Genomic DNA, 68,267 nt, shown 5'->3' with positions numbered 1-68,267 from the left:
CAGCTGACTAGGTGGTCTACAGTTACGTGCCAAAGACTGGATACTTCCCATCCGCGAGTTCCCATCAGGCCCTCACTCTGCTGGGGCTCTAAGGCCACAGACCAAGACATGAGCTGGTCGCCTCCCATATTTAGGCCTCCAGGCTAATTTTATCCGGGGGCGGCGCCACCCCCGCTGCACATGCGCGCTGACAGTACGCGGCTCCACCACGGGCTTCCGCCGCCGCCGCCGCGGTCGCCAAGGAAACCGACGTCAGCGGCTGAGCTCAGCGGTTGCTGGAGGGACCACAGGAGGGCGGGAGGGGCGACCCCTCCCCCATTTCCCGGCGGAAGCGGGGGAAAGACCCACCCCCACACTGGTTGGCAGTCGCGACCGAGGGTCGCCCACCCCTAACTTATCCCCAGTCCCTGGGCAGCCCAGCGGCGTACGGAGAGGGGCAGGCAGCCCATCAGGGTTCGGGAGCCGTCCTAGGCTCCCCAGCGCGAAAACACAGCCGCCACCGCTCTCCGCGCAAAAGCCTCCCCTGCCTGGCTCTTGCCTGGGTCTCGGTCATTCTGGCCAAGACGACACAGCCTTTTTCTCTCCGGGCCCTGCCCCCGACTCCTCGCTCCCCAGGACCGAAGCCGGCACCTGCGCCGCCGAGTACTCAGGGACCCACTTCTGAGTCCCCTAGTTTTGTGGCCACCACCTTCCCTCCGCCCTCCCCATCCAAAGCCCAGAGCAGAGGCCGCCCGGCAGCCAGTCGATCGTCCTCCCCCTGCTCGCCGTCCAACCACACCCCCTCCCCAGAGCCAGGAGAAAAGCGAAGGCTGCGGCCAACAGCAGGAACTAGCGCCGGGAACGGGATGTTCCAGCCCGAACCGGGCTGACATCACAGCCGGCGCAGGGCCAGGGACTGGAGTGGGGAGGGCCGGAGCGCCGACAGCCTGAAGGGGTCCCGGTGCGGGGGCAAAACCCGGGACCTCGAGTGATGAGGAAGGAGGTAGGGGGCATGCCCCCCGAGGGAGTGGGGCCGGGAGGGTTGGGAGCTGGGGGAGGGGGAAAGGGAGAGCAAAGCTGGAGGGAAAGTAAGCCGGTGAGGAGTGCAGACACCGGCGCAGGGTGGAGAGGAACACCTCGGCCCCCGGGGGCAGACAGGGGGTGGACAGCGGCAGGCAAGGAGGATTTACGTGCCGTGGGAGCTGGGAGGGCGACAGTGCAGCTCCGGGCCGGAGGCCGATTTCAGGGTGGGCGCAGAGTTGCCTACCTGGCCGCGCGAGAGCCCTCCGGCCGCCTGCCCGCCGCCGTTCCAGCCCGCAGCAGAGTAGAAGCTCCGTGCGGCCGGAAGGCGGGTTGCATAATGCCAGGCACTGCCCCTCATTGGCCCCCGGCCGGCGGAGCCGCAGGCCCCGCCCCCGATTGGCTGGGGATCCCGTCTCAGCGCCTGATTGGCTACTGGCCCCCACTGAGGTCAGGGCTGTGTCACACACACGGGCGCACGTGGACCTGGGTGCTGGCACTAGGCTGAAGGGCCCCAGACACCGCCCAACCAATGGGCGCAGGACGCCTTGCACAGGGAATAATGGAAGGGAAGTGAGGGCAGATAAACTGCCCCTCTCCAGGGAAAATGCCTCATCCACAGTAGGTGTTCAAGAAATGTCTACTTCCTGAACTGACCAGCCTTGCAAAGCAGGACACCTTGGTCTTGCCCGGGGTGGGGAAAGGGAATGCAGACCCTGGGAGGTGGACCATGCTGGATGAGATGCGTGGTTCCTGAGGGGAGAGGGAGAGACAGACAGAAACCTGGCTTGGCCTTTCCTGGGTTCCCCTCCTGAGCCTTGTCATCATATTGAAGACGACCTGTTACCCAATCCCTTAATGTGACACTTCAAATCCTGCCCACAGCTGGGAGAAGGGCAACTGAGGATCCACGTGTGACACATGGGGGCAAACAATGGAAGGGGCAGCCAGAGCCAATAGAGGCCATGAAGGGGAAACAAAGGCAAGAGCGCCGTGGCCAATCAGAGAAAAGGTCTCCAGGGCAGCCTACTGGTGCTTCTCTCTTGAGCTACCCACAGTTAGGGCTGCCCCAAAAGTGGGGGCCAGAAAGCCTGGGCTACCGGGGTATGGGGGTGGCTAGGAGAAGAGGTTAACTGGGTTCTGGACACGGAAAGGTGGGGTGACAAGGGATTCAGATCCCTACCGCTGAAGGAGAAAGCCAAGATCCAGAGACCACTATACCAAAGGCCTCATCTGTCTCATTCCCTGTATCCCCAGGACCCAGATCAAGACCTGGCACATAGTAAGTGATCATCCTGTTGTTAACAAGGAGAGACAGAGATGAGGGGAGAGGCTTCAGCAATGGAGAAGCGGCAGGATATGAAAATTTCTGAAAAGGTGGGGGAGCTGCACACCGAGTCCTAGAAAGCAAAGAGGGGCCTGATGTGGATGAATAAGATGCCAAGCTGGGCCCAGGAGAGCTGCATTATACAGCCCTCAGCCCCTTCCACCTGATCTGCAGGACTGTGATGAGTAGTACCTCTCAGGGTTCCCTGGATGTGGGTGGCAAGTGAAGAGGCCCCCAAGCTGCTGCTGACATAATCAGCTGTGGGTGTGCTCGCGTCACTGTCACATGGCCTAAGCTTTCCTTAACAATGGTGTTCCCCATGGGGTGGGGCTCGGAGGAGGGCTCAGTGCAAAAGCTGGGATACAGAGGTGTTATAAAACAACTCAGAAAGACCGAAGCAGAAAAACACAGAGAACAAAGGCTTCAAGAGCCTGGATGCTCAATCCCCTCTCCTTGAAAATGCTTCCCCCATTTCATATACTTACTGCTCCCCCTCGACTGTGGCTCTCTCGCTTTCAGACACCTCTTCTCTAGAAACATCCTTTTTCTTCTTCAGCTCTCCCCAAGGATTTAGGTGTGATCTTTCCCCAACCTGCCCTCAGTGCCTCCTGACCCGGGCAGGCCTTGCTCTCCTAACGCCACCTCCGTATCTATCTTCTGGAAAGGCAAGAGGGTTTAGCGCTCCAGCAGCCCCCACCTGCTCCCAAGGCCTTGGCCTTCCTGCCTCACGGTCCCCACAGTAACCAGGCCCTGCTGCCGTCAAAGGAGGCGAGGGGGCGGGAGGCAGTGGTGACGTCAAAGCGGAGGTAGGAGGCGGGGCGAGGCAGCCCGGGAATGTGGGGCAGGGAGGCTGGAGAGGCAGCGGTTTGGGAGGCGGCCAGCCCGAGGGCGGCGGCCAGCGTACTTAGGAACATCATGTTCCCTTGGCTGGTGGCCCAGGACATGTACCCAGCCTGGGCGCCTCCCCTCAGGCCAAAGACAGCCTTTCTGTCCCAAAGCCAGGGATTCCTGGAGAGACGATTAGGAGGAAAGGGGTTCCCCCCCCCATACACACACACGCTGGCTCTCTTCTCAGGACTCGCAGCCACCCTCCCTTCGGCTTGTTCCTGCAGCTTCTGGCACTGGGTTCCCCTCTCAAACTGTACACATCTGCTGGCCCAATGCCAAAGAGTCAGGGCGGGGAAACTGGAGGCCTAGGTTCTGCCAGAGAACAAGTACCTTTGCTCCCTCCCAGAGGCCCCCTTTCCGAGCCTGAATCTCATGTTACCATGGCAGCGGGGGGGGGGGGAAGGGAGGAGAGTGTGAATAGGGCGAGGAAATCGAACTGGGACAGAGCAAGTGGCCCAGCTTGGAGCCTGGATCCTGGGAGAAGAATAGAAGGAGGAATGAGGGAATTTGGGCTGCTGCCTGAGGACCAGAAGGATCAAGGAAGAGGGAGGGAGGCACCAAAAAGACTTGAGAATGTGAGAAGAGTTCCCAGCCACAACAGTCACATAAATCTCTCACCCTGTCACTGGTTTTCTTTCTTTTTTTCAGAAAGATTAGGGCTCTATAGCCATCTTTTTCAGCTACCTTTTTTTTTAAACATGGCCCAGGCATTGGGCTAAACACTTCACATATATCATTTTATTTAATTCCGTTAACAACCTCATGAGATGGGTATTATCCCCATTCCACTGCAAATGACTAAGGCTTAAAAAAAAAAAAAAGGCTTAGAAGTTACTAAATGCCTCAATTGTCTGCCTCATAAAATGTTCTCAGGCTCTTAACAAAAGGAGCTCAAGTCTGCGTTCTGATAGCGGCTTGTCGTTCTGGCTTCCAACCCTCCAGAAACCGGTGAGGTATTACCCAACCTCTAAGCTGCACGCCAGCGCTGGGAAACTTAGGTCTCTCAAATTCTAAGCCAACTCTAAGTTTTGTGTCTAGAACACAGACTCAATCCTCCTCCTTCTCCTCCTTGGGCCCCATCTACAGACATTCAGTTTGCACTGCCCACACCCTTCTAAACATCATATCCCCAGTTCTCATGTGCTCACGAAGTCCTTGAGATCATCCTAGAAGCCACCAGCCCCAATGCTTTCCTGGGATCCCACTTCCTCACTCTCCCACCTTACCCCAGGCCACTTTATCGCCACATTGCCTGGCTGTTTGCACCGACACCAGACACGCTATTGGTGCCTCCCCACATCCAAGGGATCAGGAAGACACGTGTACAGGCGATCTGCACAAACCCCAGCCCCATCCTCCACCTCCAGACCCCATAGCTGTTCTCCTGCCCCTACCCCCAAGGATGCCTCTCAGGCCCAATCTCTCCCTCTTACACATGACAAAGGGACCAGAGACGTGATATGCAGCTTCTGGCACTGGCTTCCCCCCTCTCCCAAACCGTACACATCTGCTGGCCCAGTCACAAAAACCACTACACCACTCTTTCTCTCAGGTCACCATGTCAACCCTTCGGTATCCTCCTTCCCGCCCTACTAGAACCCCCGCGTCTTTCAAGTCCGTAGGCAGCTACCCAAACAGCGGCCACGCACTGAAACATCCACCGTCAGCTCTCATGGGTCCCGCCCCCGTCCCTCCCCGGGAGCAGGGACCTTAGCTCCCTCAGAAGCGCAGAAGGCAATTAAATGTGAGAGACGCCCACCCCCCAACTCCCCTCTCCCCGTTCTTCCAGAGCTCTCTGGTTCGCGGCCCCTATTCCCCACAACCATCAGAGTTCCCACCGCGGCGTTCGCATTTGCAGATGCTCCACTCCATTAACACCCCTTGTGACAGAACACACCCTCCTGGAAAAACCGATACCAACTGCCGTCCTCATCCCCGGGACACTCACCGCTGGGCACGCACAGAGTTCAATTTCCTTCAAGTGGAACCAGCGACTAGGACTTGCTCCTCCAGCCCCGCCCACCGGCCGGATTGCCACGCCCTCTAAGCTTATTGGCCTAAGGGAGCCGACCCATGCCCCGCGCCGCGTGCAGCCGCCCGGCCTCCGCACAGCCTCCATTGGCACTGCTGGCCGCTGTCATCTTCTGATTGGTTCGCCTGCCAATAGGCAGTGACAGATCCACGTGCGAAAAGGACCGCCCCACCGCGTTAATTGGAAGCCTGACCTGAAACCACGCCCCCATTCACTTCTGACGTTCTCATTGGCTGTAGAAACATACCCCCGAGTCGCCTAGATCGGTGACGCAGACGTCGGTCTAGCTCGCCAAGCTTTCTCATAGGCTGAGAGGTCTCGGAGATGTAGGCGACACGTGCCGGCGGGCTCACGCGGCAACTTGTTTACCTAGAAGCTGGGGATTTTCCTTGACGACACTGCTAGCCTGGACCGCGAAGTCTGCGCAGGCGCAGTGAGCGTGACCTACACGCAGGCGCAGATGAGAGCGGCGTTGGCGTAGGTGAAGGCATCGGGAAAAGGGCGTTGTGCCGAGACGGGGTCGAGCCTTGCCGGGCGTGACAACACCGCCTCCTGCGCTGGGGCGCCAGCCCTAGGTCCTTGAGGGTCCGGAAGCTGGAAGATGCGAGCATTAGGGGGTGAAGCGGTCTTCAGATCTCAGCACCACATGATGAGGATGGCCATGAAGATGATAGCTGCCTATTGATTGAGCGCTTTCTGTGGGCCGCGCCAGGCGCTTCTCACAAATCCCAAAAAGGCAGGCTCACTAACTACCCACCGCCTCACAAATGAGGAGACTGAGGTCCTGAGAGGTTTCATAATCTGCCCAGAGTAACACACTAGTCAGTGGAGGGATTGAGATTTGAGCCCAGTGCCCTTATACCACAGAGAAAGCGAGTTCTAGGACCTATGGGAACCCTAAACCCAGGAGGATTCGGTAGATGGCCCTGAGAGGTCTCTGGCACACAGGAAGCTCTCAATAGATGATGGACAGTATAATGACTGTGTACCTAACTATAAAAATCACCTGGGCTGCTTTATAGAACCGCTGAATCAAAATCTCCAGGGAAGGAGCTGGCAAGTTTGGGAAACGCTATCTAGGTTTTCTGTAATGCTGGTTCCTCAGAGAAGCCCGGCCCTCCAGAGCTTACCTAGCACTTCCCACCCACTGTTGAAGTGTCTAGGGACAGGGATGATGGGGTACCACATCGGATAGGGGCGTCATGGGAGTTAGGTGTGGAGTCTGGAGTCACCAGTCAGTCGGCACAATGTGCGGGTGTGCAGGGGTAGTACGTCCTCGAAAGCCAGCTCCAGGCCACGCTCAGGTGGGTCTCCCTAAGCTAATCAGTTCAACAAGTATTTGTTAACGCCTCTGAGTGCTGACACTGTGCTAGACACAAAGGAGAAAGAGATGCTTCAGACAAGCTGGTCATATACTTGAGTGGCCACAGGAGTGCCTGCAGGGCACCTAGGAGTTAAATCTAGGGACAGAAGGGGATCCAACAGCTGAAGCATGCTCCAGGTGATAGGGAGATGGAAAGCTGGGACTCCCAGCCTGAACGGTTCACCAGGCTTAGGGACACAGCTGTCATGAACATTTTTCCCCCGTTACCAACTCCTGGTGCTCCCCCCACGTGGCCAACTTGGGAATCACACTTTGCACTGCCCAAGGTCGGGCCCTTCTGCAAAGCCCAGTCCCTTCTTTTCAATCTTCCAGGTATACCAACAGATCCAGAATCCTTCCCACTGGTTAAGAAAAGATCTTAAAACAGACACCACCTGGTTACTCATCACACATTTATTGTACATTTTCACAATCTGGATGCGCCACAGAATTGGGGGCACAGGAGAGGGGAAGAGGGGGGCAGGGGACACTGGGATAATATGGGGGGTCTAGAACACAGTGCCCCCACCCCAGCATCTCTCCCTACCCTTCACACCACAACTTAGATGTCCCTGCTCCTCCCCCCCCCCACAGAAAACCTCAAGTGTGGGGGAAGAAAAAGTTTGGGGGGCCCCCCTCCAGTGGCAGGTTAAGGGACTGAGCCCTCAGACCCCTAAAATTGTGCCATTTAAAAAGACAGTTGACCCTTCATCTACCACTTCACCTAAGGAAGGGACAGCGCTCTCTCTGGGCTCTACCACTTGGAGAGGACAGAGGATCCCCAACTTCCAGCAAGTCCCAACACGCATTGGCAGTGACTAGTACTCCCACCCTGCATCCAGCGGGGCAGTCTGAGGAGCTGGGCAGTGATGGGGGCAATACTCCCCAGAAGGAAAGGTTTTCAGTCCTACCCCCAAGCAGGGGTGGGACCAGAGGAGATTTTAGGCAGGAATTGAGGGGATTCTCTGCCCTGCCCCATGCCTCCCCAAGGCAATGATAGCCCCTCAACACTGGTAGCCACCCCTCCCAAAAGAGATCAGATGTGGCCAACCCCCAACTCTCCTGGTGGGAGGAGAAGGTGAATCAGGCAGATGGGAGGGAGGGAGACCCCATGGGAATGTCAGTTGAGCTCCCCACTCGAAAACTGGGGAGCAGGAATGTGGGTAGAGACCCCGAGTGGCAGAATTATATTGGTCCGTCATAACACACTGAACTCCAAGACACATACACCAGCCAGGGAACGGAGAAGAGGGGCCAAGAGGTTTGGAAAATGGGGGTAAGGGAGGCAAACTGGACTAGAGGGGTTAAGAGAGGGCAATTCTGGGGACCAGAACAGCCTGGTTCCCCAAAAGCTCAGGCTCCCCACCACCTGCAAGTAATGCCATGAAAATGAAAGCGTGATACGAGAACCAATGGGGACTCCTCAGTAAAAAAGAAACATGGGTGAAGAGTGATGAAACAAAAAAGAAACCAACAGAGATGTCAGTATGCAAATGATATGCTAATAAACATGCTGGAAGCTTCCCAGAAGACCTTGGGATTCTTAGAACCCTGTGGGGCCAGTCTCAGAGCCTCCCAATGGATGCAGAGGAGATGCACCTAGGGAGGTCTGGACAGTTGCACTTTGTTTTGAGGGGAGGGCTGGGTGGAGTGGGGATGAGTGGAAGGCCTGGGTAGGAAGAAGGATCAGCTAAATCCAAGGAAAGGAAAGGAAAGGAAGAGGGACTATTGCATAGCAGATGCAAATGAAGGGACTTGGGGGAAAGGAGGGGAAGGCAAGGAAAGAAAGAGAGGAGGTGATGGGAACCTCAGGAAGGAGTGTTAAGGACAACCGGAAAAATCTTCTAGTAATAAAACTACAAACAGACCAAATATATATAATATTATATATGTATAAATAACAGCTGGCTATTTACAAGGGGACACACACAGACACACACACGGATTCAGGGGAGGGGCTGGAAGATATGGCTGAGAGGTGGAGGAGCGGCTGGGGGGAGGAGGAGAGGCCCCTCTCTGGGCAGGGCAGGCTCCTCAGGGGTTTAAGTGCTGAAGTAAACTGTGGAGAGAGGGAAAGAGGAGGAAGGGGGAGCAGGGAGAGAGAGAGAAAGATAAAGAAAGCAGTGTGTCAGGCCTGGCCCTGCTCCAGTCCTCCCCACTCCCCGGCTGACTGACGTCCCTTTCCCTCTCTGGGCCTCAGGTTCTCCATCTATAAAAGCAAGGAGCTGGACAGGCAACTTCTGAGGTCCCTTTAACTCCATGGTATGGCCCTGGGACCACAGACCCCTAGTCCTCTAGGTCTCTGAGCCCACAAGCTCTCAAAGAGTGGGGTGGTTGGCTTCTAATCTTGAGCTCCTGGGCCTCTCCTGCTCTCCCACTCCCCAATTCCAGGGTACTCAGCCTGGGCTCTCAAGGCCCAAAGGGTCTTCAAGGGAGCAGTAGGGATCCACCAGCTTTCCTGTTTCCAAAATCTTAACAGAAATCGCCCAAAGCCAGGCAAAGTGCAGGCTAAACAACATCAGGTTTGGGGATCTAGATGAATCAGAACTGCCACTGGCAGCTATGTATGTTTTTTGCTGAATAGTAAAAACAATGTTAATGACCTTCAAAACCCAGGATCCACAGGGGAAACCTCTCCAGAGAAAGGGCCCTGGCCACCCACTCCCCACTCACCGATGATGATGATGAGGATGATGGCGCAAATCACTCCCAGGATGATCATCATCTGGGGGCAAGAGGGGAGTCCATGAGACAACCTATGCTACCCCCATTCGCCCAGCAGCCCTCCTACCCGCCCCCCAGCCCGCCCCCACCCTTACCTTGAGGTTTTTCCACCAGTATTTGCGTTTGAGCTTAGCTGCACTTGTTTCAAACTGGGAGGCCCCCGCCTGGAGTGCGTCCGCACGGTCGTCCAGCTCTGACAGCTTCTGGTCCCGCTCTAGGACTTTGTCCACGTTCACCCTCATGATGTCCACCACCTGAGAGGCCCATGAGGCAGGAGGTGTACCAAGGCCCGCCTCAGTGAAAGCACTGCTCGAACATGCACCCACTGTGCCATATATGGAACATGCACCCCGATGCTGCCAGGCTAACATGCCAAGGACGCATACAGAACACGCCTAGCACACCTGGGGACATGCAAGGAGCACACATCAGGAGCCTGATGGTAGCCAGACACCTCAGATATCATAGCTCTATCTATGAAGCCTCAGTAGCCAGTCCATCACCGAAGCACACCTGCTCCAGGCTCCAGGCTGGTACACCCCTGGCTGGCACAGGGTGATTAACATCCCAGAGCCCTTCCAGGTACACGCTGGCAAAGATGGGGCATGGTATGTCTTTGTCCCCAAACACATAGCCATTAATTATCCGTCATCTTTTCCAACCCAAGATGGGCCCCCACAGTTGTTTGTCAACCCCTAGGATCCTTCCACGGGCTTTGACACCGCCCCCCCCACTCACCTCGTCCACCTGGGCCTGGGTCTGCTGCAGTCTCCTGTTACTGGTCAGGTTTGGAGGGGGCGCAGGGGGGCCTCCCTCCCCAGCCGGGGCAGCAGGGGGGGCGGTGGCAGCGGTAGCAGACCTGAGGGGCAGGGACGGATTAAGACTCAGGGCCAGGGCTCCGCCCAGCCGCCTGTCCATCCATCCATTCCTCTCTTCCACCTTCCCGGGAGGGAGGCCACCCGACGAGAGCCCTGGACTCCGTCCGGCCCCGCAGCTGAAGAGCTGCGTGACCTTGAGCGAGGCCCCTCCCCCCTCCGGGCCTCAGTTTCCCCGCCTGTCATATGAAAGCGACATCACAGACGCGGTCCAGGGTCCACCTGACATGACTTGCGGCCACGGTGACAAGGCAAGGCGGGATGGGCGGACACCCGGGTCCGCTTCCACCCGCGGCCATCGTCTGCCGGCCAGCCCGGGACGCGGAGTTCCCTGGGCGCCGCGCGCAGTCACGGGCGCTGGCCTGCCTCCGGGGTGCGGGCAGCGCGGGGGGCACCGCCAAAGCCCCGGGCACTCCCAGCTGTCCGTCCCTAAGGGTTGCAGGCCTGCGCGGGGAAGCCCGGCGCGGGCGGCGGGCGGCCGACTCACATGGTGGAGGCAGCGGGCGGAGGACTTGGCAGCAGCAGGGATGGCGATAGCGGCGGCGGCGGCGGCGGCTCGAGCTGGCTCCGACTGGCGCTTGCTGCCGGGGACAGGAAGATGGCGGCCGCACGTCACCCACATCCGGGCACTGCGGGCGGGGGCGGGGCGCGGCAGGCGACTCGTCGGGAGCCGGCCGCGGGGGCGGGGCGGGGCTGGGCGCGGCGGGGCGGGGGCCGTGTCTGCCAGGTCCAGGCCCTCGTGCCCGGGGGCCCCTACACCTTCCACTGCACCTGCGAGCCCCCAGACCCACCGCCAACCCGCCCTGTCTGACCACAGCCTACCCCAAGCCCTACAGCACACCGCAGCCGGGCCCTATATCTCACCCTCAAACCACATCCTTCCTCATCTGTGAAACCTGTAAGCCAGTCCCTACCCCACATAGCCCAAGGTCTCACCCGGTGCCGCGGTCCCAAAGTCTGGAGACCCGCCTTTCTCTCCTCAGCACTACGAATGAGCTGGGAGTGGGTGGGTAGGGTGGGCGTTCAGACGAGGACGTGCAGGTCCCAGAGGCAATGCAGAGAGCCGGGAGTCTTTTGCTGAGATGGAGTGGGGTGGGGGGGGGTTCGTCGTCACCCCATCGTCCAGTAGGTAGATGTCCCAAGGGAGGTTTGGGTAGAAGGGAAATGAAGAAAAAGAGGCGGTGCAGGCTTTTTCCCCTCAGCCGAGCCCGAGGAGGGGCTGCAGGGGATGAGAGTTGTCCCACCTCACAAGTGGGAATTCAGACCGGGGTACTTGGCAGGGGAACATGAAGCAGGCCCAACTGAGGTAAAAAATGAGGTAGGGGAGCCTAAAGACCTCAGGAAGGAGGGCAGGAGACTGCCCCGTGGTGGCCGAAACCTAGCTCTGGCCCTAGTGGGGTCAGCTACCCCTGCCGTGGGGGAAGAGGACTCATCCTTTCACTCCAGGCACTGGGCCTGGGCCAAAAGGGCAGATTTTTGTTTGTTTGCTTTGTTTTTGTTTGAGGAAGGAGGACAGTGGGTACAGGACCAGCCTGAGGGAGACACCTGCAGTGCCCAGGTTACACAGTGTTACTTTCCAGGTGGATTAGCCTCATAAGGTATGACCCTGGAGAATTCTTTGGCCTTCTCTGGACCAAAAATATGTTTCATATGTAGGCACTGTATATATAGTTGTTATATGGTTTGATCTGTATAACACGGTAGTAGGAGATGATCCTTCCATCTCTGACTGGCCTCTGTTTCGGTCCTTTACACAGCCCCGGCAGGTGCACACACTCACACCCCGCCCATCATCAGCGGGCCAGGCACTGCGGGCATTGCAGGTTCTGGAGGGTGACGGAGATGAGACTGCCTGTCCTGCCCCAAGCGTGAAAGAGACATTTTAGGGAAGAAAAAAAAAAAAAATTTTTTTTTATTTAGTGACCCTGGGGTGAGGGTGTTCACTGCATCCCAGGCAGCTGGGGTGGAGGGAGGCCTGGTGGCCTGGTCTCTGAGACAAACAGGGGCCAGCTCCTTCCCTCCCCAACCGAGGCTTCCCAGGGCCTCTGGGTGTGAGAACTTTGCCCACTGCAGCACCCCCCTTCCCAGCAGAAGCCTGGGGACCTGCTCTGTCACCAGAGGTGTCATTTCACAGCTGTCTGGGGGAGGTGAGTGAGCAGGGATTATGCAGGATGTGGGGACTCAGCAGGATCTCAGATCAGATGCTCTGGCTCCCTCCCCCTCTGCAGAGCAGCCATCTCCCTGCCCTTTGTGCACTGACACAGGAGGGCTGGGGTGGCTCAGCCTATGCGGAAAAGAAAAAAGAGCAGCTTCAGTAGGGGTCTCAGATGGCATACTGGCTGCCTGCTTTTTGGCCCTGCAACCACTCTCCTTTCGGGCCAAAGAGCAAAGACGTCAAATTCCAGGCTTTAAGTTCAAAAGGCTCAGTGTCAGGGTATAAGACAGGGAAGGTTGGAAAGCAGTGCAGACAGAGCCTCCCCACCCACCAGAACCCCCTGCTCTAGCTGGGGAGACCAAGCTTACAAGCAAGCAAGATGCTAGACACTGGTTTAGGAGTGACTCCAGTTTTCCCAGGCAGAGTTCAGGGGTTGTGGGAGCCACAGAGCCCCAGATAAATTGGGGGAGCCAAGGCCATTGGGTGTGGGGTAGAAAGCTGACACCTTGCTGCTGTTCACTCCGCTCCAGGATCCTGCGACAGGGTAGAAATGGGGGCACATATGATCCACGGAGGTGGGGACCCAGGAGGATACGCCTCAGAGAGAGAACTCACAGTGTGCAGCCCCTCTTGGCACCACCCCACCTAGGGAACTCCCCAATTTTAGATCAATGGTGGAGGCAGGAGAAGGGGTGGGGTGGGATGACTGAGTTTACTTGGAAATGAATTAAGAGAATGTTTTCTGCAAGCAGATAGAATAGAGACCCAAAAAAGAAGTAGTAAGTTGAACTCCAGAAAAATGAAGTAGTATATTTGCATAACTGAGGTCCAGGCTTCTCCATTTACCAGCTTCTGGGTTAGCCCTCCATCCCCACCCCAGGGCCATTCGAAGGCTCCTTCAAAAGATGTGGGAGGGGCCCAAGGTTGCATTTCTAACAAGCACCTCCATTGATTCCGATGTAGGCCACAGGAGACCACACTCTAAAAAGGTTTTCTTTCATTATTTTTTTTCCTTCTTCTAACAAAAACTGGCTTAGAAGTTGGAATGGAAGGGGGCCTGTTCATTCCCATGCTGACTCAAGAACTTGCCCCATCCACATGAGTCAAGCCTGACCAAACTAGTAATTAATTTGAGGGACGTCGTGTGTGTCAACCAGCTTGTAAAGAAAAGGCCTTCTAATCAGGAGCAGAAGAAATCTGCCCTTGGGAATGCTGGACTAGGGGCCTAGCCCCATCACAGTCAGCTGTTCAAACCCACTGACCTGTGGCTGAGCCGTCTAGGGCAGAAGGCTCCCAGGGCTGCCTGCGAAGCCCTGGGGTCCTGGAGAGAAGAGGACCTACTGTGTGCCTGACACTTTACATGGATTGCCACATGCACTAAAGTAGTTTTTAATTATATACACAGATGGTGTGACTGCATTCTTCATGTGAAATACTAAAACATTAAACATAAAGCTAAAGTCCCCTTGGCTGCCCCTCAATTCATTTGTCCTGACTTATGGCGACCCCTTGAGTTACAAAGTAGAACTACTCCATAGGGTTTTCTTGGCTATGATCTTTATGGAAGCAGATTGTCAGGGTTTTTCTTCTGTGGAGCAACCCCTTGCATCACCTATCCATCCCGTGGCTGTCGAGTCGATTGCGACTCAGCACCCAGGCTCTTTACATTATCAAGTTGTTGTTACTTTTTGTTGAGTCAATTCTGGCTCATAACGACCCAAGGTATGCAGAGTAGAACTGTTTCATAGGGTTTTCAAGGCTGTGACCTTTCAAAAGCAAATCACCAGACCTGTCTTCTGAGGCACCTCTGAGTTTGAACCACCAACCTTTTGGCTGGTAGTAGAATGCATACCCATGTGCACCTCCCAGGGACCATATATTATTATATATATATATATATTTTTTTTTTTCCAAAATGCAATGTCTTTTCTCTCTGAGGATAATAATTATATTTTTAAAATTCAATGTTAGATTTTAAGATTGATAATACAATCGTATTGAAAAATTGAAAAAGTACACTGAATGTACCATGAACCCTCGCTTGGAGCTACCCAGAAGCCCCGCCCTGACACAGGTGCTCTCCAGTCCTGTGAGTCCCCAGGGAGAGCTGGTGCACAGACCAGCATATGCAGAGTTGGTGCTTTTTCCTTTTTTTAAAACACAAATGCTAACAGACTATACACATTGATTTGCACCTTCAATTTTTTTTTTACTTAACAGTTATGTTTTTTTTTCTTGTGCTGCATAGTATCTGTCTCTTGCAGATTCCTCTGATTTGCTTTCTATAAATATATATATATATATATATATTTTACTATATGGGTGTCTTGGTTATCTAGCGCTGCTATAAGAGAAATACTGCAAATGGATGGCTTTAACAAACAGAAATTTATTAGAAGTCCGAATTCAGAGTGCCAGCCCCAGGGGAAGCCTTTCTCTCTCCATTGGCTCTGGAGGAAAGTCTTTGTCATCAATCTTCCCCCGGTCGAGGAGCTTCTCAGTGCAGGGTCCCTGGGTTCAAAGAATGCACTCTGCTCCTGGTGCTACTTTCTTGGTGGTATGAGGCCCCCCCCCATCTTTCTGCTTGCTCTTCTGTTTTATATCTCAAAAGAGAATGATTTAAGACACAATCTAATCTTGTAGAATGAGTCCTGCCTCATTAACATACTGCTTCTAACCCTGCCTCATTAACATCATAAAGGTAGGATTTACAACACTTAGGAAAATCACATCAGATGACAAAATGGTGGACAATCACATAATACTGGAAATAATGGCTAGCCAAGTTGAAACACATATTTTTGGGGACACAGTTCAATCTACAACAATGAGAGAGATCTCTTTCTTTCATTTTCGAGACTTTCCCCAGTGTCTACTGATCCTTGTCGTGGTTAAAAGGGAGCCACCAAGAGGTCGGTTGGACATAATAAAGAGCATTTATACAAAGCCAACAGCCAACATCACCCTAAATGGAGAGAGCCTGAAAGCATTCCCACTGAGATAGGGAACCAGACAAGGATGCCCTTTATCACCACTCTTATTCAACGTTGTGCTTGAAAGTCCTAGCCAGAGCAATTAGGCTTGATAAAGAAATAAAGGGCATCCAGATTGGCAAGGAAGAAGTAAAACTATCTCTATTTGCAGATGACATGATCTTATTTACACAGAAAACCTTAAGGAATCCTTAGGAAAACTACTGAAACTAGTAGAAGAGTTCAGCAGAGTATCGGGATACAAGATAAACATACAAAAATCAGTTGGATTCCTCTACACCAACAAAAAGAACATCGAAGAGGAAATCACCAAATCAATACCATTCACAGTAGCCCCCAAGAAGATAAAATACTTAGGAATAAATCTTACCAGAGATGTAAAAGACTTATACAAAGAAAACTACAAAACTCTTCTGCAAGAAACCAAAAGAGACTTACATAAGTGGAAGAACATACCTTGCTCGTGGATAGGAAGACTTAACATTATAAAAATGTCTATTCTACCAAAAGCGATCTATACATTTAATGCAATTCCGATCCAAATCCCAAGGACATTCTTTAATGAGATGGAGAAACAAATCATCAACTTCATATGGAACGGAAAGAGGCCCCGGATAAATAAGGCATTACTGAAAAAGAAGAACAAAGTGGGAGGCCTTACTTAACCTGATTTTAGAACCTATTATACCGCCACGGTAGTCAAAACAACCTGGTACTGGTCCAACAACAGATACATGGACCAATGGAACATAATTGAGAATCGAAACATAAATCCATCCACATATGAGCGGTTGATATTTGACAAAGGCCCCAAAACAGTTAAACGGGGAAAAGACAGTCTTTTTAACAAATGGTGCTGGCATAGCTGGATATTCATCTGCAAAAAAATGAAATAAGACCCATACCTCACTCCATGCACAAAAACTAACTCAAAATGGATCAAAGGCCTAAATATAAAATCTAAAATGATAAAGATCATGGAAGAAAAAATAGGGACAACGTTAGGAGCTCTAATACATGGCATAAACAGTATACAAAACATTATAACGAATGTAAAAGAAAAACTAGATAACTGGGAGCTCCTAAAAATCAAACACCTATGCTCATCCAAAGACTTCACCAAAAGAGTAAAAAGACTACCTACAGACCGGGAAAAAATTTTTAGCTATGACATTTCTGATCAGCGCCCGATCTCTAAAATCTACATGATACTGCAAAAACTCAACTGCAAAAAGACAAATAACCCAATTAAAAAATGAGCAAAAGATATGAATGGATACTTCATGAAAGAAGACATTCAGGTAGCTAACAGATATATGAGGAAATGTTCACAATCATTAGCCATTAGAGAAATGTAGATCAAAACTACAATGAGATTTCATCTCACTCCAACAAGGCTGGCATTAATCCAAAAAACACAAAATAATAAATGTTGGAGAGGCTGTGGAGAGATTGGAACACTTCTACACTGCTGGTGGGAATGTCAAATGGTACAACCACTTTGGAAATCGATTTGGCGCTTCCTTAAAAAGCTAGAAATAGAACTACCATACGATCCAGCAATCCCACTCCTTGGAATATATCCTAGAGAAATAAGAGCCTTTACACGAACTGATATATGCACACCTATGTTTACTGCAGCACTGTTTACAATAGCAAAAAGATCAAAGCAACCAAGGTGCCCATCAATGGATGAATGGATAAATAAATTATGGTATATTCACACAATGGAATACTACGCATCGATAAAGAACAGTGAGGAATCTGTGAAACATTTCATAACATGGAGGAACCTGGAAGGCATTATGTTGAGTGAAATTAGTCAGTTGCAAAAGGACAAATATTGTATAAGACCACTATTATAAGAACTTGAGAAATAGTTTAAACTGAGAAGAAAACATTCTTTTGTGGTTATGAGGAGGGGAGGGAGGGAGGGTGGGAGAGGGGCATTCACTAATTAGATAGTAGATAAGAACTACTTTAGGTGAAAGGAAAGACAGCACACAATACAGGGGAGGTCAGCACAATTGGACTAAACCAAAAGCAAAGAAGTTTCCTGAATAAACTGAATGCTTTGAAGGCCAGCATAGCAGGGGCAGGGGTCTGGGGACCATGGTTTCAGGGGACATTTAAGTCAATTGGTATAATAAAATCTATTAAGAAAACATTCTGCATCCCACTTTGAAGAGTGGCGTCTGGGGTCTTAAACACTAGCAAGCAGCCATCTAAGATGGGTCATTTGGTCTCAACCCGCCTGGATCAAAGGAGAATGAAGAACACCAAGGACACAAGGCGATTACAAGCCCAAGAGACAGAAAGGGCCACATGAACCAGAGACTACATCATCCTGAGACCAGAAGAACTAGATGGTGCCCGGCTACAACCGATGACTGCCCTGACAGGGAACAGAACAAAGAACCCCTGAGGGAGCAGGAGGGCAGTGGGATGCAGACCCCAAATTCTCATAAGACCAGACTTAATGGTCTGACTGAGACTAGAAGGACCCCGGTGGTCATGGCCCCCAGACCTTCTGTTGGCCCAGGACAGGAACCATTCCCGAAGCCAAGTCTTCAGACATGGATTGGACTGGACAATGAGTTGGAGAGGGATGCTGGTGAGGAGTGAGCTTCTTGGATCAGGTGGACACTTGAGACTATGTTGGCATCTCCTGCCTGGAGGGGAGATGAGAGGGTGGAGGGGGTTAGAAGCTGGTGAAATGGACACAAAAAGAGTGGAGGGAGAGAGCGGGCTATCTCATTAGGGGGAGAGTAATTGGGAGTGTGCAGCAAGGTGTATATGGGTTTTTGTGTGAGAGACTGACTTGATTTGTAAACTTTCACTTAAAGCACAATAAAAATTATACATATATAAAAAAAAGAGGTCGATTGGAAGCTGTGTGTGTGTGGAGGGGGAGGCGCACTTATGACTATTATCGGCTTTGCTGTAGGACAGTCGAAGCCCTTTCACGGAGGACTCCCAAGTGTCAGTATGTGGCAGGCTTTCTCTGGGGCCATGCAGTTTGAAGAGAAGAATATCCTCCACTCCCCATCGCTGAGGCAGGTAGTGAAGTAGAGAAAATACATTTTCTGTAGTGTTTTAGTATTCAAATAAGAGAGAATATATTTTCTAGTTTAAGCTGTATAAGCTGTGATTAAAATCTTTAGTCTTTAAAAACGTCGATTATTTGCTCTGGAATCTGTCTCATGATTGTTCCATTGTAGAAAAACAAATTTCATTGTAGAAAAACAAAGCAATCAAGATTTTTGTTGTTCATTAAACCATGTTTCTCTCCGAGGTGACGAAAACAATGGACGATACCATCAGCACCTGAGATAATTGAGCAAAACCCGGACCCATCCAGTGACCGAAACCAGGATGGCGTAAAGAGGCCTGCAAGACATCAACAATACGTCATTACGTCCCCCTTAAAGAAGAATCAACATTCCTGGGAATTTCTAAACCCTGACCCTCTCCCTATAAAACCCTTTTGTAGCCCTCTTGGGACAGACAGAATGTGGGGGAAACTTTGCCCCCTCTGTCTCTTGAACACAGTGTTCAATAAAGCCCTCTTGCTGCTTACCTCCTCCTGTCTCACTATTGGCTTGCAGCAGGAGGCTGGAATCCACAATTTGAGGTAACAGTAGGGGGTCTGGAGCAGGTTGGGGGTTTCTGTTTCCAGCCCAGAGCCTAACCTTGTCCTTTTCTGGGCCTGATGTCCTCAAGCCCAAAGCCTCCCCCAAAATGAGCATGTATAACAGCGGTCATTCCCTTCCAGTGAGGGAACCCCAGGGGTCTCAATACCTTGAACACAGACTCCCAGCCACCCTGTGATGCGATGGATTGCTTTTGTGTGGCCTTTCTAGCCATGGTCTTGTAACTTGGGTGGGACTGTGCAAATAAGGCAGTTATGGCCCACCAAGGAGATTGGTCAGTTTTGCCTTAAAACAGCACCAATTCCTGAGCAGAGAGAGGATCCCACCACCAAGGAAGAACGGCCAGGAGTGGAGAGCGTGTCCTTTGGACCTGGGATCCCTGTGCTAAGAAGGTCCTGGAACCTGCAGGCAGAGAAAAAGAACTCAAGAAGCAGAGGCAGAGAAATGATGGCAGGAGACGGCATGGTGGCCTTCCCGGCCCACAGAGCAAGAAAGCTGAGTGCCTTTGGGCAGGAGGCTTGCTGGTGAGTAGAGTGCCTCTGGGGCACTTACTGCCAGAGCTAAAAGCGCTTTGTAACACCTGTCGGAACAGGGCAGAGGCTGAGGGCCAGAGAGGCATACCTGCGAGCACAGCTGGGAAGAGGCTGTCCTGATGGAAAAACTGTATCCTCAACGTTCCCGAACAATTCATTGTAACCTGTTATTTCCCTAATAAACCCCATAATTGTGAGTATTGTCTGTGAATTCTGTGTGGTCATTGCAATGAATTATCAGACCCAGGAGAAAAGTAGAGAGTGCCACGGGAGGGACGGTTGGTGTCGGAATTGGTAAAGATGGCGGAAAGAGGAGGCCTGTCTGACCTCCACCTCAGAAGAATCAGCCTTGGGCTGTTGATCTTGATTCTCCTTCTACTTTGTGAAGAGAGGTGGTCAGACTCTGCCCCACACCTTTTCTTTTTTCTTTTTTTCACACACTTACTGTGTTCAGCCAGTCCCTGACCTGGGGTTGCGGGTCTGGGAGCCTCCAAGGATCTGTGAGCATCTTGCCCTGACTCCCTCTGGCCTGCTCAGCTTGTCACCTCCCTTCAACCACTGTCCACCTCCAAAACCTTGTTGAACTCGTTTTTCCGCTGTTGTCTGCCCTCTCGTTCTCTTAATCTTTGCAGATGCATGCCTCTTTTATGCCTTCCTGTTACTTAGTTAAGTTTTGGATGGGAGAGAAGACAAATGCTCACGGCCAATCTTCCTCACGTATCCAGAAGTCTTACCACAGTCTATCGAACTATTTATTCCCGCAAGGATGAGGTTTTACGACGTTTCCATTTTTTTTTTTTGCTGTTACAAACAGCGCTCTCCTGAACCGTGTAAGTACCTCCCATAATCAATCAACCCTCAGGACAAGTCTTTGAGGTAGGCAGTGTCTTGATTTTACATTTGGCAAAAACTAGGCTTAGAGAGATGCCTCCATAGAGTCCTTTTTTAACTGCCTAATCAATTTTTTCAACACAGGATGGTCTCTCTCTCTCTCTTAAAATTAATTCACTTAATTTTTCTTGTATAAAAACGCTACGCGGTGGCCACAGCTGGGGCCTGGAACTTTTTAAAAAAATATTCTGTACTAAAGGATAATATGCATACAGTGGGTGATATCTTTTTATCTCTGTAGTTCTTTCTGCACAAGCGCCAAACACAGTGCCAGGAATGAGGTGGTCAAATGAATAATAAATGTCGGTGAAGTACGATCTCAGTGCGGAGCGTTTCAGCACAGAGCCCAGCATAGCAGGCAGATAGATTGCTAATGGTGGAATCCCAGGCACCTGTTTGGGGAGGATGGGTTTGGTCAGGACCTGTGTGCCCACTGTCCCTATGAGGACAGCACCGGTAGAGCCAATGAAGTCTTCTTCGCTTGCTCCCAAACACTTTTGCCGGGGAACCAGCTCCTGTCACTAAGGCAGGTCAGACCCAGGCCTCTGGTCACTGGGGAGCAGGAAAATGTGGGTAGTGGGGGTGCCCTGTGCCAGAGCCCTGTGAGTAGGACGATATGTAAGCAGATTAGAATCTTCTGGCACTGGGAGCCTACTTGACTGCCTAGTCCCAAACCCTCACTTTTGGACACCCTATTCATTAGAGTGTAGTCCCTGGGTGGAGCAAATGGTTAACCACTGGACTACTAACCAAAAGGTTGAAGGTTTGAAACCACCCAGAGGCACCTTGGAAGAAAGGCCTGACATCTGCTTCTGAAAGGCCATAACCTTTAAAACCCTACTGAGTGCAGGTATGCACACATGAGGTTGACATGAGTCAGAATCAACTTGATGGCAAGAGGTATTCATTAGAGACACACTGGGCTTAATGAGCCCCTCTTATATATATATATATATATATATATATATAATTTTTAGGGGGAGGTTTGTACCTGCCTTATTTCCTCTTATATCGACGGCACTGGTTTGGTTTTGAGTATTGAGTGCTAAGCCCAGAGTCTGCTCAATAAACCTTGTTGAACTGAGTCAGTTGAATTGTCCTGACAGCCGGGACACTTGGGTTCTAGTTCCAGCTTTCACGATCTGCATGGTGTCCTTGATCAAATGGCTTTCTTCTTAGGTCTCACTTTCCTCATTTGTTAAATGAGGGTTCATTCATTTTAAGAGAGGGAACAAAGATCGGAGGGTGCCTATTTGGGAAATAGCGAAGAGACTGGTGTGGTTAGAGGAGAAGCAAGTAAAAGAGAAACAGACTATACTATCAGGGAGGTAATAGGGGATCGAGTGCGGAACCTAGAGACAGTAAGACAGAGAACAGAGGGGCCCCCAAATCTGCAAACAAAGTAACAAGAAATGGGTCAGGGTGCAGAAACAAAGCCATCCCCCAGAATGATGGGGCAGGGTATCTAAAAATAGCCCACAAATTTCTTTAAAGTTGACTTTCAGAAGCAGTTGGATAAAACCAGGCCCAGGGACATGCGCAGAACATCCACCTGTGACTGATGTGTGACCTTCCACCAGGGACAGTAAGGGGCAACAGTCCCAGCCAGGGAACTGAACCGGGGACCGAGAGACTTCGCAGGCGTGACACCCCATAATAAGTCCTGCTACGAATCCCAGAGGCCTCCAGGACAGGAGCCATCTTGCAAAGCTGCTGCTGCGCGCGCACCTTAGTTAATATATCCCCGCCTGTGTCTATGAATAAACATGAATCTTTTCCCGCCCAAGAACTTTTAAAAATTTGGGCCCATCTTTTGTTCTGTGAGACGGGGTAACTGTTGCTCTAGGCCCTCCTCGTCTCCGCTTGCAAGCCTCTTCAATAAATCTTTGCTCATGTGGAAAACTATGTGCCTTACCTGCTCATTCTTGACCAGTGAAAGGCAAGAACCGTATTCCGGTAACAATTCTACAATGCCAGGCACTGCTGAGGCACTGTGCCGGCATCAGAAGCTACAATAATACACAAAAAATGAGATTGTTAAAACACTCCGTGATCTTTGCTGTGATGGGTATAATGACCGTGACACTTGCCAAGCCAACTGTCATGGGTTGAATTGTGTCTCTGCAAAAATGTGTGTATTAACTTGGTTAGGCCATGACTCCCAGTATTCTGTGGCTGTTCTCCATTTGGTGGCTGTAATTTTATGTTAAAGAGGATCAGGGTGGTATTGTAACATCCTTACCAGGTCACATCCCTGATCCTGTGTAGAGGGAGTTTCCCTGGGGTGTGGCCTGCACCACCTTTTATCTCTCAAGAGATAAAAGGAAAGGGAAACAAGCAGAGATGGGGTCAATCCACCAATAAACAGTGCCTGGAGCAGAGCACGTCCATTGGACCTGAGGTTCCTGCGCTGAGATCCTCCCAGGCAAAGGGAAGACTGGTGACAAGGACCTTTCTCCAGAGCAGATAGAGAGAGATAGCCTTCCCTTGGAGCTTGTGGCCTGAATTCGGACCTCTAGCCTACTGGACTGTGAGAGAATAAACTTCTCTTTGTTACAGCCATCCACTTGTGGTATTTTCTGTTATAGAAGCAATTGATAACTAAGACACCAACTCAAACAGATTTAAATCAAAAAGGAGACTCTGATGGCTCACATAACTGGAATTCAAGCTTCAGGCACAACAGGATCCAGGTGCTCAAATGGTATCATCAGAGATTTGCTTCCCCTGTTTCTCGCCTGTAACCTAGCTTCATTCTCAGATAGGCAACCAGCACCAGCAGCTGCTGGCTCAGAGTCTTTAAAAATCTTAGTTTGTTTGTAAGTTTGTTCAAAATCTATTTGTGGTTCAAAATTCCAAATTTCAAAAGAGTGTATGGAGAAGGTCTCCCTCCAACCCCTGTCTCCCAGCCACCCAGTCTTTCTCCCCACGAGAAACCAGCACTCCTAGTTGGCCTCCTTCCGTAGGTGTCCTACGCACATGCAAGCAATCATGTTTATAGTTTTCCTTTTTCTTACACAAATGGGAACAGACTGTATATACTGTTCTGCATCTTGCTTTTGTCACTTAATATATCTTAGAGATGGTTCCGTAACTGAACATAAAGTTCACTTTTTTTTTTCCTGGCTACATAGTATTCCACTGCATGGATGTATCATAATTTAACCAATAACCTAGTGACCGATGTTTAGGTTGTTTCTAGTCTTTTGTCAGTAGAAGCAATGCTGCAAAAAATAAACGATACATTCCAATTTCATATATATGCAAAAAAAAAAAAAAAGTTTTTTTTTTTTTTTTTAAATGCGCAGGACAAATTCCCAAGAGTGGAAATCCCAGGTCAAAGTGTATGAATATTTGTGATTTTGGTGGATATTGCCAAATTGCTTTCCATGGAAATGTTACCAATTTTTACCAATACCAAAAATCAGTGTACGAGAGTGCTTTTTACCCACACTTTGTCCAATACTCCATGAAACTTTTTGATCATTACAAATATAAGATAAACATAATTTGCAGGGTAATTTCAATTTTACATTTCTGTTATTGCGAATGAGGCTGGGAATCTTTTTCATGTATTTGAGAGTTCTTTGTATTTCCTTTTCTGTGAAATGTACATTTTTATCTCTTCTTTTTTTTTATTGATTTGTTGGAGTTTTTTATGTATCAACATTAGCCCTTCCGAGACCAGAAGAACTAGATGGTGCCCAACTACAACCAATGACTGCCCTGACGGGGAACACAACAGAGAACCCCTGAGGGAACACGAGAACAGTGGGATGCAGACCCCAAAGTCTCATAAAAAGGCCAGACTTAATGGTCTGACTGAGACTAGAAGCACCCCGGAGGTCATGGTCCCCAGGCCTTCTGTTAGCCCAAGACAGGAACCATTCCCAAAGCTAACTCTTCAGACAGGGATTGGACTGGACTATGGGATAGAAAATGATACTGGGGAAAAATCAGCTTCTTGGATCAAGTAGACACATGAGACTATGTTGGCATCTCCTGTCTGGAGGGGAGATGAGAGGGCAGAGGGGGTCAGAAGCTGGCCGAATGGACACAAAAAGAGAGAGTGGAGGGAAGGAGTGTGCTGTCTCATTAGGGGGAGAGCAATTAGGAGTATACAGTAAAGCGTATATAAATATTTGTATGAGAGACTGACTTGATTTGTAAACTTTCACCTAAAGCATAATTTTTTTTTTAAATTAGCCCTTCCTCTGTGATAAGAATTACAAATATTATCCCACATTTGTCATTTATCTTTTAACTTTTGCCTGTGATGTTCTCACCATGCATACTTTAACATTTTTAATATATATTCAAACTTATCAGTCTTTTTTCTTTTATGGCTTCTGTGTTTTGTTATGTTGTAGGGGAAAAACATCACAAAGTTTAGTAAAGCAAAAAGAAAGTTTTATTCGGCATCTACTCAAAAAGGCAAAAGTGGGAAGCAGACAAGCATGTTGCTAGAGGCACATTTGCCTGAGTCCAAGGAAATATAACAGAAGAAGCAAGAACGGAAAACAGACAAGCACGCTACCATAGCCATGTCTGCCGGAGTCCAAGGAAGGTTACAGAGTCATCAGTATATATTAACATCACAAATGGCCAAAACCACTAAAAGCTTCGCCTTTCCAGAGATTGGCTAGAAACTATGATCCTACATTTTGAATTGTCTTTCTTAAAGATCATCCGTACAGGTTTCAGTAATGACAGTCAGGAGGGTCTTCATTGGTCCAACACATTTCTATTTACTGAATGTTAATAGAAAAAGATGAGTGGAAAGTCTTTTGCTTATGTGAAATGTTCCCTAAAAGATATTTTCCAAGATTATCTTAGCTATGGTCTTCATACCTCAGGGCCCAGTTGATGTGTCCCTGTGAGTCCTTGTGACCTAGCTCCAGCTGGGTCACATTCTCTATGCTCAAGGACAGGGAATAATGAGTCCAATATTATTTCCTAAATCAGTTATCATACTTAAAAATGCCTTCCCCACTCCAAAATTATGTATGTATCCCAGGTGGGTACAACTTGGCACGTGTGGTATTCCTGCCAAAAACACATAACCTCAACCCAGTCATGAGAAAACATCGGACGAATCGAAATTGAGGGACATTCTATAAAATGACTCACCAGTACTCTTCAAAAAACATCAAGATCATGGAAAAAAAAAAAAAAAAAACAGAGGAACTGTTTCAGGTTGGAAAAGCCTAAGGAGATGCTATAGCTAAGCACAGTGTGAAATCCTGGATTAGATCCCGAACAAAAAAAAAAATCGGGAAAACTGACAAAATTCAAACAAGATCTGTAGATCACCTAACAGTATTTTATCAATGCTAATTCCCTGGTTTCAATAATTATACCATGGTTATGCAATATGTTAACATTTGAGAATGCTGTGTGAAGCATATATGGGTACTCTGTATTGTTTTTGCAACTTTTCTGTAGCTCTAAAATTATTTAAAATAAAAAGGTTTTAAAAGTCCCATTTTCTATTATGCTTTTATTTTTTCACACTGTAATCTTTGATCTGGAAGTAATATCAGTGTAAGGTATTGATACATATTTTTCTCCAAATGGCTACTCAACTGTCCTAATACCTTTAAGACTAATCCCTTTTCCCCTCACTAATTTTAAATGCTATTTTTATCATCTAGTAAATTCTATGTGAAAACCCTGGTGGTACAGTGGTTAAAAGCTATGGCTGCTAACCAAAAAGTCAGAACTCTGTGGGGCAGTTCTGCTCTGTCCTATAGGGACAGACTTGATGGCGATGGGTTTTTTTTTAATTCTATATATTTGATCTTAATTCTGGGTTTTCTGGTATGTTCCATTGGTTTAGCAAGTCCTGCACCAATACCACAGTGTTTTAATTATTTCATAGGAGCTCAGGGTTCTCTTTCTCAAAAGTTACAGCAAAAGTCCCAGGTTGTCAAGGTTTATACCTCAACCAATCACTGTGGCTGGGTACGTGGGATCCTCTTATTGCCCAGGCTCGGCCCACATGACCACCCCTGACTGGAGGAAGAGTTAGCCTCATCCTAACCACCTGAGAATGGGGGAGCATCTCCCAAAGAAAATAGGGGTACAATTACCAAAGAAAAAGGATAGATGCTTGGATGCTTAATGGACAAAAACAACAGATATCCACCATGATGGAGTCTCAGGATCCAAGGCAAGGCAGGGAAAAGGCACTGAGCAGTGACCACAGGCCTGGCACACTGCTACCCCTCCCCAAAACATGGACTATCTCAGTTAATTCTCTCAACAGCCCCAGGAGACCTTGTTGTGAACTGACCTAAGCCAGTTTGGCTCCTTTGGTAGGTATAGGTAGCACTTCTCACTGCCCCTGCGCCCCCCACCCCCCACTATCTGGTAAAAAGTTTAAGGTTTGGTAGAGGTCTGCTACATACAGGTATTTATAACAGAAAATTAGCACACAGCTCAGAACAGGTAATACAGCCTCCCCCTGAAGCCTCCTGCAGCCTCTGAACCTTGCAGGAAAGGTTCATCTGAGGCCGATGCAGTAGTGTCCAGGCAGGCCCATTATCATCATAGAAGTTATCAGGTAATCAACCCAATAGCTGGTCCCAGAGCCTTTTAGGAATCAAGGTTCAGGGCCATATCTCAGGGTTTCGGTTACCGGCTCCTTACGTTCTTAGTCTGTTGCTGCAATGGTGAAGAGGGTTTCTCTAAAATATTTGAGTCAGTCCTGTCTTGAATACCATTAATTTCACCAATGAGAACCTTTTGCCAAAATCCATTATGCTGATTAACAAGCTGCTAAAGTCACGATAAAAGGAAAACCTATTTTGATGCTAATCGGCAAAGCCTCTGGTGTTGACCAAGAGATAGAGGGCAGAACGGCTTGTAGGGGCTACTTCTGGAGTGTGGATGAGGGAACTGAGGCACAGAGAGGTTAAGTGATCTGCTGCCCATCACAAATCTAAGAAAAGAAGAAGCTGCACTTTGAACTTGGCAGTCTGGCTCCAGACTGGCTCCCATAATCTTTGGCTAAACTAAGGCTCACAGGAAAAAAAAAAAAAACAAACCCAAACCCACGGCGGTCAAGTCCACCCTGACTCATAGCGACTCTATAGAACAGAGTAGAACTTTCCCATAGGGTTTCCAAGGCTGTAAGTCTTTACTGAAGCAGACTGTCACATCTGTCTCCTGTGGACTGGCTGGTTCAAACCGCCAACCTTTCAGTCAGCAGCTGAGCGCTTAACCACTGCACCACCAGGGCTCCTTGGGCTCATAAAAGAGAGCCAAAATTTGGAAACGCAGCATTTAGTTGGTGTTTGAAGATAAAAGGTGAATGGGGTCACCCAAGAAGTAGTGATCATCAACATTTAAGAGCTGGGGAGGGAGACGAGACAACCCGGTATTAAGTCACTGAGACTGTCAAAACCCGTTGCCATCAAGTGGATTCCGACTCAAAGTGACCCTACAGAACTGAGGTGACTGCCCCATAGGTTCTCCAAGACTATTGCTTATGAAGGCAGAGTACCACACCTTTTTCCCACGGAGTTGCTGTTGGGTACCAACCGCCAACCTTCAGGTTACCAGACCAGCACTTAACCACTGCGCCACCAAGCCTCCTCTTGGCACACTGTCCAAAAACAAACAAACCCGTTACCATCATAGCGACCCTACAGGACAGAGTAGAACTGCCCCACAGGGTTTCCAAGGAGTGGCTTGTGGATTTAAACTGCCAGCCTTTTGATTAGCAGCCAAATGCTTAACCAGGGCACCACCAGGGCCTCTGATACAGTTAGTTCTCAGTATTTATTGAATGTGTCTGAGGAGTAGAACGGTAGGAGCTAAACGAGAGGAACCCTTGTTCCTAAGGCAGAGGAAGAAAAGATTTCAAAAGAGCAGTGGGGTCAACCCACTACATGCAGGTCAAGGTTAAGTCTGAACCGACCTCTGGGTTTAGGAGCAAGGATGTCATTGGTGATGAGCAGTTTCCAGGTATGTAAGAGCAGGGGGGTACTGGCAAATGTTTAAAAACAGAGTCTCTCAAGAAAAAAAAAAATGTGTATTATAAATTTTACTGATATAAAAGACTATAGTACAGAATTTACAAATAATAATGATACGTATATATAATATTCTTTGTTCCAAATTCTATACAATTTAACCATAATTTGACAAATGGAGTTGCGTCTCAACCACCAAGTGTAGTCCTGACATGAATGTTGGTTGATATACATATTTAATTTATAAGTAAGACAAAAATGAAACAATCAAGACGTGTGTTGGAATTTCACGCGTTCTCCAATGACGTGAATAACTTCTTTCCTGAATCTGATAATGGTTTCCAAATCACGGAGAACGTTTTCTCGTTTGTGTGTGTTATCCACAATGTAATAGCTATAGATATGGCACCTGTAAATTTAACCTGCATCATTAACATTTTCTCCATCACTTTTTAAAATCTAGACATTAAACAAAGCCTGATTTGTAGTTCTCTTTTTTTTTTAGTTATCTAGTGCTGCTACAACAGAAATACCACAAATAAATGGCTTTAACAAACAAATTAATTACTCACAGTTTAGGAGACTAGAAATCCGAATTCAGGGCGCCAGCTCTAGGGGAAGTCTTTCCCTCTCTTTCAGCTCTGGAGGAAGGTCCTTGCCTCTTCAGCTTCTGATTCTTGGTTCCTTGCAAGCTCCATGTGGATAGGCATCAATCTTCCCCCATTTCTCTGCTTGCCTGTTTAATTTCTTTATATCTCAAAAGAGATTTACTCAAGATTCCTCCTACACTGATCCTGCCTCATTAACGCAACAAAGACAACTCATTCCTGAGTGGAATTATAATCACAGGCATAAAAACAAAACAAACCCATTGCCATTGAGCGGATTCCAACTCATAGAGCCCCTATAACCATAGGCATAGAGGTTAGGATTTATAATACATATTTTGGGGGGACATATTTCAATCCATAATAGTAGTGTTTGCCAATTTCTGTGGTGTAAATACTCCCAGCAAGGCTGGTTGCAAACTACCAACCTGACCTTACTGCATGAGTTGGAAAGAGATGCACAGTAGCAAGTCATTTTGTAGTATTTCCACCACACTGATAACACTAAACACAAATAACCTCAAGAGCATAGATAACAGTAATTAGAAAGCCACGAGATTTGAGTATTCATTACCCGTTTTTATAAATCATTAAATTATAAGTTTACATAATTTAATTTTTAATAATGGCTGTGTTTAACATCCAGCCCACACAGTTCCTGAAAAACCATTGGCTTTCACAAGCCGGCAAGTGAAAGCCAGGCTGCAACGGATGCAACTTTCCTGATCAAGCCCCTCAACTTGACCAGCAAGGTGCACCTTCCTGGCCTTTGCTTCCAGCCTGCTCCCCTACCTCTCTGCACCAGCCACACTCAGGACCTCACTGGGACTGCTTCTGCAAGAGTAACACCTCCCTCGCCAGGCTGGACAAATGAATCCCCACCCCCTCACATCTGGGTGGCGCCAACAGCTTGCACTCCACTACTAACCGTTAAGTGCTGGGCTACCAGCTGAAAGCTTGGCTGTTTGAACTATGAGTCGAAACTGACTTCATGGCAAACAATATTAACCTAATAGTTAGCGGTTAGAACCCACCGAATGGCACTGCGGAAGTAAAGGCTTGGTGTTCTGTTTCTGTAAAAATTATAGCCAAGCTGAGCATGGGTCATATTCACATCTATTCCCTCAGCACTTACACCAGTGCTTTGCACATAGTAAGGGCTTGATCAGTATTCATTGAATGAATGCTCAGGGTGATGGGCAGACAGAGGGACAAAGGACCAGGGAAAGATTATCCATGGTGAGGCATGAGGGGCCCTCATCTGAGGTGCATCACCAGAAGGCATCACCCTGGAAATACAAGTGGATGGCTTTAACAAACAGAAATTTAATTCCCTCACAATTTAGGAGGTGAGAAGTCTGAATCCAGGGCACTAGCTCTAAGGGAAGGCTTTCTCTCTCTGTCAGCTTTGGGGGAAGGTCCTTGTCTCCTTTCAACATCTGCAGGCCTGGCATTCTTTGGAGATCTCCATGTGTCTTGGCATCAATCTTCCCCTGTGTCTAAGAGGTTCTAAGCACTGGGAGCCGAGTTCAATAGATGGGCTCCGCTTCCAGCTCTTCTCTCTTAGTGGTAGTGAGGTTCCTTCCCTCTCTGCTCCCTTCTCTGTCCTTTTATTGTAAGATAAAAGGTGTGACTCAACTTTGGTGAGCGTCTGAGGTCTTAAAAGCTTTCGAGCAGCCATCTAAGATATATCAACTGGTCCCAGCCCACTTGGTGCAAAGGAGAACGAAAAACACCAAAGACACAAGGAAAATACTAGCTCAAGGGACAAAACGGGCACATAAACCACAGCCTCCATCAGCCTGAGACCAGAAGAACTAAACGGTGCCTGGCTACCACCAATGACCACCCTGACACAGAACATAACAGAGTCCCTGACAGAGCGGGAGAACTGTGGAGCAGCACTCAAACTCACATAAAAAGACCAGACTTAATGGTCTGACTGAGACTAGAGGAACCCCCGGAGCCATGGCCTCCGGATGCTATGCTATGTTAACCCAGAAGTAAAACCATTCCCGAAGACCACTCTTCAAAGATTAGACTGGACTATACAAAACATAAAATAATACTCATGAAGGGTGTGCTTCTTAGTTTGAGCAGATACACAAGATCAAAGGGGCAGCTCCTGTCCAGGGGCAAGATGAGAAGGCACAAAAGGACAGGAACTGGTTGGATGGTCACAGGAAACCCAGCGTGGAAAGGGGGAGTGTGCCGTCACATTGTAGGGATTGCAACTAGTGTCACATGACAATATGTACATAAAATTTTGTATGAGAGAAATTAACTTGAGCTGTAAATTTTCACCTGAAGTACAATTTTAAAAAATGCAAAAAAAAAAAGTGTGACTCAAGCAAGGGTGTGACTCTTGCAAGGCTATGACTCAAGATTTGCTCCACACCAATCCTGTCTCATTAATATATAGAGATTAGGATTTACAACACCTCACAAAATGGAAGATAATTATATCAGACCACAAAATGGAGGACAACCACACAATACTGGGACTCATGGCCTAGCCAAGTTGACACGTATTTTGGGGGTACACAATTCAATCCATGACATTCAGGAAACATGACCCTGAGACATTTCGTGACATGGTAGAACTTTAGACACTTGTAATTTATGTTTAATGCCTAATAGTGTGTGTTTTAGTAACTTTCTTTTAAACATGTTCTTCCCATGTGCTAGCAAGCAGGAGTGGGAATGTTCTCAACAGATTACTGACTGAACGACAGGGGTGCTTTGCCAAGTTTCTGGGTGGGGCTCCAGCCATCAGGGAAGTCACACCCTGGGCAGGTGGCCTTTCTTGTCATGGTAATGTAGAAGACTTGACAACAGACGATTAGTGACACCAAGTATGATTGATACTAGTTATCATTTGATAGAAAATCCAAGATGTGCAAAATGATTCTTTGCTCATTTTAGTTTTTGAAATGAAAACCAATGTAATAAAAAATGTAATATTAACAAACAATTAAATTATGGAGTTTACAGATATGTGTAAGATTAGACATTTACTGGTGATAAATTTTCCAGAGAAGTCAGAGTCCCTGCTAGGTGAGGAGCCAGCCCAGAAGAGAGAGGAACCCATTTGCGTAATGATGCTCCTAAGTCAGGTTAAATGATTGAGAGAAATTTAACCATAAAAATAATTCAGGGGCAAAATCACCAGCAGGCGCTTAATATAGTCGGGGAAACTGAGAACATGAGGCTGTATGTAAGGTCACAGACAGTGATGGATTACCCAATAAGCAAGCTAAGCACATGCTTAGGGCATCAACAAAATAAGGGCACCAGTTGTCTAAAGCAAAGACCCATAGATGCCAAGGAGACAGGACACAAGGAAAAGCGAGCACCGCAGTGGAAGGGAACTGGCAGGGCACTAAATGCAACTGGTACCAGCTCCAGTGCGTGAGAATGCGCTGGCTGGACATACAGTTCCCGCGGGGTCACCAGGGAAAGACACAGTTACTCAGGTAGGTATGTGTGATTCCACAATAGAAGATAAAACACAGTGCATATTTCCCAATGTTGAAATTGCTTTATGCATATTCCTAACTTTAATGATGACAAACTCACAACAGAATGCTCATTTCCGTCCCTAACGAGACTCAAAAACCCTCAGTGTACAACAATGATTCAAGAAGTAGGTACTGTTCGGCAGCTTAATTGGGAGGAAATCATTGAAGAATTTTCAAGAGCAAGCAATAGGAAGAAATGTTTTTAATTATATCATGTTAGAGATGAAAACCAACCACTGCCGTCGAGTCGATTCCGAAAGATCTACCTAAAGATAAAATATAGTAATTTGTTGTAATATTTGTTTTCTGATCATTAAATTTTCTTTTTTATGATTTCATTTCTTCACTTATAATTATAGCATTTATTACAAAGCAAATGTCAGATTTGAGTGATGAGCCATTTAAAGCAAAATTGGTGAGTCAATTCTTCATTGTGGGAGATCAACAGAATTTTACTTTAATCGTTGAACAACTAAGTTCACTGACTCATTTTCTTCGTTGTAGAATATATGGAATATTCTTTTTGTAGTAAACGTGGTATATAGTAAAAATCTTACTATCCCATACCCATTAAAAATCTTATAGTTCAGTTCATCTCATTTTGCTAAAATTGTTTACAGTCATTTCTGCATTCAATCGTCAGCATTTAAAAAGTCCACGATGGAGAGTTAATACGCCCACGCACACAAACATACACAGAGTATACACATACAGAAGTCGAGATCCCGTTCTGAACCATGAGCAAGCTGAATACAGCCCTCACATACCTACACGAGGATCTCGTTACACGCAGTTCACAGAGTAAACTTACCACTCTTTTCATAAGACTATCCGGTAAGCAATACAACGCGCAGCCAAAAATAAAATTTCTTAAAAAATACAAAACAACGAAAAACATAAAACACTAAAACTTTTTTTCATAACAAAAACTGAAAGAAGTGATCGCCAGTAAAATCAGATAGGAGCAATCAGGATGTTGCTGGTCCTGATTACGCGGAAACGTTAATCACGGATCATGCGAGCTCCAAATCATCATTTTAAATCTGCTCTCCAAAAGGAGAAACAGGTAAGGATTAACCTTACTGACGATAACCTGAAAACCTTACCCACTCCGCACTCAATGAAAAAAATTGCGCTTACACCTAGGGTGAGCGTAAAACTCATTCGCTGAAGCTACCTAACGTTATTTAAGGCTCCTCCGTTTCTGTAGCAATCTTTCTTTGTGGATTTTTAAATATACTTTTTTTCATTCGCTTCCGAAAAAAGAATAAATCAACTCTTCCCAGAATGCTCCGCGTAATCACTTGCTGAGCCGGAACAGTGGCATCCCCTTATTTACATATCCCCACCCACTCCCTTCCGCCAGATGTCTACCGTAATAACCAAAATAAAAGGTACTTACTGCCAGGCGCTCCTTGGAAACTCTATGGGGCAGTTACACTCTGTCCTACAGGGTCGCTATAGGAATCGACTCGACGGCACCGGGTTTTTTTTACTATCATACAGTCTGCAAGGCTGGAAAACAGTCTTCCGTTTCTTCAGTAGCTTGGCCACCCCAAATCTCCCTTGAAATTTTTATAACTCTTTTAAAAATATATTTTATTATGTTTTAGGTGAAAGTTTACACAGCAAATTAGGTCCCCATTTGACAATTTTTATACAAATTGTTCCGTGATATTGGTTACAATGTTCACAATGTGTCAGTATTCTCACCTTTACTTTTGGGTAAATGATAGTCTCATCTGGTTGATTTTTTTTAAGGGAGTACATTCCTCAGGGGTGATGTTGTTTGAAATTTTTAACACAAGTCTTGATCTTATTAAAAATATATTTTATTACAAAATACTACATAAGACGTGAATAATCCTAGACGCGGAAGATAATCATGCCAACGCTGACATCCTCCTCTAGATGCAGGTGCAGGGCGAGGACGGAAGTCTATGCCTTCCTGCTCCTGTTGCTCCAGCCTTTGCCCCTCCATTCCCGTCATTAAGGTGATCACAAAGGTTTCTTTTTCAGTCCAAAGACGGTGACGAATAATGCCATTTCAGTGACCGCTGGGAGGGCGCTGTGGGAGGTAGGTGGTGGATTCAAGGACCCTTAATAAAAATACCCAAATCCCCAAACCAGAGACCCCACCGCCAGCATGCAGTGGGGAATATTTCAGGATGTTGAGTGGATCTGGCATCTCACACATGGAGGACACCTTCAGATTTGAGGTAAACCTTCCTCTCCCATTCCCAAATACCTTACCTGCAGAAGACAAAAATGTACCAGTACGTGGTGCACTCCCAACGCTCAAATATGAAGAAGGATAGGGCCACGGATGCACTACAGTGTGCCCCGATGGCTTGGGCACACCCTAGAGTCAAGGAAAGCCTTGGGATGGCAGGTAGTGATGGGCCAGAAAAAGCCCGTGGTGGGGCTGGCACCTGTGCTCAGGTTAATCTCTAGCTGCCTCACCACACTGCAAGATCAGAGCCTGAAGCCTTCTGAGTTGTAGAACAGCCTTCTGAGTAGAAGCCAGAGGTGAGGCTGCACACCTGGGATCCCAGGCTACTCCCACCCAATCATTAGGGGGCAGCCTGAACCCTCCAGGTGAGGTAAGAGCAGGTTCCCCACCTACCCCCAGGCCACACAGGCATGCTCACAGCAGCCTGATGCTGTTAGCTGGAATCCCCCTCCACCTCCCTGGGACTCCTGGCCCACAATTCAGGTGTCAAGCCGCTCTCCTGATCCATGTCCCTCACTTCCTTTGTCTTCTCTGAGTCCCCATATTGCTTTATACCCTTCCACAATCCTACAGTGTAGTGCTGGTTGTATTGCATTACCTTCAAGGTAGAGATGTTTTACCCCCCTTTCTGGATCTCCAGTGTCTGGTGTATAGCAGGGACTTAACACATTAATGAAGACTGTATTAAATCCCTCATACTGTCTGTCTAAGAAGATCTCCCAACTGGAAAGATTTTGTCTGTGCCTTAGGACAAACACTATTGCGCCAGAAAAGCCTAGTCAGGCGGCTGGAAATGGGCCGTGTGGGAAAGGTGTGCAGGTGGAAAGGATACAGATGAGGCTCTGGGTGCTGTTGAACATGGAAACTCCTGAGAAGAAACCGGCCAACTCCACTGCAAAGAGGCCCAGGGTGACAGAGAGAGCTGCCACCAGCCTGTAAAGAGGAAGGGTGCTGGCTCAGCCCTTGAGGCTTTTTTCTAAGACCCCTCCACTCCGACCACCGCTTCATTCTGACCATCCCGCACAAAGAGCTCACTGAACATCCTGCTTCTCGTACTCCTCGGGGGTGAATGTGAGAGGCAGGCAGGCCTGGATGTTGCTGTCCTGGGGAGCCGGGCAGAGAGGAACAAAAGTGTGAAAAAGGGGCCGGCTGCGGGTCCGGCGTGAGGCGGCGGGGGATGGGGGAACCCCCGAAAGGGCCGATGTCAGAAAGTCCTAGGGAAGGGGCGGGGTAGGACTGGGACTATCCTAGGTGGGGCTAGGGGTGACAAGCGGGCGGCCGTAGGTCTTACCCGGGACCAGAATAAAGTGATGACGATAACCAGATGTGCCAGGAGCGTCAGGAAGCGAGAGGGCACGAATCCGGAGACCCGGCCCATGGCCCCCGGGGGCAGGGGCACTGGCCAGAGCAAAGGCCGTGGTCTCTGAAGCTGGAAGCTCTCAGTGGGTCCTGAGGTCCCCGCACCGCCCGCCCGCGCCCACCAGCGCGGAGAAACTCGTATTCCTCCTCCCCTCCCGCGCTGGCACCGCCCAGTTGCCTTGGCAACTGCGTAAATAGGCGCTGGGCCACGTTCTCTAGAAATCTCGCGAGAGCAGTAAATTCTCGAGCCGCCAGGGGCTTCCAGGGCAGCGTGGGTCCGAGATCCGCTGCAGGTGGTCGCGAGTCGGAACTGAGTTGACTGGCAGCTCCTCGATGGCAGCAGAGCCGTCTGCCCCTGAGACTGTGCCGTGTGGCGTGGCCTGGCACCGCCGAATCTACCCGGCCGGGCGGGCGAGCAGAAACCCGGCCTGCTCTAGCCCGGGGACAGCCCCTCGTCCCCAGATGCTCACACAGGGAACGACCTAGCCCCCAGCCCCGGCTACGGTGCGCCGGATGACCCACCACTGGAGACCGCTGCCACTGCCACGCCGGGTTTGGGACACTGGCGTGTATGTACAGATAGATAGACAAAGATAAAACAATGTCTGGGTGAAAAAAATAAAACACATGAGAATTCCTTGTAGTACTTTTGCAGTTTTTCTATAAATCATTTTAAAATACAAAGTTTAAACCAACACACCTTCCAACAACAAGCTATTTTGTAGATATCGACAAAATAATTCTAAGTTTATATGGATTGCTTTGTAAATTTTGATTTTAATTTTGTTCTGTAATTATGTTAAACATTTATGTGGTTGCATAGTGAAATCTACCAAAAAAAAAAGTACATTGAGAGAAGTCAGGCCTCCATTCGTGTACCCTCCACCCTCCATCTCAGGTAAACCATTTTATTAGTTTTTGGTTTATCCTTCCGTTAAAAAAAAATACATATGTACACACTATAGCCAAAAACCAACCCCAATGATTCCAACGCATAGCAACCATATAGGACAGAGTAGAACTGCTCATTGAATATACCATGGACTGACGGAAGGACAAACAAATCTGTCTTGGAAGAAGTACAGCCAGAATGCTCCTTAGAAGCAAGGATGGCGAGACTTTGTCTTGCTTACTTTGGGCATGTTATCAGGCGTGACCAATCCCTGGAAAAGAACATCATACTTGGTAAAGTGGAGGGTCAGCAAAAAAGAGGAAGATCTTCAGGGACATGGATTGACACAATGGGCTTAAACATATCTAATACTGTGAGGATGGCACAGGACTGAACGACATCTCATTCTGTTGTAGATAGGATCACTATGAGTCAGAGCTGACTCAACAGCACTTGACAACAACATCTATGAGGCAGATAGAAAACCGAGGCACAGAGCAGTGTATTTACCTGCCTGAGGTCACAGAGCCTGTAACTGATGACAGCACCAAAACCAAACCATACCCAGTGCTGTTAAGCAAACCCCAGTCTGACTTAAAAATCTGAGCTTTTAGCCACCAGACTCTTACCTCTCATCAGTCCTGACTATAATTTGTAATCATTTGATTTATTACTATACTCATTTATTATGTCTCTCCTACTAGAACAAAACGAATACAACAAATAAATGAAGTTCCCTTGAGGTCAAAGCCCAGGAGAGCCACTGCCATTCCGAAATGTGTGTAGGGGCTTGTGGGAGGAGGGGTAGTAGATCAGCAGCTACTCAGCTTCAATCAGTTGTCTTAAGGGAAACTGAGTCCAATGTTGCCAGATTCCTTGCTTGTTTGTTTTTTCTGAGAGACCAGAAATCCAGCTTCTTATTTCAATTCTAAATGTTGGTCTTCAATTTAAAAATGAAAAAAATAACCATGATGGCAATACAGTACACCAGGCTTCAACCTCTGGACCAGCACTATCCAATAGAACTTTCTCTGATGATGGAAATATTCCATATTGTCTATGTCTAATATGGTAGCCAGCTAGCTTCATCTGGCTATTGAACACTTGAAATGTGGATAGTGGGACTGAGAAACTGAAATTTTTTTAAAAAATTTATTGGGATAGCCCCATGTGGCTAGTGCCAGCTCTAGAAGTCTCTTTCTGTTAGTTCTGGGAGAAGGTCCTTGTCATCAGCCTTTCCCTGGCCTAGGAGCTTCTCAGCACAGGAACCTCAGGTCCAAAGGATTCAGCTCTGCTTTCTTGGTGGTATGAGGTCGCCCTCCCCACCTGTCCCCATCCTTGCTTCCCTCTTTTATATCTCAAAAGACATTGACTCAAGACACAACCTAATCTTGTAGATTGAGTCCTGCCTCATTAACATAACTGCCTCTAATCCTGCCTTATTAACATCATAGAGGTAGGATTTACAACACATAGGAAATTCACATCGGATCACAAAATGGTGGACAGTCACACAATACTGGGAATCATGGCCTAGCCAAGTTGACACACATTTTGGGGGGATACAATTCAATCCATAACAATTACCGATTTACAGATGTAGGCCCTGAGGCACAGGGAGGTTCCATAAGTAGCCCAAATTACACAGCTAGTAAGTAGCAAAGCTCGTATATAAATCCTAGCAACCTGGTTCCAGAGCCCACATACTTAACCACTATATTACTTGACCTTGTGGGCCAACCTTCATCCAAAAGGTGATGTGGCACTGATTTTAAGCTAAGGAGTGAGGGAATCATGTTTGAATTTTACAAAGATGATTCTCTTGACTATTCTGGAGGCAAGGAGAACAGAGAGGAGTCTATTACAATAATGGGTCAAAAGAAGCTGGGGCTTGTCAATGGGAAAGGAGAATGAGGACTGACAGGAGAATTATTAAGGAAATTGGCAGGGCTTGGTGGCTTATTGGAAATGGGAATTGCGGGAAAGGAAAGAGTCAAGGTTGAGTCCCAGCTTCAGCTTTGCCACTCACTGAGCGTGCAGAAGGACTGGGAAAGGATGACAGGGTCAAGTAGAGGTGTCTGAATCTAGAAGTGGGGTGGTATGGAGAGGGAGTGGGATCCAGGAGCCCTCAGCACACAGAGATAGCTGAAGCCAGGGAGCATGCATGGCTTGAGGAAAGAAGACAGAACTGGAAAATGAGGATTTAAGGTGAGGACAGAAAAAGAGGGATGAGTGAGGTGGGGCTGGGGGAGGAGCGGGTTAAGGGACGGCCAGCAGACAAGTGTCCTGACAACCAAGGGAGAAGAAGATTCTTAGAGGAGATGTTGTCCTGAGTCCAGTAAGGCCAGGCGAGAGGAACATCTGTGGGCTTTGACATTTCTGTGGTCCCTTAAAACTTTCGGTAGGGCCACTGTGCACAATGTGCAAAAATTTGGCTTGGAGGGCAAGGAGCGAGATACTGTATGACCTTCTCTCACATGTAAGCCTGTTGAACACCTCTCATCCTTCAAGACACAGTCGGAATTTCTTCCAGTTCCGGCTGTTCCTCTGCAGAAGTCCCAGCTCTGTCTAGCTACCCAGTTGCTGTCTTCTGACTGGTGGTGACCCCAAGTGTCTCAGAGGAGAACTGTGCTCTGTAGGGTTTTCAACGGCTGATTTTTCAAAAAGTAGAGTTGAACCTCCAACCTTTTGGTTATCAGCCGAGTATGTTAACCGTTTGCACCACCCAGGGACTCCTCCGTCTCCCTAGTGGAGCTTTAAAAAAATACTGAAGTTTCAAAACGAGACTAAAAGGGGCACACCAGCCCAGGGGCAAGATCTAGAAGGCAGGAGGGGACAGGAAAGCTGGTAATAGGGAACCCAAGGTCGAGAACGGAGAATGTTGACGTGTCCTGGTGTTGTTAACCAATGTCATAAAACAATACGTGTACTAACTTTTAATGAGAAGCTAGTTTGTTCTGTGAACTTTCATTTAAAGTACAATTTAAAAAAAATACTGACATTCATGGTGATAGAAATTAGAACAATGATCGCCTCTGGGAAGCGGGGGTGGATTGGGAAGGGATAGGAGAGAACTTTCTGGGGCGATGAAACCATCCTGTATCTTGAAGAGTTGTGGGTTGCGCAGGTGTATGATTTTGTCAAAATTCATCAAACTGCATTTCATTGTATGTAAATTATACAAAAATATCTACCCTGGACCATTTAAATCAGAGTCTCCAAGCCTGGGGCTTGTGCGTGGCTATTTTTTAACGCTCCGCAGGAGATTGTAATTTGCAGCCGGGGAGAAGGTGCACTGATGGAGGAGCTAATCTCTCACTTCTTCAGGCTCTGGAATGGCTCCGTCACACTCTGCCTGGTATCTGTCCTTCCATCCGTTTCTGGGCAGGTCCATCCCAGCTGGCCTGTGGTGACCAGCTCAGGCCCTCTTGGTTGTCTGCAGGACTCCAGCCAGAGTCGGGGTCGGAGGGACCGCTGAGCCTGGAGCCTGTAAAACCACTGCCCTGTCAGTGCCGCCTGCCTCTGCTCACCCAGCGGAATGGGCGGGAGAACGCAGGCACCACTTTGCGTGTTTTGACAAAGGAAAGAAGGTCCTCGGCTCTCGTGTCTAGGTTGCCAGCACGTTAACCGCCTGGCGGATCAGTGACCATAAGGAGGGCTGGCAACTTTCTCTCCCGCCGACCTCGTGGCGCAACGGTAGCGCGTCTGACTCCAGATCAGAAGGTTGCGTGTTCAAGTCACGTCGGGGTCAGTCGCTTTTTCTTAGCTTCATCACTTAATTTTTCTCGTTTTCAACTATGTTCAAGCTCGAGCGTGCAGGTCAGGGAAGAAGCACCTCGTAGGGGCCGAGAGGGCAGGGTTTCTGGCACAAAGTTCCAAGGCCGCACCGTCGGAGGAACACAACGATCTCGCAGTGGTTCTTCCTCGAATCCCGGTGCCCTAAGTATGGGCGGATAGCCCAGCTCCTGAGGCGCGCCGTCCAGAGCCATCAGCCCCGAGCGAGGGGGCCAGGCGCTCGCGGGCGCGAGGAGGACGCTCGGAGCCTAGGGGTGCTGGGTACACTCGCGCAGCATTCACGACGGGGCCGGGCCCCACAGGCAGGAGCAGAAGTCCAGAGCCCAGAGGAGAAATCTAGACGCGTCTTCCCGTAGACGAGGTGGCCGAGTGGTTAAGGCGATGGACTGCTAATCCATTGTGCTCTGCACGCGTGGGTTCGAATCCCATCCTCGTCGTCTCGCAGGTACTGCTGGTTGCATGAGATTTTTTAATCCTCTTTCATTATTTCTGTGTCACCGCCACACGCTATCTCGCCCTCATTAGTGTTTTTCGTTCCTTCCACTCCATTTTCCAATAGGGTGGAGGGTCAAAAGAAGTATATAGTCGTTTCCCTACAAGCTTTAGGGCTGACCTCCGCCAAGTAAAGGAGGTGCAAATCCAGCTTCAGCGGGCGCCGTGGCTTAGTTGGTTAAAGCGCCTGTCTAGTAAACAGGAGATCCTGGGTTCGACTCCCAGCGGTGCCTCCGTCTTACCGTCTGGTTTTGCTAAGACCTCCTTGTGCTATCTCGCCGCGCACGTCTCTTGGCATCCGGCGTATAAATTTCCCTCTTTCCAGTAATCCGCCGGGAGTTGGCAGGATTTTTCCATTTCAGATCGGGTGCCTGCGTGGGCATGGTTGCTGCGTGCGTCCTGCGGCTCACGAACCCTATGATTGCGCCCCGACGTGGCCCAAGGACCAGAGACACATTATCTGTGTTCGTCAGTACCGCGGTTTGGCTGTTACTTCTGAAAATGCTCAGCTAGTCAGTCTCCACTTTCCACTTTCACGCCTCCTAAAGCAAGCCTAACCGCTCTGAGATTTCCCTGGAGACTGGGCTGATCAGTTTTGAGAGTTTTACATAGTTTATACGGGGACTTGCTACTGGGCCGGCCGGTTAGCTCAGTTGGTTAGAGCGTGGTGCTAATAACGCCAAGGTCGCGGGTTCGATCCCCGTACGGGCCATTGGTTACTGTTTTAAGACAGGTGTTCTTGACCTTTCTTATAAACAAACATGTAACTGGGCAAGGCTTATAGAGAAACATCAACATCCCTGATACGAGCATTTCACACACAAAAGGGAATTAAGTTGCAGCTCGGTTCAAAGTGATAGTGTCAGGAGGACGGAGAAGATTTAGAGAAGGCGGAGGTCCTTCAGTGATTTCCGCTTCCAAATCTCTTTGACCTTAGTGGTCACCTGGAACTTACTAAGCGAACTGTAAACAGAAGGCTGCCAGGGGTGGGGAAAAGGACTGTTTTAAAGCACTGATCAGCAGAGTGAGAAATGGAGCCAGGAGTGGAGCTGACAAGTGGTCCCAGTCTTCTTCCAGAGCCAAACTGCCCCATCCGCCCAGTCCCTGCCTGCCCACTTGGGACCTTAGAAAGCATCCTTTCCTCCCTCTTCCGGAGTACCTTGTTTCCGCTTCTGCTTTTACTGGGTTTCTGGGCCCTATCTGTGTTTCGCCTTCCCCCTCAGATCTGCTTAACATCAGGAGCCCTATCTTTCCCTCCTAGAATGGAACCCTCCTCCACCCCCAGCACCAGCCCTGGCCCCAAGGCAACTCCAAGCAAAAGACCCACCCTCAGTCCCATTCGTTTTGCTCGGCAACCCCTGCACCCCCACACAGACAAAGCCTCAGTCTTAGCAGCAGCAGCACTTTAATTCCACAAAACTCAGAAAGCTACAACTGATTAGAACAATCCACAACAGGCGGGCTTCAAAACCAGCAACAATTCTACCTGAACCCTGAGAGCAGTGAGACACTTCTCACCTCATCCCCTTCACCATTAGATGCACTCCTCCAAGCTCTGCCTTGGTTCTGGTTGGGCAAGTGGTATGGTATGGGAGGAGGGCAGAAACAGAAGGATGTCCACCTGCAGGTGTGCATCCTTGCTTGCGTGGCGGTGTGGCCAAGGCCCACTTAAGCTTCCAAAGCCTCGAGCACCTGAGATGTGGCCAGTGGAGTTAGGGTAGCCACAGTGGGGGTGGGCCTCCTCTGTTCTCCTCTCTTGATCACATAAAGGAGTCATGTCTCCACCTTCGAGCAGAAATCTAAAGCCCTGGGTTCCCAAGGATGGTGCTTGAGCTAGGAAGGAGAGTCGTGGAGAATAGAGTAGCTACAGATTGCCAACTGAATATAAGCAGAGCATCATGCCCTCCCTCCAAGAGAGGAACTGGAGCATCTCCATTTACACCTGCCTACGGCTCAGCGATTAGGCGCCGGCCTGCCAAATGCACCTGGAAAAGCCTCCCACACGTATAGGTCTCCCCTCCGGACAGTTCCCACCAGGGCTACTTCAAGGGTCCTGCTAGGTCCTGTCCCAGTCAGGCCTGGCCTCTCCTGCCCTCGTGGTCACTTGCACAGTGCCTCCAACACCTCCAGTGTACGTCGGATGTCTCGGACTTGGCGCGCCAGCCCCTGAACCGGCTGCAGGGCCCGCTCCAGCTCCTCACAGCGAGCCAGCAGGGTGTACATGCCCTTGATGCTCATGTCCACGGCTTCACCTAAGGAGTCCACCGCGTCGCGGTAGGTCTGGATGCAGCCCACGCTCAGCGCTGTCAGCTCCTGCACTGCGCCACCCAGCCCGCGGAGCAGGCGGTCCACCCGGCCGCCCAGCTCCCGACTCAGCCGCTCCAGGTCCCGCAGCACGTCCGGGTCGATGGGCGGGATGGCCGGAGTGGGTGCAGGCGTTGGGCAGGGCCGCGCAGGGGCAGGGAGCTGGGGTTGAGGGGCGCCGCTCAGACGGATCTTGAGCTGCAGGTTGTTGGCCACGAAGTGGGTGAGGTCGCCGTGGCGGCTCACTGTGCCCTCGAGCTCCAGCGCGCTGGAGATAGTGGCGCGGCGCCCGCCTCCCGCGCCGGCCTCGGCACCCCCTGCTGACCCGGCGCCGCCGCACGCTCCGCTCAGCCCATCCAGGCTGCGGCTGTCCTGAAGGCGGCTGGAGAACGAGCGGCCAGTCCTGCTGGCCGCCACCGCCTCTTCCTTGTCCTCCGCCTGCTGCTGCTGCAGCTGCTCGGCATTCGCGCCACCGCCTCCCGGGCTCCCTCGACGGCAGGCCCTCCCGGCTGCAGGCTCGTCCTCCGGCCGCTCGGGGACCCGGAGCCGGGAGGAGGGGGGCGGGTCGTCTTCCGAGCCCGGCGCCCCCCGGCGGCCCCCGCTCCCGGACGGTGTCCCTCGGGGCCCGGCCTCGCCCTCCCGAGCCTGGCGCTCCGACCGGCGGACTGCGCTGCAGCTCGAGGTCTTCGGGGACTCCCCGGGGTGGCGGCTCGCGCCCCCAACGTTCTCGGCCTCTTCCTTCTCGGGCAGCCTGAGGTCTGAGGGTGGCTCGGGGGGTGTTCGGCCGGACCCGGCGCCGCAGATCGCGGCCTGGTGTTTCCCTAGAGCCGGGGGGTCCGCCTCGGGCCCAGGCCGCCCCCGGGATGACTCCATACTGCGACTGGGGGCCGGAACCGAGGAGTTGGTTGGCCCCGGCTCCGGGGACGTTGGCGGCGCCTTTAAGGGGCGTTGGTAGAAGCGAGCCGATTGGCCGCAGGCTGACAATGGTAAGGACCGGAAGAGCACTTTGATTGGTCGGGGCGGCCAGAAGGTCCCGGAAGAAGTGCCGTTATTGAAGTGCCAAACACACGTGAGAGCAAAGGGAGTGGAGAGAAGGAGGTGACAGCTGAGCTCGTCGCCCTGCCCTTTCGAGAAGTTGAAGGGGCGGATCTTAAGGACGGAGGTCCTGAAATACCGGGGTCCCGCGGGGTCGAGACCCAGACTTTTTCCGCCCACAATTGCTGAGCAAACGCACGAAGTGGAAACCAGACGTGCTGTTCCTGGAGAGGTTCTTGGGATGGAAAAAGTATGTCCTGCTTGGACCATCCGGTTGAACAGCAGCTTGTTGGTCAAGAAGGATGGAACCAGAATTATCAGCAGAGCATGAATTGTCCGTTGCAGCATCTTCGGATGACAGATCTAGCACAGGAACTGACCAGAGTATCTCGTGGTCCACGCAGCGGGCTTATGGGCTGTTCTGTGCTCTGTTTCTTGCCCCGTCCACGCTGACAGACTCTCTCCCCCTGAAAGATAGGATGTAATTTTGCCACGAGGTAAATATTCAGTGAAGTAATCACACCTTCTTATAAGTTTTTGTGGTTGGTTGCAGTCGAGTCGATTCTGATTCATGGCGACCCCCAGTGTGCAGAGTTGGAACTGGCCTTCTTAGGGTTTTCAAGGCTGTAACGTTTTGCAAGCAGATTACCAGGCCTTATGTTAAGGCACTTCTGGGTGGGTTTGAACCTTTCCTTTAGTACGCCAGGAAATAAGGCGTTGTGATAGAGAATAACTGACAAGACACTAGCTGAGAATAAGGGATCAGGAAAGGCCCCTTTGATGAGAAAACATTTAACTGAAAACAAGCGGAATGAGCCAGGCACATTCCAGGCCCAGGGAGGAATAATTTGTGCTAAGTCCCAGAGACAAAGAAGGCTTGACGTATTTAAGGAACTGGGGCGGGGGGGGGGGGGACTTTGGGGCTGAAACAAAATGAGCAAGGGGGAGGATCTGGAGCAATCAGGCTGTAAAAAGCAGGCAGGGATCCCATCCTGCAGGGCCGTGTAGTTCCTATTATGGAATGGAGACTTTTCTTCTCAGTGCAGTGGTGCAGCAGACACTGGAAAAGACGCTAAATACAAGCGATGTTCTAAAGCTACTTTAGCTGACAAAGGATGTAGTTACTCTTATCTGGATAGAGAGATGACCTGAGGCAGTGTCATATCAGCATTCAGGAGTGCAGCTCCCGAGAACCCCCCTGTGACTCCCCCACCCCAGTCCCTGCCAGGATTTTAGCCAGCCAACCCTGCTGACAGTAGCTCACCCTTTTGCCAAACTTGAGGAGCCCACAATTGCCATCTTTCTGTACTTTACAGTCAACCAAGACCTGATGAAACCCTCTGCTCTAAAAACAGCCCATACACATTTGGGCTGGGTAGATATTCCTTAGATGTTTGGGGGAACCTTCCTTGAGAATGGGGAGTTGCTCATTGAGAATGGGGAGTTGCTCATAGGAAAAGGAGTGATGTGATAGGATCCATGTTTGGGGATTACTGACTGCTGTGGGAAATGTTTGGAAGAGAGTAAGAGGGGACAGGAGACCAGTGAGAAGACTGTTGTATTCCTTCAAGTGCGAGGTGATGGTGGCTCAGCCTAGCATTGTGGCAACAGAATTGGGTATGTGGACACATTCTAGAGATACCTTTTTTTTTTTTAATAGTATTTTACTGTGTTTAAGGTGAAAGTTACTGGTTTTTTTTTTTTTTTTTTTAAGGTGAAAGTTAACACAGCAAATTTGGTTCCCATTTAGCAATTTCAACACTCCGGATGTATCTTGAAGGCTTTAGTAGATAAATGCTTGGCTACCCAAGATCTCAGGTACCGGAAGCTCCTCACTCCTTACTCCTTGAGGTTTTCATGAGATGACAGCCTCCCATTCACATGACCCAAACCTGGCCAATCAGAGTGCTTCACTCTTCTGACGGCAGATTAGCTTAGGGATGGGCACATGACCCAGGGTGGGCCTAGTAAAAGCCCTCCAGTACTTTTCTTGCTGGAGCCGTGGAGAGTGTGAAATGACTTTCCCTTCTCTTGGGATTTCAGGCTGGGCATTGTTAAAAATAATGAAAACTCATAAAAATTTGAACATAAAGTTTATTCTGAGCAGTTATTCTATATGCATATAGGGAGACCATTTTGATTGCAGAAAAAGCAAATGGCTTGAAGAAGGTAGGTACCTTGGGGCTTATAAAGAGAAGAGAAGGGAGAAATACGGATCAAACATTGGCTCATCTTAACGTGATTGATTGAACTCTGCCTTCCTTCCCCCTTTACTAAAATCAACTGATATCAGGTTACTTGTGGCCTACCCACTGCCATGGAGTCAGGCCTAAACCAAAACAAACCCACTGCTAATAATTTGGTCCTCCAACCACCTGCAGCCCTGAGTCTTTTTGAGATTTAAATTATGAGGTAACGAATTGATGACTGTCCTTTTCTAGAAGAATAAGACAGCTTAACATTTCTATAGAGCAGTTTCTGGCAGGCTTTTGCAGTTTGGGTCAGGCTTTTTATGGTTAATATTTGGTTTTGTAGATAAGAAAAACCTTAAAATCAAAATAAGATGTCTGTTATTAATTTTTCTCTTCAGCAGTACTATTAGCTGGGGCTGCTTGTCCATCTTCTGTAGCCAAGAGGAAAACCCTGTCTGCAGATGGAGAGAATGAGGCTGATTACTGATGAGAACTACAGATAAAAGACGGACAGGCATGGAGCCTGGCAGCATTTGAATTCCTGTACCAGCCTGAGGTCAGCTCCACCTTTGTCCTTCCTGTGATTCTACTCCTTCCCCTCCCCAAAACCCAGTTCCTCCCCAAAGTGTTCTCTGTTTCAGCGAATTCCACTCTGTCTTCCCAGCTGCTCAGGCCAAAAACCTTGGAGTTGTTCTTGACTCCTTTCTTTGTCACAGCCCATGTCCAATCCTTTGGCAGATCTTGTTGGTTCTGCTCTGAAGTATATCCAGAATCTCATTGCCACTACTGCCACCCTGGTCCAAGCCACCATCATTTCTTGCCTAGATAATTGAAGTAGTTTCCCAAATGGTCTCCCTTCTTCTCCCCTCACCCTTCTACAGTCTGTTCACAAGAAAGAACCAGAGTGATTCTTTTAAAGTATGAATTAGATCACGTCACTGTTCTGCTCAAAACCCTACAATGGTGTCGTTCCTCAAAAGAGATGAACATACAATTACTTTGTTGTTGTTAGGTGCTGTTGAATCGATTTTGACTCAGTAAATGACCTCATGCGACAGAATAGAACGGCCCCACAGGGTTTTCTAGGCTGTAATCTTTGCAGGAGCAGATTACCAGGTCTTTTTCCCATGGAGCAGCTTGAACATCCAACCTTCATTTAGGAGCCAAGCATTTACCTATTGTGCCACCAGGGTCCCAGGTACAATTACCTTAACCTAAAATTACCTTATGACCTAGCAATTCCGCTCCTAGGCATAGACCCAAAAGAATTGCAAGCAGATACTCGTACACAAATGTTCATACCAGCATTAATCACAATAGCCAAAAGGTGGAAACAGCCCAAGAGTCCATCAACAGATGAATAAATAAACAAAATATGGTATGTGTATTTACACAATGCAATATTATGCAGCCATAAAAAGGAATGAAGTTGTGAGGCATGCTACGACATAGATGAACCTTGAAAACATTGTTCTAAGTGAAATATGCCAGAAACAAAAGGACAAATATTGTGTGATTCTAACGATATGAAGTATCTGGAATAATCAAATTCATAGAGATAGAGAGTAGAATAGAGATTACCAGGAATTGGAGGAGATGGAGATTTACTTAACAACGTATCCTACGAGCATCAGACCTCATCTACATTCAGGAGGAGCGATGAGAATCAAAGTCAGCACAAAGCTGATTGCTGTGTGGTAGAGGTCAGACATACCTCCACTCTCCAACTTTTTCACCATTTCTGACAATAACTATCCCCACTACCACACTCTCTACTTCTCTGCTGGTTTCAGTAATACATTGCAGTCGCCACAGAGAACTCACAGACCATACTCATGATTATGTGGTTTATTAGAGAGGCCACAGGCTACAATTCAGGGTCAGGATTAACTAGGAAGTAACAAGATACAACTCAGAAGACAGGACACAGCTCTTCAACCAGCACAGCTTCCAGCCAAGACAGCTCTCCACCTCTTCTCGGCTGTGCCCGCTGCGAGGCCTTCTCTCAGCCATGCCCGCTGCCGGGGCTTCTCTTGGCCTCTGCCCCACTTAGGCAAGTTTTACAGCTCTTTAGTTTCGCTGACAAGTGCCCAGAGGCACCCCACTCTACCAGCAAGCCTCCTGCCCAGTGGTACTCAGTTCTCCTTCACTCCATGGGTGGACAAGTCCACTGCAGCTGCCTCACACTGGTCATTGGTTCCCACCACTTGTACTGCTGCCACCATTTCCCTACCTGTGGGCTGTACTGTGGTTGTTGTCATTTCTCCCCATCTCACACTGTCTCCAGTATTACAACTCTCTGTCTCCTGTGTCGAGGAGGTTCTCAGTGCAGGGACCCCAGGTCCAAAGGATGTGTTCTGCTCCAGACTCTTCCTGATGATAGTGAGGCCCCCCCCCAACCTCTGTGGGATTGGGGCTTATGTAAGACTACTCCTTGTCAATTTCAAGGCATGATCCTCGCTCCAAGACTACAAACTGACCAATCCCCTTGGTAGATCATAATCATTTAATTTGCATAAAATTAAAATGGTTAGAATGGTAAAATTTATATATATTTTACCACAAAAAAAAAAAAAAAAAAACCCTACACTGGCTCCTAATTTCTCTAACAATTAAAACTGAAACCCTCACAATGGTCTTGAAGGCCCTACAATGAAGGTCAGAGCCCTGGCACTTCTTTGATCTCATCTCTTCCGTCTCTTCCAGTCACTAACCTTCCTCGAGCCACACAGGCCTCCTCAATGCTCCTCTGACATTCTTCCACTTCAGGTATTTATACTAGCTCTTGCTTTTGTTTTGTTTTTTGAGGCCGAGTCTACCAAAAAAAAAATTTCAGACTGCATAGCCTCCCTTCCTTACTTGTTTTAGGTACTTGCTCAGATGTCACCTTTTCAGTGAGGCCTCTCCTGACCACCTATTTAAAATTGCAGCCCCTTTCCTGTTGCAATTACCAACTTCCTTCCCTGCCTGTTCTCCATAGCACTTACCACCATGTGACATACTGTATACAGTATTGCTTATTTATGTATGTAAGCTCCAGGAGGATAGGGTTTTTTGTCTGTTTTGTTCTTACCTATATCCTCAGTGCCTAGAACAGTGCCTGGCTATAGTAGGTTCTCAATAAATATTTACTAAATAAATGACCCCCAGGCATTAATTTCCCTTATTTGACTTAAACTCATTCAAGATGTGTTTCTGTCACTTGCACCCAGAGTCCTGACTAATACGCCATGATCCCAATGACATATTAGTCTAGGCTTCTAGTTTCTAGATACCTTAACCCTGTATGCCAGTAGCACCCTCCTTCCAGCTAACCCGTAATGGAGTCCAGGAGTCCCTGGGTGATGCAAATGGTAACATGCTTGGCTGCTAACTCAAAGATCAGAGCTTTGAGTCCACCCAGAGGTGCCTCGAAAGAAAGGTGCAGTGCAGTGAATTATTTAATATGGCCCTTCTACCCATAGTCTTTGTAATTCCCACCAAATAACTGGGTGGGACTATGTAAATGAGGCATATGGAACCCTAACAAGGTCAGTTTTGCCATCACACTAGGCTTAAAGGGAGGCACTGAGAGAGTAGGAGCTATACACAGGAAGACAGAGGAAGTGTTGTAACACCAGAGAAGCAGTGGCAGAGAAACAGTGGCAGCAGAACCAGGAGACTGGCAGGAGACAGCGTGGTGGGCTTCCTGGTACATGGAGCAAGAAAGTTGAGTGCCTGTGGGCAGGAGGCTTGCTGGCGGAGTACAGTGCCTCCAGGCACTTACTGGCAGAGCTAAAAGAGCTTGTAACACTTGCCTGAGCAGGGCAGAGGCCAGGCCAAGGGGTTGAGAGACGAGACACCTGCCTTCCGGCACAGCTAAGAAGAGGCTGTCCTGATTGGAAGAGCTGTATCCTGAGTGTTCCTGAACCTGAATTGTAACCTGTTACTTCCGTAATAAACCACGTAATTGTGAGTGTTATCTGTGAGTTCTGTGTGGCCATTGCAATGAATTACTGAACTCAGCAGAGAAGTAGAGAGTGCCAGGGGAGAGACAGATGGTGTCAGAATTGGTATAAAGGGCTGGCAAGAGGAGGTATGTCTGACCCCTGCTTCACAGGAATTGGCCCTGTTGATCTTGATTCTCCCACCAACTAGTGAAGTTGGAAGACATCAGTTGCCTCCACTGAGCTATTTTACAAAAGGCCTGTGATCTACTTCTGAAAAGTTAGCCATTGAAAACCTTGTAGAGCAGGGTTTGACCCACATGGGGTCACCATGAGTCAGAGCTGACTTGACAGTAACTGGTATTGAAAGTTCACCTGTGTATACTCTGCAACCCAGCATTGCCATGTCTTTCTCTGTATTCCCTAGATAAGCCCTCATACAGGTGCACAAGGAGGCTCGCAGAAGGCATTGGCTGCAGTACAAAGCATTGAAATTAATTTAAATGTCCATCAAAAGAATGGCTTAAAAACAAAAAAACCTAGGAATATCCTGTGGTGCAGTGAATTACTTAATATGGCCCTTCTAGCCATGCATGGTCTGGCAACTCCCACAAAATGATTGGGTGGGGGTATGCAAATGAGGTGCTTGTGGAACCCTTGTTGGGGATTGGTCAGTTTTGCAACTAGGCTTAAAAAGAGAGCCAATCCCAGAGTAGAGGGAGTGGAAGAAAGAAGAGCTGGGAGTGGAATGCATCCTTTGGACCTGGGGCTCCTGTGCTAAGAACCTCCTAGACTTAGAGAAAGAGCTGTAACACTGGGGATGGTGTGAGATGGTGAGAAGCAGTGGCAGAGAAATGGGGGTAGCAGAACCAGGAGACTAGCACAGATGCCACGGTGGACTTCTGGCCTGCGGAGCAAGGCGACTACAGGGGGCATGCTGACCCACGGAGTGAGTGCTGAGGGCCTTCGGGCAGGAGGCTTGCTGGTGTAGTGGAGTGCCTCCAGGCACCTATCGGTGGAACTAAAAGAACTTTGTAACACTTGCTTGAGCAGGGCAGAGGCCAAGCTGAGGCCCAAGAGCCAAGAGAAGGGGCTGTCCTGACGGGGCCGAGAGGAGCCCTGCATGGCCAAGAGGGGCTCAGAGAGCTATCGTGCACTGAAGAAGGGAGACTGCCTGCATGCTTCCTGATCCTCATCCCAAGTTGTCACCTGTTACTTCCTTAATAAACCCCGTAACTGTGAGTATGGTCTGTGAGCTTTGTGTGGTCACTGTGAAAAATTTCCGAACCCAGCAGAGAATTAGAGAGTGCCGTGGGAGGGACAGCTGGTGTCAGGGTTGGTGAAAGATTGGAGAGAGGAAGTATGCCTGACCTCCACCTCACAGGAATCAGCCTTGGGCTGTTGCTGATGGTGATTCTCCCCCTCGTGAATTTAGAGGAGGTGAGATGCTGCCGCCATCTTTACAGCCCATATTAAGGATTATTGTGCAGCGATTAGAAAACAAAGTACATCTGTCCAAACTGTCATGGAGAGCTTTAGAAGGCATCAAGCGACAAAACAGTACATACAGTGCAATACTATTTACATAAAAGAAATTCTCCACATGGTCACAAATGCTGTTTTTAGAAGTGTATAGATATGAATGTAAATACAAAGAAAGAGGCCTAAAAAGATTTTTTTCCCAGTTGTCATCTAATTGATTACAACTCACCATGACCCCATGTGTGTCAGAGCAGAACTGTGCTCCATAGGGTTTTCAGTGGCTGATTTTTGGGAAGTAGATCACCAGACGTTTCTTTCCAGGCACCTCTGGGTGGACTTGAATCTCTAACCTTTCAGTTAGCAGCTGAGTATGTTAACCGTTCGTACCACCCAGGGACTAGAAATATGTTACCAAACTGATATTAGTTTCTACTACAATTTAGGATAGCTGGAAAAGTGGAATTTTACCTTATTCATATTATTTAAAGTTTTAAAAGAATTAACTCATTTAATTGGTGTAGATCAAAAAAAAAAAAAAAAAAAAAATAGAGACAATGCAGAACTCATATCCAAGTCCTGGGGAAGTAAAGCCCGGAGCTTACTAGGAGTGAGGAGCGCAGGACATTTGCTAAGAAGCTTGGTAGGGAGGATGGAGGAAACATGGTGGCCGGGCACATGCAGGGGAAAGCCCATGTTTGGAATTTTCAAAACACCCTTGTGAAGAGAAGAAATCACCATGAAATCATTAGAGGATGTTGAGACCTGAATAATAACTATGTGTATATATATATATAATATATATATATATTAACAAATATGTATTTATATATAATAACAAAATATATTAGGCCTTATGCGATGCAGATGGTGATACTCTGATCGACGTTTATAGCTTTACATGCTTAGACGGGGGCGAAATTTGGAGATGGATTAGTGCTCTGTACATACAGAAATGAGCAAAGGGGACAAGATAGTTCACTTCAGGGAGAGTCAAAAAGTTGTACAAGAAAGGAAAATAATAGAATGCCACCTGAGCCAGCTTGACTGGCATCTCACAGTCATAACATAAACCACTAAAACCAGCTGCCATATAGTCAGTTCTGACTCATGGCGACCCAATGCGTGGCAGAGAACTGTGCTCCACAGGATTTTCAAAGGCTGATTTTTCGGAAGTAGATCGACAGACCTTTCTTCTGAGGTGCCTCTGGGTGGACTCAAGCCTCCAACCATTGCCAGTAGCCAAGTGCATTAAATGTACCACCCAGGGACTCCTGTCAATATAAACACTGGGTGCTGATACCCTAGTAAGCTCCCAGCACAGAAGGCATTTTCTCGTTCATTCATTGCTTTATTCTCAGCAACAGTGTCTGGAATGTAGAAGACACTGAGTAACTATTGTCCAATGACTACATTTAACCATGATTGTGACATAATTATATCGGAAGGATGCAAAGACAGAAAATGTATGTATTTATGGTGGCAATGGGGTGAAAGAATGAAATCCTTAAATTTTGTAGCAGAAAAACAATAGATAATGCCTCAAAATGATAACAGAAGTAAGTACCAAAAAGAAAACAGCTTAAAGACTTTGGAAAAAGATCTTGGCAGTTGCAGTTAAGCATCTTGGGATAAAATCATCAATGAACCAGGAGCGGGAAAGACTAGAGGTCAGATAATCAAGAGAGGGCAAGATGTAAGAGAAGGCAGGCAGGTGGGTGATGTTTAAGTGAGGCTGGGGCAGACAAGGTTCTTCAGCACCCCGGGCCCTAGGAGTCAGAGCTGGGGAAGGAAAGGACAATGGGACAAATGAAGGTGGCTGGGAGCTGACCTGGTGGGCATCATAGCTGAGAAGGCAGGGTGTTGCCAGGGGCAGGGATACATCCTCCACCCCAGCTCCTTCCGATAAGGGACAGCTTCTCCTACCTGTAAACATCTACACGTACCAGTATAAAAAAGCTTCAGCCTTTATTAAATAAAAGGAGGTAGAAGACAGATAAGGGAATAGGCCAGGGTCACCTCCTTCCCCCTACATGTACACAGACATACAAACACAGACACTGAGTAAATGACGGACGATTCAGGGGACAGACTGAAGGGCAGAGGGAGGTAGCACCCTCCGAGAGTGGGCTCGGACCCAAGGGTGGGCTGAGACCTGGGCCAGGGGCAGCCGTTCTGAGGGGTTATGCTTAAGCAGCTTGGAGATGAGGTCCTGGGCTCCTGTGGGCACAGAAGGAGGGAACTTCAGGTCCACCTGCAGAAGTAGAGAAGGGGGAAGGGAGGACCAATTAGTTTCATCCTGGCTACAATTTCCTTCACTTCCCACACTATTCGGAGAGCTGGATAGGGCCCTGCCAAGTCTCGCTGTGGCCACTTCTGGCCCTGCGCCCACAGCTGGCATGAAGCCCAGCCACACACCAGGCCAGCCTGCCCACCTTGACAATGCGCCGATATGTCTCATTGTGTGAAGCACTCTCAAAGGGTGGGTTTCCCACCAGCAGCTCGTAGCAAAGTACTCCAATGCACCAAAGATCCACCTTCTCATTGTGCATGCGCCCCTCGATCATCTCTGGGGGCAGGTAGTCCAGGGTGCCACACATTGTCTTCCTCCTGGGTATTGGGGTGGCGGGGAGAGTAAGCAGGGGTCCCAGGGACAGACAGCCTCTCCTTTCCCACTGCCTGATGGCAGGGAGCCAAGAGACCCCAGTATCCAGGGGAGCAGTCCAGCCAGGCTCGATGGGCCACAGGGGTGTGGACAGGCTTAGCCCTCTGGGATTGGGGTGGGATGACACTATAAACCAAAGCCCCAGACTGGGCCTACATAGTCCCTGCATTTCCACCCTGAGGGATATATCTTAATAAAATAATCAGGTATGAGGCATGTGTTCATCTTAGAATTAAGGGAAAAATTGGGGACATCTCAAATGTCCATCAAGAAAGTTCAGCTAAAATAAATCAGGTCATATCCCTACTATGAAGTACTATGAACCAAAAAAAAACTAAACCCATTGCCGTTGAGTTGATTCCGACACATAGTGACCTTTTGGACAAAGTAGAACTGCCCCATAGGGTTTCCAAGGAGTGGCTGGTGGATTTGAACTGCCAACCTTTTGGTTAAGAGCAGACCTCTGAAGCCATTAAAAATGATGATGTGAGAGTGTTCTTCATAATATGGGAAGACAGTCCCAATACACTGAGTAAAAAATCTGGGCAACAAAACCGTGATACTCTATATTCATAAAGACATTTCTACATCTATATTTGCATGAGGAGCCCCTGGGTACAGCTAACCGAAAGGTTGGAGGTTCGAGTCCACCCAGAGGCACCTTGGAATACAAGCCTAGTGATCTACTTTGGAAAAATCAGCCATTGAAAACCCCATAGACCCCAGACTCTCTGTTAGCCCAAAACTAAAACCATTCCTGAAGCCAACTCTTCAGACAAGGATTAAACTGGACTATAAATAAAATGATACTCACGAAGAGTGTGCTTCTTAGCTCAAATAGATACATGAGACTAAATGGGCAGTTCCTGTCTGGAGTAGCTTGGAGATGAGAAGACAGAGAGGGACAGGAGCTGGTTGAATGGACACGGGAACTACAGGGTGGAAAGGAGTGTGCTATAACGTTATAGTGAGAGCAACTAGGATCACCTAACAATGTGTCTATAAATTTTTGTATGAGAAACTAACTTGAACTGTAAACTTCTACTTAAAGCACAATTAAAAAAATTCCATGGAGCACAGTTCTATTCTGACACACATGGGGTCACCATGAGTAGGAATTGATTCGATGGCAACTGGAATATTTGCATGAAGACAAACCCAAGTGTCTCTAGGTAACAAGATTGGGAGTGGTTTCATTTCGAACTTCCCAGCCTCACATCAGCACTGTCCTCCCTGCCCACCACCATACCTCAGGGAGGGGGCGTGGACAGACCAGCCGAAGTCAGCAATCTTGAGCTCTCCCCGGAGCCCCAAAAGCAGATTCTCTGGCTTTATGTCTCTGTGGATCACCTTCTTCCCGTGGCAGTACATCAAAGCATCTGCCAGCTCCTCCATGATCTGGAAGGGCCAAGGGCAGACAGTCAGACGAGGAGGGACCTTCCAGCTGCGAGCAGTGCACCCCGAGTCTCGAGCCCCTGCTGGCGCCCTGGGTGCCCACCCGCCCAGACCGTGGCTGTTCGCTGCTCATCAAAAGTGCGGCTCTTCTGCAGCTCCTTGTAGAGCTCCCCCCGCGGGGCATACTCCAGAATCAAGTAGACCCTCCGGCGATCATAGAAATAGTTGTAGAGACGCAGAATGTTGGGATGCCTGGGGAAGCACAGAGGAGCCTCAGTCTGCATCCTGGCTAGGAGCCAGGGAAAATGACAGGTCCATATGGGGCAAACAGGACCGGGCTGGGGACGCCAGGGCTGGGAGTGGTGAAGGGGAACACAGGTGAGGATGGGGACAGCTCTCTGGATTCATGGCTCTGGCCCAGTTGAGAGCTAAGCAGACACAGCTGCCTGGAAAGCAGGCTGGAGGTGGTGGAATGGAAAGAGAAGCTTGGGGCTGGGGGTGAGGGGCAGAGGGGCTTTGCTTGGAGGGTGTTGACCTACTGCAGATGGGCCTGGATTTCGATCTCTCTGCGCAGTTGGTGCTCCACACCCTCCTTCTCTATCTGAGACTTGAAGAGGACCTTGAGTGCCACGATGAAATGGCTTTTCTTCTCCCGAGCCAAGTACACATTTCCAAACTTGCCTTTACCCAGAGGACGCCCAATCTCAAAGTCGTCAATTGTGAAGGGCCGCCTGATCGGAAAGTGAGGGGAAGGCCGCTCAGTGCCAGGAGGTGGCATGGGTTTGTTGGTCATTTAAATTGTTTGTCTTCTCCCTACTCCTCAGCCCATCCTGCTCTCAACCCTCTTTCTCTTGGAAGGGAGCTGAGAATGGACCAGACTTTCCTGCCCCATCCCTACTCCACCTGCCCCTGGGGTTTACCTCCCTCGTTTCCTATCCCACCTCTTCTCTCCCACCCCGAGGCTTGGGGTACTTACATTAAGAAGCTGGGTGTCCCACTGCTGTTCTCTGTCATCTTCTTCTCACCAGGGGCAGCTAAGAGAGAACAGGTAAGTTGAGGCCCTCATTTGACCTTCTCATCCCTGTGCCCTCCCCATAGGCTCCAGTCCCTTCAGGTCAATCCTCTCCCTCGTCTGAGTTACCTGTGGGCTGGGCATTGGAGCGGCTCATGAGGACAAGTGCAGATGGGGTGGCAAGGTCTTTCCGGAATACTCTTTGGGGCAGGGTGTTTAGGCCAGATTGAGCCTGAGAAGGAGCAAGGGGTAGCTCTGAGGCGCTTTTGTCCCAGTGACTGGGCTGGAATGTGCTACGTGTAGCAATTTAGCTACTTGCTATGGAGCCACGACTCACTCACCCCCAGCTCAAAGAGGAACACTGATAGAATTCTGCCACCCAGCCCTAAGACTCTGCTCAGAGCACAATATTACAATGTGTTATTAGTTATCAGCCTAAGTTAGACTTATATAAGGATCAAAAGACTCATCCCAGCGCCTCACGTTTCACCTTTTTGGCCCTGGCCCACACCACATTCTCAGGTACAAAGCTCTCCAGCCTCTATAGTCCTGTCCATAACATCACATTCAGTCACCCAGGCCCCCCACCCTAGGGAGCAGTAGTGGACTGGGTCAATGAACACCCACAATCCGAGGAGTTTTAGCACAGAGGTATTCTCAGTCCCCTAAAAGCCCAGTCTTTAAGGCTCAGGTGAGGTCCTTGAAGCCTTGGACGTTGCAGCAAACACCAGTAATTAGCCCTTTGCACCAACAGGCTTTTCTGGACACTGAGGACTACTTTGGTGGCCTGGGACCACTTCTAATTTTCAACCTCTCAGGTTAATATACGCAACTTTCTTTTGGGAGTGACCAATGTAGAGGTGACAGTGGTTTCTCATTCAGCCTCCACTCTTAACAACCTCACTAAGTGCTCCTGGAGGGAGGGAACTGTTGGACAAGGGATAGATGGACCCTCCAGGATGCCTAAGCCACACCAACAAGGGAGCTAAGCCAGTGCAGTGTTTCTTCAGCCCAGAGAGGAAGAAACCCTAGTGCCCTTAGAAACCTGTCCCAAGACAGCAACAAATAAACAAGCCCCAAAATAGACCCACATATATTTGGGAATTTAAAACGTATAATACAGGTGGCATTTCAAATCAGAGAGTGAACTCTTCAGTGAAAGGTGTTGGGACAACTGGCTAACCATCTAGAAAATACTCTATTTAGATCCTTCTGCACTCTAGTTATTAAAATAAACTCCAAATTATTAATTTAGACTTGTCCTTGACCTTTTAAACATCTTATTTCTATTTCCGGTCTATCTTATTTTTTTCAGGACAAGGGTAGGGAATCGTGGCTCAAAGGCCAGACCCTGACTCTGGCCAGACGCTCAGTCCCAGCTATCACTTGAATGTGACAAGTAGGCTCAGTCAGCCCAGCAGAGGGGCCAGTGGTTGGTCAGATTCAAGTTCACAGCACTTGAGAAGCCTTTAGGACGTGGCTGCGAAAGACCAGACCGGATTCTTCTAGCAAACTCTTGGAGCCCATACAGTGGAGCATACTAGCGAAGAAAGTGCTAAGAGGATCGGCCTCTGCAGGACCCCAAAGCTGGCATTGGGCGCCTTAGACAATCTCCAAGCAGTATCTCGCCATAGGGATAGGGGGAGGAGGGAGAGGAAAGGGCCTTACCGTCTGCCGGCCGTAGGGCCAGGGGTAGGCGTTCTCCTTCTGGGCCATCCTTAGAGGGAAAGGGGGCGGGGAGCTGAGCCGGAGGAGGGAAACAGAGCCGTGAGAAGAACATAGAATGAGCGCACGAGGGAGGGGTCTGACCTTTCTAGCCGGAAGCGCCTGCCTGGGGCTGGTGGAAAGGAGCGGATCAGCACGCTGGCCAGAGTAGTCGGGATCCCGGCGCTTGCCATTTCGTCCCTCCCAGCTACTGGCCCCACTCCCCTCCAGGACCCTCTCTCCACTTTTATACGCCCAGCAGCCCAGCGGAATGCGCGCGGGCCCGCCCAACGGACCCCGACCTGCCTGATCACCTGTCTTCTCCCGGCGCAAGGCCCGCGGAAGGGGGCTAGCTCACCTGGAGCCGGCAGGACAGCTGCTCTCCCTGCCTCCCGCAAACGACTGAATCTGCCCCGACGCGCCCCAGCCGAGGCGCTTTCAAATCTCCCGCCCTGACCCCATTGGCTGAGCGCACCGCCCATGCCCAATTCTTATTGGTTGGATGTTCCCTGACTTAGGCCGTGGGAGCCCAATGGAAACGGCGGAAGGCGCATTTCCGCACTCTCGCATTCCGGTATGGAGAGGTTTTCTTTCCCCGAATCAGATGTTCTCAAGTTTGTTTTTTTTTTTGTTTTTTTTAATTTAAATCTTTAATATCTCTGGAATTAATCCGTGTGTGTATGAGTTAAGATGTAACAGATGGGTAGTCAGTTATGCCAAGACTATTTGTTAAAACTGCCACATTCCCAACGTGATTTAAATGCCACCCTTAATATATGAAGTTCCGGTTTTGGGTCTGTTTCTGGGCCCCCTGTTCTGTCACCTTATTTGTTCGTTTGCGTGTGTGTCTGTCCTTGGGTCATTACTATTTTGTTCTTAAAAGTCCTGCATCCACTAAAACGTCCCTAGGAGGAAGTATATGGACGTTTCTCTGCAAGTTCTCCTGCGGTTGCCATGTTGTTTGAACCTGCTCCGCCGCCTTGCTGCAACGTTCGCCTCTTTTCTGCTCCTTCCGACGCAGAAGTAACCCCACATACTGGTTTTGCCTGTTTTGAACTTTGCATAAACAGACCCATACAACATGTATTCTTCTGTGCCTGACTTCTCTTGTTCAATACTATTTGTGAGATTCATCCATATTGTCGATGTACTACTGGTTTTTAAATATACATGAACACGATAAAATTTAAACAGTTCGGTTAAAAGTAAGACTCTCTACCACCCCAATTGCCTAGTCCTCTACTCCTATCCCCAGAGGCAACCATTGTCATCCGGCTCTTCTGTGTGCCAGCATTTTGTTGTCAAAATGATTCATCCTACCAGTAGAAAAATGAAAAAATTACAGTGTGATTGTGAAGAGGAACTTGAAAGCCCCGGTCCCAGCCACACTCCCCAGAGGTAAATTCTACTAATGTATTTTGATATACCCTTCTAGATCTTTTCTATGCACGTATTAGTTTGATATACCCTTCTAGATCTTTTCTATGCACGTATTAGTTTGATATACCCTTCTAGATCTTTTCTATCACGTATTAGTTTGATATGCCCTTCTAGATCTTTTCTATGCACGTATTAGTTTGATATACCCTTCTAGATCTTTTCTATCACGTATTAGTTTGATATGCCCTTCTAGATCTTTTCTATCACGTATTAGTTTGATATACCCTTCTAGATCTTTTCTGTGCATGTATATGTCTGTCCTTGAAAAAATGGCACAGATGGAATCATCACACCCATTGCTCTCCGATTTACCTCTTTAAATCTTTCAGTTTTCCTTGGACATTTTCCCACATCAACACAGTCAGACATAACTCATTCATTTTTAAAAATAATTTATTTTGTTGTTAAGAATATACACAGCAAAACGTACACCAATTCAACAGTTTTTACATGTACAATTCAGTGACATCGATTCCATTCTTCCAGTTGTGCAGCCATTCTCACCCTCCTTTTCTGAGTTGTTCCTCCCCCATTAACATAAACTCACTGCCCCCTAAGGTTCCTATCTAATCTTTCAAGTTGCTGTTGTCAATTTGATCCCATACAGATAGATCTTGGAGGAGGTACAGCCAGAATGCTACTGGCATAAGGATAGAAATATAGATCAATGAAATAGAATTAAGAGTCTAGAAATAAGCCTATATATTTATGGTCAATTGATTTTTTTTTTTTAATTCTGCTTTAGGTGAAAGTTCACAGCTCAGGTTAATTTCTTGTTCAAAAATTTGTACACATATTGTTTTGTGACACTAGTTGCAATCTATGTGACTCCTCCTTTCCACCTCAGGGTTCCCTGTATCCATTCAACCAGTTCCTGTCCCCTCCTGCCTTCTCATCCTGCTTTTGGATAGGAGCTACCTATTTGGTCTCATGTATCTGATTGAACTAAGAAGTACATTCCTCACGTGTATTATTTTTTTGTTTTATAGTCCTTTCTAATCTTTGTCTGAAGAGCGGGCTTTGGGAATGGTTCAGTTCTGGCTTAACAGTGCATCTGGGGGCCATAGTTTCAGGGATTCTTCCAGTTTCTGTCATGGTCAGTTGATTTTGACAAGTGCGCCAAGACCATTAAACGGAGAAAGAATAGCCTCTTTAACAAATGATGCTGGTACGACTAAATAAATTTCCACGTGTAAAAGAATGATTGAACTCTTACCTCACACTATATTCAGAAATTAACTCAGAATGAATCAAGAATCTAAAAGTAAGAGCTAAAAATACACCTTAGAAGAAAAAAAAAAAAACAGGAGTAAATCTTTATAATCTTTGATTTGGCAATGGTTTGTCAGACACCAAAAGCACAAGCAATGAAAGAAAAAAAAGATAAAATTAAAAGCTTTTGTGTATCAAAGGATACTATCAAGATAGTGAAAAGACTTCCCACAAAATGAAAAAAATATTTGCAAATCATATATCTCATAAAGAATTTATATCCAGAATATATAAAGAACTCTTACAACTCAACAACAAAAGGACAAATAATCCAATTAAAAAATGGGCAATGGACTGAGACCAGAAGAACTAGATGATGGCCGGCTACCACCAACGACTGCCCTGACAGGGAGCACAACAGACAGTCCCTGACAGAGCAGAAGAAAAGCAGGGTGCAGAACTCAAATTCTAGTAAAAAGACCAGACTTAATGGTCTGACTGAGCCCGGAGGGACCCCAGAAGACATGGCCCCCAGACTCTTTATTAGCCCCAAACTAAAACCATTCCCGAAGCCACCTCTTCAGACAAAGATTAGACTGGACTATAAGACATAAAATGATACTTGTGAAGAGTGTGCTTCTTAGCTCAAGTAGATATTATGAAAATAAATGGGCAGCTCCTGTTCAGAGGCGAGATGAGAAGGCAGAGAGGGACAGGAGCTGTTTGAACGGACAGGAGAAACACAGGGTGGAAGGGAGGAGTGTGCTGTCATAGAGCAACTAGGGTCACATAATAATGTTTGTATAAATTTTTGTATGAGAAACTGACTTGAACTGTAAATTTTCATTTAAAGTACAATAATTAAGAAAAAAGGCAATGGATCTGAATAGACATTTCTCCAAAGAAAATATGCAAATGGCCAATAAGCACACGAAAACATGGTCAATATCACTGATTACTAAAAAGAAAACAAAAACACATTGCCTTTCAGCAGATTCCAACTCATAACAACCCTATAGGACAGGGTAGAACTACCCCACAGAGTTTCCAAGGAGCTTCTGGTGGACTTAAACTGCCCACCCTTTGGTTAAGCAGCTGTAGCACTTAGCCATTATGCCACCAAAGTTTCCTCGCTGATAATTGGAGAAATGCAAATCAAAACCACAATGAGATACACTTCATGCCCACTACGGTGGCCATAATAATTAAAAAAAAAAAAAAAAAAGGAAAATCACCAGTGTTGGCGAGAGTGTGGAGAAATTGAAACCCTTGTGCATTGCTGGTGGGGATATAAAACGGAACATATGCTGTGGAAAACAGTTTGGTAGTTTCTAATAAATTTAATATAGGATTACTGTATGACGAGCAATTCCACTCATAGTTACATATTCCAAAGAACTGAAAACAGGTGCTCAAACAAAAACTTGTACACGAATGTTCACAGAAACACTATTCACAATAGCCGAAAAGTGGAAAAAACTTAAATGTCCATCAACAGATGAATGTATAAACAAAATGTGTCATAACTATACAATGAAATATTATTCAGCCATAAAAGGAATGAAGTTCTGATACATGCTACAACATGGATGAACCTTGAAAACATTAAATGAAAAAAAGCAGCCACAAAACGACACGTATTGCATGATTCCATTTATATGAAATATTTACAACAGCCCGTGTAGTCGTGGCCGAGTGGTTAAGGCGATGGACTAGAAATCCATTGGGGTCTCCCCGCGCAGGTTCGAATCCTGCCGACTACGCTTCGTTGGAAACCCTGGTGGTAAAGACCTTGGCTGGTAACCAAAATACCTCCAGTTCGAATCCACCAAACCTGTTTCACAGGGTCTCTAGAAGTCGACAACGACTCGTTTGGTTTTGGTTCTGGTATCCAGAATAGGCAAACCCATAGAGACAAGAAAGCAGATCAATAGTTGCTAGCTAGAGGCTGGAAACCCTGGTGCGCAGTGGTTAGGTGCTATGGCTGCTAACCGCAGAGGTCGGCTGTAGGAATCCACCGAGCGCTCCTTGGATAACCCTATGTGCTATAGGGCAGTTCTGCCCGGTCCTGCCCCGCCCTCACAATTATTGCTATGTTTGAACCCACTGTTGCAGCCACTGTGTCAATCCATCTCATCGAGGGTCTTCCTCGTTTTCTGTGACCCTCTACCTTACTAAGAATGATGTTCTTCTCCAGGGCTTGTCCCTCCTGATAACATGCCGAAGGTACGTGAAATGAAGTCTCGACATCCTTGCTTACAAGGAGCACTCAGGCTGTAGTTCTTCCAAGACGGTCTTGTTCGTTCTTCTGGCAGTCCACGGTATGTTCAATATTCTTTGCCAACACCATAATTCAAAGGCATCAATTCTTCTTTGGTCTTCCTTATTCATTGTCCAGCTTTTGCATGCATATGAGGCAATTGAAAATATCATGGCTTGGGTCAGCTATGGGGCATCTTTGCTTTTCAACGTTTAAAGGGGTCTTTTCCAGTAGATTTGCCCACTGCAATACTTCGTTTGATTTCTTGACTGCTGCTTCCATGGCCATTGATTGTGGATCCAAGTAAAATGAAATCCTTGACAACTTCAATATTTTCTCCCTTTATCATGATGTTGCTTCTTGGTCCAGTTGTGAGGATTTTTGTTTTTTTACGTTGAGGTGCAATCCATACTGATGGCTGTGGGCTTTGATGGTCATCAGTAAGTGCTTCCTAAGTCCTCTTCACTTTCAGCGAGGTTGTGTCATCTGTATAGCGCAGGCTGTTAATGAGTCTTCCTCCAATGCTGATGCCGAGTTCTTCTTCATATAGTCCAGTTTCTCGGATTATTTGCTCAGCATACAGATTGAATAGGTATGGCGAAATGATACAACCCTGACGCACAACTGTTCTGAGTTTAAACCACACAGAATCCACTTGTTCTGTTCGAATGACTGCCTCTTGGTCTATGTACAGGTTCCACGTGAGCATAATTAAGTGTTCCGCAATTTCCATTATTTGTAATGTTATCCATAATTCCTTATATCCACACAGTGAAATGCTTTTGTATACTCAATAAGACAGAGGTAAACATCTTTCTGGTATTCTCTGCTTTTAGCCTAGATCCATCTAACATCAGCAATAATATCCCTCATTCCATGTCCTCTTCTGAATCCAGCTTGAATTTCTGGCAGTTGCCTGTTGATGTACTGCTGCAGCCACTTTTGAATTATCTTTAGCAAAATTTTACTAGCGTGCGACATCAATGATATTGTTCGATAATTTCCACATCCTGTTGGATCGTCTTTCTTTGGAATGGGCACAAATATGGATCTCTCCCAGTCAGCTGGCCAAGTAGCTGTCTCTCAAATTTTTTCGTATAGACGAAAGAGGATCTCTAGCGCTGAATACGTTTGTTGAAACATTCAGTGAAGCGCGTGTTCATATCCTTTGCCCACTTTTTGATTGGATTGTTTGTCTTTTTGTGGTTGAGTTTTAACAGAATCATATAGATTTTAGAGATCAGGTGCTGGTCAGAGATGTCATAGCTGAATATTCTTTCCCAGTCTGTAGGTGGTCTTTTTCCTCTTCTGGTGAAGTCTTTAGATGAGCATAGGTGTTTGATTTTTAGGAGCTCCCAGTTATCTGGTTTCTCTTCGTCATTTTTGGTAATGTTTTGTATTCTGCTTATGCCTTGTGTTAGGGCTCCTAACGTTGTCCCTATTTTTTCTTCCATGATCTTTATCGTTTTAGTCTTTATGTTTAGGTCTTTGATCCACTTGGAGTTAGTTTTTGTGCATGGTGTGAGGTATGGGTCCTGTTTCATTTTTTTGCAAATGGATACCCACTTATGCCAGCACCATTTGTTAAATAGACTATCTTTTCCCCAATTAACTGACACTGGGCCTTTGTCAAATATCAGCTGCTCATATGTGGATGGATTTATATCTGGGTTCTCAATTCTGTTCCATTGTTCTATATGCCTGTTGTTGTACCAGTACCAGGCTGTTTTGACTTCTGTGGCTGTATAATAGCTTCTGAAATCAGGCAGAGTGAGGCCTCCCACTTTCTTCTTCTTTTTCAGTAATGCTTTACTTATCCGGGGCTTCTTTCCCTTCCATATGAAGTTGGTGATTTATTTCTCCATCACATTAAAAAATGTCATTGGAATTTGGATCGGAAGTGCATTGTATGTATAGATGGCTTTTGGTAGAATAGACATTTTTACTATGTTAAGTCTTCCTATCCATGAGCAAGGTATATTTTTGCACTTATGTAGGTCCTTTTTAGTTTCTTGCAATAGTACTTTGTAGTTTTCTTTGTATAGGTCTTTTACATCTTTGGTAAGATTTATTCCTAAGTATTTTATCTTCTTGGGGGCTACTGTGAATGGTATTGATTCGGTGATTTCCTCTTCGATGTTCTTTTTGTTGATGTAGAGGAATCCAAGTGATTTTTGTATGTTTATCTTATAACCTGAGACTCTGCCAAACTCTTCTATTAGTTTCAGTAGTTTTCTGGAGGATTCCTTAGGTTTTCTGTGTATAAGATCATGTCATCTGCAAATAGAGATAATTTTACTTCCTCCTTGCCAATCCGGATGCCCTTTATTTCTTTGTCTAGCCTGATTGTTCTGGCTAGGACCTCTAGCATAATGTTGAATAAGAGCAGTGATAAAGGGCATCCTCGTCTGGTTCCCGTTCTCAAGGGAAATACTTTCAGGCTCTCACCACTTAGGGTGATGTTAGCTGTTGGCTTTGTATAGATGCCCTTTATTATGTTGAGGAATTTGCCTTCAATTCCTATTTTGCTGAGAGCTTTTATCATAAATGGGTGTTGGACTTTGTTAAATGCCTTTTCTGCATCAATTGATAAGATCATGTGGTTTTTGTCTTTTGTTTTATTTATATGGTGGATTACATTAATGGTTTTTCTAATATTAAACCATCCTTGCATACCTGGGATAAATCCCACCTGGTCGTGGTGGATTATTTTTTTGATATGTTGTTGAATTCTATTGGCTAGAATTTTGTTGAGGATTTTTGCATCTATGTTCATGAGGGATATAGGTCTGTAATTTTCTTTCTTTTTTTTTTTTGGTGTCTTTACCTAGTTTTGGTATCAGGGATATGGTGGCTTCATAGAATGAGTTAGGTAGTATTCCGTCATTTTCTATGCTTTGAAATATGTTGGAACATTTCAGTTGGTGTTCTGTCAATTCCTGGAGCCTTGTTTTTACCAGTGCCTTCAGTGCAGCTTGTACTTCTTCCTTCAATACCCTTGTTTCTTGATCATATGCTACCCCATAAAATGGTTGAACATGGACCAATTATTTTTGGTATAGTGACTCTGTGTATTACTTCCGCTTTCTTTTGATGCTTCCTGCCTCATTCAACGTTTTCCCCATAGAATTCTTCAGAATTGCAACTTGAGGCTTGAATTTTTTCTTTAGCTCTTTCAGCTTGAGAACTGCTGAGCGTGTTCTTCCGTTTTGGTTTTCTAACTCCAGGTTTTTGCATATTTCATTATAATACTTTAGTTTGTCTTCTCGAGCCACCCTTTGAAATCTTGTGTTTGGCTCTTTTACTTCATCATTTCTTCCTTTCCCTTTAGCTGCTCTTTGTTCAAGAGCAAGTTTTAGAGTCTCTTCTGACACCCATTTTGGTCTTTTCTTTTTATCCTGTCTTTTTTACGACCTTTTACTTTCTTCATGTATGATTTTCTTGATGTCATCCCACAACTGATCTAGTGTTTGGTCATTAGTATTCAATGTGTCCCATCTATTCTTGAGATTGTCTGTAAATTCAGGTGGGATATACTCAAGGTCATATTTTGGCTCTCATGGACTTGTTTTAATTCTCTTAACCTTCACCTTGAACTTGCGTATGAACAATTGATGGTCTGTTCCTCAGTTGATCCCTGACCTTGTTCTGACTGATGGTGTTGAACTCTTCTATCTTTTTATTCCACAGATGCAGTCAATTTCATTCCTGTGTATTCCAACCGATAAGGCCGCTGTTTATGATGTTGAAAAAGGTATTTGCAATGAAGAGGTCGTTGGTCTTGTAAAATTCTATCATTTGATCTCATGTGTCGTTTCTATCACCAAGGCCAATTTTCCAACTACTGATCCTTCTTTTTTGTTTCCAACTTTTGTGTTCCAGTAACCAGTGATTATCAGTGCATCTTGATTGCATATTTGATCAATTTCAGACTGCAGAAGTTGTTAAAAATCTTCAATTTCCTCTTTTTTGACATTAGTGGTTGGTGCGTAAATTCGAATAACAGCCGTATTAACTGGTCTTCCTTTTAGGCGTATGGATATTATCCTATCACCCAGAGTGAATCCATATTCTTATTACTGACTTTATCAGGTTTTTAATTATGACATTTCCTCATATGATTTGGGATTTGGGTTTGTAACTTCATCTTGGCTGGGATATCTTTTTTATTTTGTTTTTTCTTTCTCTGTCTTCCTTTGAGGGGTGTTGGTCACTCCTCCCTGACCAACAGTTGGGCCATTGCCTTTAATTAGCCTCCTTGCTTCCAGTTAAAAAACAAGTCTTATAGTGGTATTTTGGGGCTGCTGCCCCACAGTGATTTTGGGAGTATC

The 68,267-nt window shown here is 47.6% G+C and overlaps 5 protein-coding genes, 1 long non-coding RNA gene and 6 other non-coding genes across 19 annotated transcripts in view; 6 read left to right on the top strand and 6 right to left on the bottom strand.

Annotated features, from left to right (window-relative positions):
• Nucleotides 1–5,262, bottom strand: part of PER1 (period circadian regulator 1) — a 15,222-nt gene extending 9,960 nt beyond the window's left edge. Inside the window, exon 1 of one of the 3 annotated variants that reach the window (XM_049860350.1) lies at nt 5,163–5,262. The gene's annotated coding sequence lies outside the window, so the exon portion shown is untranslated. The other 2 variants (XM_049860351.1, XM_049860347.1) reach the window with 2 other exon arrangements.
• Nucleotides 5,263–7,005: 1,743 nt separating this feature from the next.
• Nucleotides 7,006–10,823, bottom strand: VAMP2 (vesicle associated membrane protein 2). 3 transcript variants are annotated; one of them, XM_049860985.1, is made up of 4 exons: nt 10,696–10,823; nt 10,072–10,192; nt 9,429–9,587; nt 7,006–9,334 (listed from the first exon to the last, which is right to left on the bottom strand). In XM_049860985.1, coding segments are annotated over exons 1-4 (402 nt in total). In that variant the 5' UTR covers nt 10,698–10,823; the 3' UTR covers nt 7,006–9,214. The 3 variants fall into 3 exon arrangements, with proteins under 3 accessions (XP_049716942.1, XP_049716941.1, XP_049716940.1); XM_049860984.1 differs by lacking the exon at nt 10,696–10,823 and having other exon boundaries at nt 7,006–8,668; nt 9,283–9,334; nt 10,072–10,689; XM_049860983.1 differs by lacking the exon at nt 10,696–10,823 and having other exon boundaries at nt 10,072–10,689.
• A 22,671-nt stretch (nt 10,824–33,494) lies between these two features.
• On the bottom strand, nt 33,495–33,630 carry LOC126063338 (U8 small nucleolar RNA). The gene has a single exon (XR_007514278.1). It is a non-coding gene; the product is annotated as a U8 small nucleolar RNA (small nucleolar RNA).
• Nucleotides 33,631–33,963: 333 nt separating this feature from the next.
• Nucleotides 33,964–36,285, bottom strand: TMEM107 (transmembrane protein 107). Its single transcript, XM_049859705.1, has 5 exons — nt 36,066–36,285; nt 35,810–35,877; nt 35,607–35,707; nt 34,795–34,891; nt 33,964–34,609 (listed from the first exon to the last, which is right to left on the bottom strand). Exons 1-5 carry the CDS (start codon nt 36,150–36,152, stop codon nt 34,540–34,542), a joined length of 423 nt encoding a protein of 140 aa, XP_049715662.1. The 5' UTR covers nt 36,153–36,285; the 3' UTR covers nt 33,964–34,539.
• Nucleotides 36,286–40,704: 4,419 nt separating this feature from the next.
• TRNAW-CCA (transfer RNA tryptophan (anticodon CCA)) lies at nt 40,705–40,776 on the top strand. The gene has a single exon. It is a non-coding gene; the product is annotated as a tRNA-Trp (tRNA).
• Nucleotides 40,777–41,175: 399 nt separating this feature from the next.
• Nucleotides 41,176–41,257, top strand: TRNAS-GCU (transfer RNA serine (anticodon GCU)). The gene has a single exon. It is a non-coding gene; the product is annotated as a tRNA-Ser (tRNA).
• A 214-nt stretch (nt 41,258–41,471) lies between these two features.
• Nucleotides 41,472–41,545, top strand: TRNAT-AGU (transfer RNA threonine (anticodon AGU)). Its single transcript has one exon. It is a non-coding gene; the product is annotated as a tRNA-Thr (tRNA).
• Nucleotides 41,546–41,950: 405 nt separating this feature from the next.
• On the top strand, nt 41,951–42,024 carry TRNAI-AAU (transfer RNA isoleucine (anticodon AAU)). Its single transcript has one exon. It is a non-coding gene; the product is annotated as a tRNA-Ile (tRNA).
• A 635-nt stretch (nt 42,025–42,659) lies between these two features.
• BORCS6 (BLOC-1 related complex subunit 6) lies at nt 42,660–44,542 on the bottom strand. Its single transcript, XM_049861096.1, has one exon. It carries the CDS (start codon nt 44,487–44,489, stop codon nt 43,413–43,415), a length of 1,077 nt encoding a protein of 358 aa, XP_049717053.1. The 5' UTR covers nt 44,490–44,542; the 3' UTR covers nt 42,660–43,412.
• A 129-nt stretch (nt 44,543–44,671) lies between these two features.
• On the top strand, nt 44,672–52,110 carry LOC126063018 (uncharacterized). The gene is made up of 4 exons (XR_007514195.1): nt 44,672–45,148; nt 46,366–46,469; nt 47,242–47,399; nt 51,823–52,110. It is a non-coding gene; the product is annotated as an uncharacterized LOC126063018 (long non-coding RNA).
• Nucleotides 52,111–54,235: 2,125 nt separating this feature from the next.
• On the bottom strand, nt 54,236–59,441 carry AURKB (aurora kinase B). 4 transcript variants are annotated; one of them, XM_049859677.1, is made up of 9 exons: nt 59,383–59,441; nt 58,989–59,061; nt 57,450–57,552; nt 57,285–57,342; nt 56,848–57,039; nt 56,422–56,560; nt 56,163–56,311; nt 54,684–54,858; nt 54,236–54,502 (listed from the first exon to the last, which is right to left on the bottom strand). In XM_049859677.1, the coding sequence occupies exons 2-9, from the start codon at nt 59,034–59,036 to the stop codon at nt 54,329–54,331; spliced, it is 1,038 nt and encodes a 345-aa protein (XP_049715634.1). In that variant the 5' UTR covers nt 59,037–59,061; nt 59,383–59,441; the 3' UTR covers nt 54,236–54,328. The 4 variants fall into 4 exon arrangements, with proteins under 4 accessions (XP_049715634.1, XP_049715635.1, XP_049715636.1 ...); XM_049859678.1 differs by lacking the exon at nt 58,989–59,061 and having other exon boundaries at nt 59,383–59,412; XM_049859679.1 differs by lacking the exons at nt 57,450–57,552; nt 58,989–59,061 and having other exon boundaries at nt 59,383–59,406.
• Nucleotides 59,442–63,357: 3,916 nt separating this feature from the next.
• Nucleotides 63,358–63,439, top strand: TRNAS-AGA (transfer RNA serine (anticodon AGA)). Its single transcript has one exon. It is a non-coding gene; the product is annotated as a tRNA-Ser (tRNA).
• Nucleotides 63,440–68,267: the final 4,828 nt, after the last annotated feature.

Source organism: Elephas maximus, chromosome 19 (genome assembly GCF_024166365.1).
Source record: "Elephas maximus indicus isolate mEleMax1 chromosome 19, mEleMax1 primary haplotype, whole genome shotgun sequence".
Lineage (NCBI taxonomy): Eukaryota > Metazoa > Chordata > Mammalia > Proboscidea > Elephantidae > Elephas > Elephas maximus.
This window is presented reverse-complemented; position numbering and strand designations above follow the sequence as displayed.

Coding starts and splice junctions, on each gene's coding strand:
- VAMP2 (XM_049860983.1), bottom strand. CDS start 10,251: ATGGACAGGCGGCTGGGCGGAGCCCTGGCCCTGAGTCTTAATCCGTCC. Junction 9,588..10,071: donor CCCAGGCCCAGGTGGACGAG/GTGAGTGGGGGG, acceptor TGGGCCTCTCAG/GTGGTGGACATCATGAGGGT. Junction 9,335..9,428: donor ACTGGTGGAAAAACCTCAAG/GTAAGGGTGGGG, acceptor TCTTGCCCCCAG/ATGATGATCATCCTGGGAGT.
- BORCS6 (XM_049861096.1), bottom strand. CDS start 44,489: ATGGAGTCATCCCGGGGGCGGCCTGGGCCCGAGGCGGACCCCCCGGCT.
- AURKB (XM_049859677.1), bottom strand. CDS start 59,036: ATGGCCCAGAAGGAGAACGCCTACCCCTGGCCCTACGGCCGGCAGACG. Junction 57,343..57,449: donor CTCCAATGCCCAGCCCACAG/GTAACTCAGACG, acceptor GTTCTCTCTTAG/CTGCCCCTGGTGAGAAGAAG. Junction 54,859..56,162: donor GTCCACGCCCCCTCCCTGAG/GTATGGTGGTGG, acceptor CCCAATACCCAG/GAGGAAGACAATGTGTGGCA.
- TMEM107 (XM_049859705.1), bottom strand. CDS start 36,152: ATGGGCCGGGTCTCCGGATTCGTGCCCTCTCGCTTCCTGACGCTCCTG. Junction 35,708..35,809: donor TACGAGAAGCAGGATGTTCA/GTGAGCTCTTTG, acceptor TCCTCTTTACAG/GCTGGTGGCAGCTCTCTCTG. Junction 34,610..34,794: donor TACATTTTTGTCTTCTGCAG/GTAAGGTATTTG, acceptor TACCTCCCACAG/CGCCCTCCCAGCGGTCACTG.